We start from the raw sequence: 72,089 nt of genomic DNA, 5'->3' as shown, positions 1-72,089 counted from the left end.
GACATCGAACAACGCTGGTCGGTGTATATGTTTTGTATTATACCGACCAGTATATAATGATGAGCAGTGAGAAGAACCGACCAGGAAGTAAAGTAGATCAAAGAACAGGAAATGCCAAGGACACAAATGTTTTTTCAAGATACTCTTCTTTGTGTTCTTTAAGAACACCAAACGTAAATCATCCAGAAAATGCATCGAGAGTTGTATTTTCGCAGAATCAAAGGCTAATATGAGTAGCCCATTCCTAGAACTACCCAAAACATTCATTCAAACCTAGATTCAAGCAACATGCAAATAGCACCCATAACTACAGTAAAGAACGTAGACAGAGAAAAAGGAAAAAAAATTCTCACGCACAATGCCAAGTTAAATAGAAAAGCTTGGAAAACTTACTTGCTGCAGGAGTATGGCACCAGAAGCGTGTTTGTGGTGTGAGAGTGGTGTGACGTAGAAGTCGGTGCACGAACTAGCTCTCGAGTAGATTGGAAGAAGGATATTTAGGATTTTTTAGGTTGGCTCTGGTTTGAGTGAAGTAAAGAAGAAGATTAAAAGAGAAGAAACAAAAGGGCACCCCTATTTATATACAAGAAGAAGTGAGCTTCACCTTGCAGGAATTTAATGCATCCGTCCAATTAGCAGTCCCCTAGATCGTTGTAGGCATGCCTCCCCAAACACGTCAGCACATCCGCACGCACATCCCTCTAATCATGTCTCCTCAACCGCCTCATATGTCAGCCCACTCTTCGGTAACTACACAATCATCGGTATAGTTTTTAAGAGATACCATCATGATGCTTTATGTTTCCAAAAAGAGGTGGGAAAGAGTGAAAAGCCATTTCTTGGAAACTTCAAGAAATACTAAGGCTATTAATTGCACCAGACGCTATGCCACGTTGCAATAAGCATATACCCCTGACCAAGCTAGATGAGGTGGTCTCCAGAAGAAAGTTCCCATACTGCTTAGCACCATTGCAAACTTAGGGGCAAATGTTATCCAAAAAATTGACATATCTGATGTGGCATTAAGCTTGGACGCGTGGATTAAACTAGGCAGACCCCCCGACAGGCTGATCGGTGTATACCTGCAGGGTATACGACAAGTTACTGCTATGCATACTATCACCAGAGGCTTAGCTGCTCGATATGATGGACAGCCAAACCTGGTCGGGAAAAGAAGTTACATTCTCCGTTAGAAGTTCACAAGAATTGCTTGACCACCCGCAGAGGACGCTTAACAGCCCTAAAGACATGGTCAAGCTTCCTAACAAATAGGACTGTAACTACTTGCAAAATTAATGGGGTATTTCCACCATCAGTTACACCCTGCGCAGCCCCTGGGCTAATAGAGCATTATAAATACAAACCCTCCACCGCAGTGGGAGGGGTTCACGAAAATAACCTATCGACCAGCACCAGAAAGATACCGAGTAGCCTAGTTTGATACTTAGCAGCGATTTTGTCATTCTTTATTTTCTTTTACACCTAGAAATCTACCTGTATTCACTGGTTATCTTGTGTAAACCCTTAAGATTAATACAAATCTAAGAGGAAGTAGATCATTACCATTTCTTGGGGTTGAACCTCTATAATTGTGGTGTTGTTTGTCATTTATTGCTCATAGTTATTAGGTTTTTGTCTTATTTATGGTTAATTGATTGTCTAATTGAAATCTCTCCAATTAATTAATTTAACTCTGCATTAGTTGACCAAAAATCCAGTCAATAGTGAATTTTTTGGTTTCTCATTATGGCTCACAGGAACCATTGGAACCGAAACTTGCATGGGCTGTTCCCTTGAGGACTGGTTCTTTGTGGTCAAAGCCGAAGTTCAAGGGAGATCCACCAATGCTTTTATTAGGAATAACATCCATGTGTTTCATCCATTTATGAATGGTGCAAAAAAAATTGCACTTTTAGCAATTACGTTTTAAGATCAAAAATTGAAAACTAGCAATTACATCATACTTGAATGGTGAGTATATATATGTGATAGGCAATGAAGAAAACATTAACAATGAGGTATTTAAATACATATATAATATTCTATGTATCTATATATATAAGTAATTTTAAATTTATAAATAATTTAAATATGCAAAACTCACTTTAAAAGAAAACAGTGAAAAATAAATGTGAAACTCTTTTTTTTCTATATATATATATATATATATAAAAAAAAAAGACAATAAAAAAGCATACATATATACGAAATATGAATTTTCACCAACTGAAATATATGAAGTAATTTTTTTTTATTTCTAAATAACCTCAATACATGGATATGAAACATAAGGAAATTAATAGATATAGAAATAATTATCTATGAATATCCCTTAATTATGATACAATTATATATGAAACACGGATATAGAGCACAAAACTTAATATGAGACCGATAAGATAAACGAAGCCTACAAAGAAAATTTTATGCACAATGACATATATATGAATCTATATAATTTTCATGCACATATCTATATATTGAGTAGAATATGAAGAAAAAGAAATAGGTACTCAAAAATAAAAAGAATTGGATCAGTGCATATATAAGTATAAAGTTACTAGCACCAATTAAATATAAAACAAAGAAAATTGCTAACCCTCGAATTGGTCAATGACACGGAGTCAAATAAACAATATAAAGTAAGATGAAAATGAGAAGAACTCTAGATGAAAAGATAAATAACACAAACAATTTATAGTGGTTCGACCCCAATAGAATGGTAACAACCTACAAGAACAGTGATCAATGAACTAGGGTTCACGAGTTTCACTGAATCTCAGATAAATACAAGGGTTTATACATTTTTGGACCCTGTGTTTTGTCCCATTACTTGTTTGGACCCTGTATTTTAACAAATTACTTTTTGGACCCTATGTTTTGTAAAATGGTTAAAATAGAACCCTAAATCCAATTTTGGTCAATGATTTCTCAACTAAAATCACAAATAATTTACCAAACTAACAATTCAGAACAAAAATAAAATCATTCTGCTTAAAAACTATGTTGTTATATTCAATTTGTTCTTCATCAAAATTGAGTTTAGGGTTCTATTTTAACCATTTTACAAAACATAGGGTCCAAAAAGTAATTTATCAAAACACAGGGACCAAACAGGTAATGGAACAAAACACAGGGTCCAAAAAGGTATAAACCCTAAATACAATTGTGATGGATAATAACACTCTTTTTCTCTCTTAGAACCTCTCAGCTCAAGCGTTCTAAAGCCAAATGTTCGAAAAACCTAAAGTCTCCTCTCTTGAGCCCTTTGATTCTTATTTATAGGCTCAAGGAGGTTTTAATGGTCCAATGGGCCTTAATTACAGTTAATACATGTGTATCTAAATAATAATGAAAATTACAATTATTGCATAATTACAAGATTGCACATCTGAAGGGAATAACTGAGTATATGCGACCAGGCTGGTCGCCCATAATTATGATACTTGATAAGCCAATGATCTCCTGGTCGAGGGTCGAGGAGGATATGCTCACTTAAAACTGCCACGTGTTTCCCACGTATAGATCAATCCTACCACGTCATCAGGTAGTCCATTTTTTGGTAAACATTTGCCCCCCAAGTTTATTTTACTGCGACCAGCATAAAGTAAACTTAAATGATCAACCCTTCGCGTGACCTGCCAGTGCCTTTTCAGAAAAGGTAACCAATCATGTCATTGCAGTTTCCCAAAAGGCGATTTGACAACTATCACATTTTTCCATGCCTCGAAAAATCACCCCCCATCATTACCTTATTAACTGTGCCTCGACCAATATAAATAATCCCTCAGTTTCATTTTTTACTTTTTACTCTCCCTTTTTTCCTCAAGAATATTGAAGAACAAAGCACGAACTGAAGAACGAAGCCCAAAGTACCCAGAAAACTCAACCAACTTTGGAAATCTGCGGAGTATCTGTCCTGCCAACGCATCAACACTCGTGAATTAGCACCAATTTTTTAGCCAAGTAAGTTTCCTGAGCTTCATTGTTTTTGATATGCCATGCGATAACTATCTCTTGAGTTTTCTAGTGTGTTTTGGATTCTGAGTTCCCTAATGTTCTTGAAGAAGTAATTTGGGGTAATCGAGCATGTAGGTGTTAACATGATAGGATAAGGGAAAAAAACACGAAATTAGTTTGGGAATTGGGATTACTGATTTAGGGTGCAAAATCGAAGTAAAAATTTAATTTTTTAGGCACTCGGAAAAAACTGGGTTTTTCCCTCCCTTTTTCAGAGTTGAAAAGTTTTCTTTGAAAAACTTTTCATTTATGCTTTTTAATTCATTTTCCAAACTGTTCGCATACTATTTAGTGTTTACGTTAGAATGTTGCTGGTCATATAAAAGCTTAACTTTTATACACGAGAAACGTTATCCCAATGCTTCCACTTCTTTTGTCCATTGGCCGCAGATTCTCATCTCCCCTTCTCTGTTCGCAGATTTTCATGCACGACCCATGGGGAGGTGAGAGGCCGATCGACGACGACCTGCTAGCACTATTGTTCGAAGATCAAGAATAGTTGTCGTTGCAATTCTTGGAAATTCCTTTTTCTCAACACAACCCCGCAAACAGATCACCGACCAACCCAAAAAATATGGGTCGCGTAAAATCCATTGGACAAAGAAAAAAGAAAACAACCAAGCCTTCTATTAATCAGCCTGCTCCTCGGGCTGAAACTCCTCCGACCACCCCTCAGCCTACAAACACTTCCCCGCCAGACATTCAAACCAAAGCCCAACCTCGCGACATCCTCTAACCCGAGGTCGAATGGTATGTGGCACCTCCTAGTATTATTACAGCTAGGATGGTAGGGAATTATCTCAAGAAGTACGGCCTTCCTGGGATAACCCTCATCAAGCCTTCGATCAACCAGCAGGAAAACCTGCATGAGGGCGCCTTCAGTGCGTGGTCGAGGTATCACATTGAGGCAGGGGAAGCCTTGCCTCTACATCCATTTTTCCATGGGGTGGCCAATTATTTTGAGGTTGCTCCTTTTCAAATCACCCCAAACAGATATAGAGTACTTTCCGCTCTCTATATCCTTTACAATCACAAGAAGTGGCCCGTTCCTATGCCACATGAGATCAATTACTTGTTTGATCTCAAATCTAACCCCAACCACAACAACACGGGGTTCTTCCATTTCTTCCATCAGGAATCTGCTCGCTCCTTCCTGAGTGACACTACCCACAAGTTCAATGTGGGGAAGTACTTCCAAGAGTACTTTTTAACACCAGACCTGGTCGCCCACAACCTGGCCTTCACTGAATGAGGTAAATCATTTACTTACTGGTCGTTTGGTTTCTTTTAGCTTTCCTATATGCATTTTAGAACTTTGGTGTCGCTCAGGTCCATGGCATCGACCAATCCCCACTCCAGACATGGAGATGCGGGCAGCAGCCCTGGCTAACATGACAGACATCGAAAAGAATGTCAAAGAGCTGGTCACGGAGAACAACCTAAGGCTTTTCGGCCTTCTTGCACCTTACCGGGATGTGAGGGAATCAACATCGGGAAGTGCTACTGGGGGAAAAGTTCCCGGCAGCACCAGGATGTGTAATAACCCCCGAGGAGGAGGGCTACGGGAGTGACCATCAGGGAACCCTCCAGCACTCCGCGAGCTGCTGCTGCCCTGCTCAATATGGAAAGGGCAAGCAGAAGCTTTCTGAACAACCCGAGCCTATACTTGAGTCCTCATATGCAAACGATACTGACTTTCACTCTTAGACAGTTTGCCCATTCCCTATCATTTATTTGACGAGGACGGCAACTTTAAATATGCGACTAGTTTAGATTCAGACTTCTTCAAGGTAGAGAGTGAGTGTAGCAGTAGTACAATAGATAATGTAACGACCAGTAGTTGTAGCTCAGGTATTTTACTTATAAATTCTTTTCTCTTCATTTCCTTGTCTTTTTGCATAACAACTTGCCTTGACTGACCGTATGCTTCTTTTCTGCAAACATGCCTGCCGAGAAGACATTCGATTTGTACACTAACCCCACTACCACAACTCCTGCGAGCAGGAAGAAATCAAACTGGGGCCAGCCCGGAGAAGGTTGTAGTGGCCCTTCTGCAAAAAGGGCTCAGACGGAGGACCCTCCTACACCAACACCAGAATCCTCCAGCTCCCGCCAACCCAAGTCCTGCTACTCGGCCAGATAAAACTCTGGTCGAGGCTATACTGAACTCTGCCTGCACTTCGACTAGCGACAGGCTGAAGAAACTGTCCAGACACCAGTGCAGTTTGGAATCCTTCAGCAGTGCTCCCACCATGTCGGTCGACCAGCTCTTCAGTCGCGCGATATACGAACTACTCACTGTAATTCACCGCATTCATTGTGGTATGATTGCTTATCTCTTTGATTAATACTAACAACTTTTTTATTTTTTCTCTGATCATAGGGGATTCTGACCGTGATTACCGATTTTCGCCGCTCGGAGGAGATGGTCGCCAAGCATGCTGAAGAGATCAAGGCGGCCGAGGAAAGGCTCGCCAAGCAGCACAAGGTGGTCGAGACCAAGCACGCTGAGGAGTTACGAATAGATGAGACTAAGATCGCCAAGCTCGAGGAGGAACTGAAGAAGAAGGAGGACTCTGTTGCCAAAATCACTACCTCCAAGGAGAGGTATAAGGAGGCCTCGCTGATAAACTACCTCGAAGCCAACAAACTTCAAATGGAGTTGGAGATCAGCCGTAAAGAGACTGCCGACCTCGAGGAGAGAAATGCCCACAACCTAGAGAAGTATAAGGGAGCAGCGTTCCAGTGCTTCTATATGTTTTGGAAAAGCAACCCCAAGGCGGACTTTACCTATCTACCAGACCATGTAAGGGAGGCTGAGCTGGCAAGTGTGTTGCTCGCCTGGAAGAGGAGGAGAGGGCTCAGGGATCCCCTGAGATATCTTTGTCAACAGGCATTGAGGGCACCAATGAAGATGTTGGGGCCACAGTCGACCAACAACCACAAGGGCCTCAGCAAGATCCTTCTGCTGCTTCATAAATTTTTACCTGTATTTACTTGAATTTGTAACTTAGGACATACGAACTACTGGTCGTGATGTCAAGACATTTTTTTGCTGCACGGGCAGCTTTTTCTTTTAATTGACAATTACATCCGAGCAGAAACTGCTCGCGGTGTAAAGGATTTTACTTTTGATATTATAATATTTGCACTTTATTATAACATCTGTTCGCATGACCAAACTTAGCATAGCACTTTGTTTTGATTTAACAAAATTTTGAAAAATACTCTAAGTACCGTAGCATGCTTTCCCTTATTTTGTTCTTGTGTTTACATATACTTGTTGATATGCTTTGCTTGCTTAGTACCTTATATGACCCCCAAGTGATTGAGGATCTTAAGGTCCTCGGTCAATTGCCAAGACCAAGACTATAGTGTCCCAAATTTACTAATAAGGCTTGGAGCCTTGATTAGTGTGCCTAGAGTGCAATAAGTGATTTATTATATGAATATATGAATTTGATGAGTATGTGATTAGAAATACATGTTTAGGTGAATTAAATATGCATGTGGGCCCCATTTGGTTATTAGGGGCATGTTTGTAATTTTAGCCGTTGAGGGCATAAATGCAATATTTGTGATTATTGTGATATATTTGTGTTGCACAATTCGAGACAATCCTAGGGAGCGGTTTAGCTAGAAAGTCACAACGGGATCAAATACCCGACTCGGGGTGAGTCGAGGGGTATCTCGAGCATTAGACATTTTATTGGGTTATCGGGTTATGAAAATAAATATTTGGAGATATATTTGAAGTTAGAACGTTTAGGAGGGATTATCAGGGAAATTTACCATTTTGACCTCGGGGACGTTTTTGGTACCCTGAGTCTCGAAGGTAACCTTAGAGACTTAAGTTAAATAAAACAAAACTAAGGAAGCACTCATAAATTTTGGTGAACCGACCCAAACATCTATCTCTCTCTCTCTCTCCTTCGGTTCTCTCCCTTCTCCCTCTTGTGTTTGAAGATTTTGATGAGTTAAAGAATTGGTAAGCTTAGTTCTTAAGGGATTGAAGTTGGGTGTGGATGAGGATTAGTTCAAGGGCAAAGCTATCAGTTAAGGTAAGGATTCTAGCACTTAATTAACTGGATTATGCTGAGTTATGTTGTTGTATCAAAGTTATGCATGTGAGCTAGGTGGTGATCACTCTTGAGTATCTAGATGAGGTTTGGGGTTAATTCTTGCTATGTTTTGTTACTGAGACTATAGTGGAACTTCTATGGTGAATGAGTTGGATTGTTATATTGAATTTGGGGTATATTGGCTTGATTTTGGGGATGAAATGGATGATTTTTCTAGGTTCGAAGGGTCGGGCCGCGGCATTGTTCTTGCTGAGTCGTGGCCCTCTAGAACATTTAGGTGGCCAGGGAGAAGTGTGGGCCGCAGCGCACATGGGCAGAATTTTGAGGCTGAGACTCTGGTTGAGGCGGGCCGCATAATGGAATCTTGGGGCCGCGGCGCTTAGTGGGTTTTTGGACTCCAAGGAGGTTTTAGGCTTGGGAACCCAAAAGTTAAGGCTCGTGATGGATTTTATCACCCAGATTGATAGAATTCAAGGTCCCGAAGACTAGAATTATAACCCAAAGTTATTTAATGGAATAGAACTTGATGGATGGATGTTATTGATGCGTTGTGACTAGGTTTTCAGCGAGGCTCGGACTAGGGGACTGTGATCGAGACATCGGTGCTCAGAGAGCTCGGGACACAGGTAAGAAAACTGTTGTACCCGTAAAGCAGGGCGAGGCCCTAAAGTTTATGTTGTAGGGCATGACCCTATATGATTGTGTTGCAGGGCGTAGCCCTATTGATTAATTTTATACATGTTTAAGTATTTGTTTAATTATGCTATGTGTGCATATTTGTGAATGAACGACAAGGGTCGAGAACGGCAAGGCTGAGTACGGCAAGGGGCCGGGAGCAGCATTAAGCACACAGAGTGCGAGTTGCCAGGGTGAGACCTTATTGGATACTTGGGATATCCTCAAAGTGTAGACTGTGAACCCAGGGCCTGGTAAAGCGGCTGGTACGGCACGGCCGTTATATGTTTAGCCTGTTGGTGATTTTATTATATGTTGATTGATAGATATGCATATGTTGATTGCTTGTGTGGAGTTTTCTTGCTGGGCTTCGGCTCACGGGTGCTCTATGGTGCATGTAAGGGCAAGGGGAGGATTGACCAACCATGACTACGGAGAGCCTGAAGCGACGTGTACATGTTTGGCCTGCCTAGCTGCCACAGCCAGGGGTATTTTTGGGAGATGTCTTGTATTAAACCAGATTTTGTTGTTTAGTCGACTTTAATTATATTTTGAGTTGTAAATATTTCTAACAGTATTTTTGGATCCCAAATGTTAAACGCTTTACAGCTTTCAATGAATGGTTACATTTTCAAATTATGTGACTTTTATTACAATTTAGCTACACTTTTAATCTAAAACCTCAGTTAGCGAGTTAATTGCACATTTTAAACTCACCTAGTAACGGCTCTAAGGCAGTAGGGCGTTACAACTTGGTATCAAAGTGAGCCAAGGTTTAAGGTTCCTGGAGATTGACCGAACATGTACGCTCATTGTCAGTGAAAAGCTCGACTCAGGGTTGGTTGGTAAAGATTGAATTATATGTTTGATTATGTGCTTAAATGCCCCATATGCTTAATTATTTTATATAGAGCATGATGAATGAGTTAACATATGCATGATGCTAGGGCGTGGCCCCTTGAGTGTTGTATGCTATTTGTATGTTATGTGAATTGCTATTTATGGTTGGATAATGTGAATTGGGAGGTGGTCTTGGACGTTGTTTTCTTGCCTGATGAGCGGCGTCATTGATTGCAGGCAAATTGTTGAGATGCCTGGACAATCATCGAGACTCCGCAATAGTAGAGCCGATGATGACAACCAGGGTCAGGACCCTCTACCTACCCCACAGAATTGGCAACAGATGTTTGTCGAAATGGAAGCCAGACTGCATCGAACAAAGGAAGAACTTCAACAACTGAGGCAATAGGCCCCTCCTCAGGCCTCTAGGTTGTCAGTTCAGCAGGGTGTGGCGTCAGTGCCGGTTCTGCCTATTATGGAGAATAGGTGGGAACCTTTGTATGAAAGGTTCAGGAAGCAACATCCTCCCATCTTCAAGGGTGGACCAGACCCGCTGCGGGCAGAGCAGTGGATGAATATGATTTCCTCCATCCTGGATTTGATGAGGGTGGAAGGGAACGAGAGGGTAGCTTGTGCCAGCTACATGTTCAGAGAGGATGCCCGCATCTGGTGGGATGTAGTGACTCATAGAAGGAATGTTGCAGTTATGACTTGGGGAGAGTTCAGAAACATCTTTAATGAGAAATATTACAGTGTTGCAGTCCGAGCTGCGAAGGTTGACGAGTTTATCAACTTGACCCAAAACCGATTGATAGTTACTGAGTATGCTCTGAGATTTGACCAGTTGGCGAATTTCGTGCCGGATTTGGTGCCGACTGATGCAGCAAGAAGGGATAGGTTTGTGTGGGGGTTGAATGTTATGATAGCCCATGATATTGAGATTACTTTGGATCTAAAGACTACTACATATGCTCAGGTAGTGGACAAGGCCCTTACAGATGAGGGGGCCGAGGATCAGATATGGAGAGAGAGCGTTGTTAGGCGCGATGCCAAGAGGACGGTGCCTCCTTTTACTGGATCCAGTCAGGGTAGTGGCCCCATTGAACAGAAGAGAAAGGCCCCAGATTCTTTTGTTCCTCCTAGCTCGGATAAGAGGGCAGGGGGTGCTTTTGGCGGCCATCAGGGCAGAGGTGACAACTGGAGAAGTTTTCCAATGTGTCCTCGATGTAGAAGATGACATCAGGGAGAGTACGGGATCAGGGCCTGTTTTACTTGTGGGAGTATCAATCATCTGAAGAAGGACTGCCCATAAGCCAGGAAAGAGGAGCCGAAGCAGGGTGATAGCCTCGCTCCTACCAGGGTATTCACCTTGACTCAAACTAAGGCGGAGGCTAGCCCCTCGGTTGTGATAGGTCAGATTTCTAGTGCTGGTTTTTCTTATACTGCATTGATTGATTCGGGAGCTACCCATTCATTTGTGTCTGCTAGAGTGATAGATCAGCTATGTATACCTAGTGATTTGTATGCTAGGGGTTTTCAGACTTTGTTTCCAACTGGGGAACTGGTGGTCTCTAGGAGATGGATTAGAGCATTGCCAGTAAAGATAGACGGTAGGGAATTGTTTGTTGATCAGATTGAGCTAGTGATGGATGAATTCAATATGATTCTAGGGATGGATTGGTTATCGAAGTATGGAGCGAAGATTGACTGCAAGCGCAAGATGGTGACTTTTGAACCAGAAGGGGAGGTACCTTTTGTATTTGTGGGGACAGTCAGTGGACCGCGGGTACCTATGATTTTAGCACTGAAGGCTAGAGACCTGATGCAGGAAGGTTGCATAGGATTCTTAGTGAACATTGTGGATACCTCTAGGGTTGTGTCAGTTGGGTTGGGTGAGACCAGATTGGTATGTGAGTTTCTGGATTTATTTCCAAGAGATTTACCAGGGTTGCCGCCACAATGGGAGATCGAGTTTGTGATAGAGTTGGCGCTAGGGGCGGAGCCAGTATCCAGGACACCTTACAGAATGGCTCCGGCAGAGTTGAAGGAGTTGAAGATTCAGTTGCAGGAGTTACTAGATTTGGGGTTCATTAGACTAAGTTTCTCGCCATGGGGTGCTCTGGTGTTGTTTGCCAAGAAGAAGGATGGATCTCTTAGGATGTGTATTGACTACAGAGAGCTGAACAAGTTAACCATTAAGAACAAGTACCCATTACCTAGGATCGATGACTTGTTTAACCAATTACAAGGAAAGACAGTGTTTTCTAAGATTGATCTCCGACCAGGTTACCATCAGTTAAGGATCAAAGAGGAGGACATACCAAAGACTTCTTTCCGCACAAGATATGGACACTATGAATTCCTGGTTATGTCCTTTGGATTAACTAATGCCCCATGAGCTTTTATGGATATGATGAATAGGGTTTTCAAGGACTATTTGGACAAGTTTGTGATTGTGTTTATTGATGACATACTGGTATACTCCCAATCAGAGTTAGAGCATGAGCAACATTTGCGTTTGGTATTGCAGCGGTTTAGAGAGCATAGGTTATATGCTAAGTTCATCAAGTGCGAGTTTTGGCTGCCGTAAGTCATGTTTCTGGTCCATATTGTTAGTAAGGAGGGGATTATGGGTGACCCAAGTAAGATTGAGGTAGTGAGGGATTGGCCTAGACCGAGCAGTGTTCCGGAAGTTAGGAGTTTTCTGGGGTTGGCAGGGTATTATCGGCGGTTTGTTGAGGGGTTCTCTAGGACAGCTAAGTCGTTGACTGAACTGGCAAGAAAGAAGACTAAGAATGTGTGGATAGATAGGTGTGAGAATAGTTTCAAGGAACTAAAGCGGCGAATGGTCACTGCACCAGTGTTGAGTCTACCGATAGATAATGAGAAGTTCGTGGTTTATTGTGACGCTTTTAGACAGGGTTTAGGGTGTGTGCTGATGCAAGCAGGAAAGGTGATAGCCTATGCATCGAGACAGCTAAAGGAGTATGAACAGAGATATCCCACGCATGATCTGGAGCTGGCAGCGGTGGTATTTGCAATTAAGGTTTGAAGACATTATCTGTATGGTGAGAAGTGCGAAATATACACCAACCATAAGAGTTTGAAGTACTTCTTTACCCAAAAGGAGATAAATATGTGCCACAGATGGTGGCTGGAATTGGTAAAGGATTATGATTGTGATATTCTATACCATCTTGGGAAGGCTAATGTAGTAGCTGATGCATTGAGTCGGAAGGGCCCAGGACAATTATTCAGTTCGAGGCAGATATTTAATAAGTTAGCTGAGGAGATGACTAGAGCAAGTATAGAGTTGGTGGTTGGTCTATTAGCCATCATCACTCTTCAGTCTACACTCCTTGAGAGGATCAAGGAAGCGCAGGGGAAGGATCCCCAGCTGAGAGGGCAGAAAGAGAGTGTCTTAGTCGGGGCGACTAAGGACTTCTCTATCTCGAAGATGGGATTACTGAAGCACGAGGGTCGGATTTGTGTTCCGATGGATTCTAGTATCCGGCAAGAGATCTTGGATGAATCTCATACCACTCCTTATTCTTTACATCCAGGTACAACAAAGATGTACCAAGATTTGAGAGCCTTGTATTGGTAGTCAGGAATGAAGAAGGACGTGGTGGATTATGTGGCTAGATGCTTAACTTTTCAGCAGGTAAATGCTAAACATCAGAGGCCAGTAGGGTTATTAAAGCCTCTAGGGATTCCAGAGTTGAAGTGGGAGGATATCACCATGGACTTCGTGGTTGGTTTGCCGAAGACCGTGGGATAGCTTGATTCAGTATGGGTGATTGTGGATAGATATACCAAGTCCGCCCACTTTTTACCTGTCAGGACGACTTATACTGTGGAGCAGTATGTCGAGTTGTATGTGAAGGAAATTGTTCGACTTCATAGGGCTCCGAGGTCGATAGTATCCGACAGGGACCCCACCTTCACCTCCAAGTTTTGGGAGAGTCTGCAGAAGGCTATGGGCACGCAGTTGCAGTTTAGTACCGCATATCATCCTCAGACAGATGGACAGTCTAAGAGGATGATTCAGATACTGGAAGATATGATATGAGATCTTGGAGTAAGTATCTCCCTTTGATTGAATTTTCATACAACAACAGTTATCAGGAAACTATCGGAGTGGATCTGTACGAGATGCTATATGGGAGGAAGTGTAGATCACCTATCCATTGGGATGAGACGGGTGAGAGGAGATACTTGGGTTCTTATTAGAGGACCAATGAGGCGATTGAAAAGATTAGAGCTCGAATGCTCGCCTCCCAGAGTCGCTAAAAGAGTTACTCAGACTTGAAATGCAGGAGCGTAGAGTTTCAAGTCAGTGATCATGTGTTCCTTAGGGTTTCACCTTTGAGAGGAATGAAACAGTTTGGTGTTCGGGGCAAGCTGAGCCCTAGGTTTGTTGGCCCCTTTGAGATTCTGGAACAGGTTGGAGACGTAGCTTACAGATTGGCGATGCCTCCAGCTTTATTAGGGGTTCATGATGTTTTTCACGTGTACATGCTCAGGAAGTATGTATTAGACTTGACGCATGTACTGAGTTATAAGAACTTGGAGCTGTACCAGAATTTACCATATGAGGAGAAGCCGGTTCAGATTCTCGACTGGAAGGATAAAGTCTTGCGGAGCAAGAACATCGCTTTGGCGAAAGTGCTGTGGAGAAACAACAAGGCTGAGGAGGCGACGTAGGAACTTGAATCGGATATGCGAGAGCAGTATCTCGAGTTGTTCAGGTAATTTTGAAGACGAAATTTTCTAAAAGGAGGGGATAGTTGTAGCGTCCCAAATTTACTAATAAGGCTTGGGACCTTGATTAGTGTGCCTGGAGGGCAATAAGTGATTTATTATATGAATATGTGAATTTGATGAGTATGTGATTAGAAATGCATGTTTAGGTAAATTAAATATGCATGTGGGCCCCATTTGGTTATTAGGGGTATGTTTGTAATTTTATTCGTTGAGGGCATAAATGCAATATTTTTTATTATTGTGAATATAAAAGTCACAACAAGACAGTCCTAGGGAGCAGTTTAGCTAGAAAGTCACAACGAGGTCAAATACCCGACTCGGGGCGAGTCGAGGGGTATCTCGAGTATTAGACATTTTATTGGGTTATCGAGTTATGAAAATAAATATTTGGAGATATATTTGAAGTTAGAACATTTAGGAGGGATTATTGGGGAAATCTACCATTTTGCCCTCGGGGACGTTTATGGTACCCGAGTCTTGAAGGTAACCTTAGAGACTTAAGTTAAATAAAACAAAACTAAGGAAGCATTTAGAAATTTTGGTGAACTGACCCAAACATCTATCTCTCTCTCTCCTTCGGTTCTCTCCCTTCTCCCTCTTTTGTTTGAAGATTTTGATGAGTTAAAGAATTGGCAAGCTTAGTTCTTAAGGGATTGAAGTTCCCTATGGTTGAGGATTAGTTCAGGGCAAAGCTATCAGTTGAGGATTAGTTCAAGGGCAAAGCTATCAGTTGAGGTAAGGATTCTAGCACTTAATTAAATGAATTATGTTGAGTTATGTTGATGTGTCAAAGTTATGCTTGTGAGCTAGGCAGTGATCACTCTTGAGTATCTAGATAAGGTTTGGGGGTTAATTCTTGCTATGTTTTGTTACTGAGACTATAGTGGAACTTCTGTGGTGAATGAATTAGATTGTTAGATTGAATTTGGGGTATATTGGCTTGATTTTGGTGATGAAAATGGATGATTTTTCTGGGTTCGAAGGGTCGGGTTGCGGCATTGTTCTTGCTGAGCCGCGGCCCTCTAGAACATTTAGGTGGCTAGGGAGAAGGGCGGGCCACGGCACACCAAGGATTGGGCCGCGGCGCGCATGGGCAGAATTTTGAGGCTGAGCCTCTGGTTGAGGCGGGCCGTGGCATGGGATCTTGGGGCCGTGGCGCTTAGTGGGTTTTTGGACCCCAAGGAGGTTTTAAGCTCAAGAACCCAAAAGTTAAGGCTCAGGATGGATTTTATTACCCGGATTAATAGAATTCAAGGCCCCGGAGACTAGAATTATAACCCAAAGTTATTTAATGGAATAGAACTTGATGGATGGATGTTATTGATGCGTTATGACTAGGTTTTCAGCGAGGCTCAGAGTAGGGGACTGTGCTCGGGACCTTGGTGCTCGGAAAGCTCGAGACACAGGTAAGAAAACGGTTGTACCCATAGAGCAGGGCGAACCCCTATAGTTTGTGTTGCAGGGCATGACCCTATATGATTGTGTTGCAGGGCGTACCCCCATTGATTATGTTTATACGTGTTTAAGTATTTGTTTAATTATGCTATGTGTGCATATTTGTGAATGAACGGCAAGGGCCGGGAATGGCGAAGGCCGAGTATGGCAAGGGGCCGAGAGCAGCGTTAAGCATGCAGAGTGCGAGTTGCCAGGATGAGACCCTATTGGATACCTGGGATATCCTCACAGTGTAGACCGTGAAGCCAGGGCCTAGTAAAGCGCCTGGGACAGCATGGCCGTTATATTTTTAGCCAATTGGCGATTTTATTATATGTTGATTGATAGATATGCATATGTTGATTGCTTGTGTGGAGTTTTCTTGCTGGGCTTCGGTTCACGGGTGCTCTATGGTGCATGTAAGGGCAAGGGGAGGATTGACCAATCATGAGTACGGAGAGCCTGAAGCGACGTGTACATGTTTGGCCTGCTTGGCTGCCAGGGCCAGGGGTATTTTTGGGAGATGTCTTGTATTAAACCAGATTTTGTCGTTTAGTCGACTTTAATTATATTTTGAGTAGTAAATATTTCTAACAGTATTTTTGGATCCCAAATGTTAAACACTTTACAGTTTTCAATGAATGGTTACATTTTCAAATTATGTGACTTTTATTACAGTTTAGCTACACTTTTAATCTAAAACCTCAGTTAGCGAGTTAATTGCACGTTTTAAACTCACCTAGTAACGGCTCTAAAGCAGTAGGGTGTTACAAAGACCTATTTGAACATTACTGCTCGTAAAAATACTTATAAAAAGTGATAATATAGCAAAACAACACACGTAGTGAGCAATATACTTGTAATAAATACAATAATTGGCAAGAATAACTGGGTGCGCACAATTCCTTTTATTTCTTATGATAAATGGACAATCGTGTCAGTACGAGTGATCAAAAGTTTGATCTTACACTTATTCATAAACTTGTAAAAAGTGAAATTAATATAAGCCAATTCCCTTAAAAAGAACTGTGTATTGATAATACTTGAACAGGTGTTCTCCATTCCAATAACGAGGAATGAGATCTCTATTTAAGTGAGCAAGTTTATAGGTGCCTGGTTGGAGGATTTCTTCAATTTGGTACGGACTTCCCAGTTAGGCCCAAGCACTCCAGCAGCTTGATCGTGCGTGTTGAGGAAAACTCTTCTAAGTACCAAATCTCCCACATTAAATTTTCTTTCGCGTACTTTAGAGTTGAAATACCGAGTGACTTTTTGTTGGTAAGCTGCTACTCGGAGTTGAGCTTGCTCACGCCTTTCATCGACCAAATTCAGAGATTCCATCAATAACTGACTATTAACGTCTTGATCGTATGCTAACCTTCAATGCGATGACAGATCTAATTCAACAGGCAACATAGCTTCATACCCATAGCCCAAGAAAAATGGAGTATAGCCTGTTGCTATTGGGTGGGATGTTCTATGCATCCAAAGGACTCTGGTTACTGTTCTGGCCATGCCATTTTCGCTTCTTCAAGCTTTTTCTTCAGTGTATCCTTCAGTGTCTTGTTGATAGCCTCAACCTGACTGTTTTCCTATGGATGAGCTATTGAAGAAAAACTCTTTATAATCCCATGCTTGTCGCAAAAATCTATAAACAGATCGCTGTCAAACTGTGTGCCATTATTTGAGACAATCTTCCTTAGCAACCCATAGCGACACACGATGTTTTTGACCACAAAATCTAGAACTTTCTTGGTCGTTATTGTTGCAAGTGGCTCAGCTTCGGCCCACTTCGTGAAGTAGTCAACAATAACTACAACATACTTGAGGTTGCCTTTTCCCGTGGGCAAATACCCAATCAAGTCAATTCCCCATATTGTGAATGGGCACGAGCTTTGCATCTATTTTAGCTCATTAGGGGTTGCTCGGTATCTTGGAAAATCTTTGGCACTTGTCGTACTTTCGAACAAAATCCACAGATTCTTCATTCATTATTGGCCAGAAGTATCCTTGCCTTAGGATCTTTTTGGATAAACTCTGCCCCCCAGCATGATCCCCACAAAAACCTTCATGGACTTCTCGCATTAATTCTTTGGCCTTTTCCTTTGAAACACACCTTAGCAGTGGCATTGAGTACCCCCTTCTGTATAAAACTTCGTCAACCAGGATAAATCGAGCCGACTGTCTCTGGAGGGTTTTGCTATGTTTCTGCCCGTCAGCAATACTCCACGTTCTAAGTATTCAATGAAAGGTGCCATCCACGTGTTTGTTGCTTGGATTACCAGGGAGGACTCTTCTGCTTGGATGCTCGGTGCGGACAATCGTTCAACATGCACTATATTTAAGGTGTCAGTGTCCTTTGCACTTGCTAACTTGGCCAAAGTATTAGCATTTGAGTTCTGGTCGCGAGGTACTTGCTGAAGAGTATAATTTTCAAATTGTGCCAATAATTCCTTTGCCTTGTTCAAATAAGCAACCATCTTCAGACCTCGGGCTTGATATTCTCCAGAAATTTGATTAACCACCAACTAGGAGTCGCTATAGATTTCAAGCGACATTATGTTCATGTCCTTGGTTAACCTTAATCCTGCGAGCAAAGCTTCGTTATTGGATGCTGTGAAGTCGAATCTGATTGCACAGTGGAATCGATGTCCTTCAGGCGTGACTAAAATCACACCTGCTCCAGCGTTGTGCTCGTTAGAAGAACCATCTATGAACAACTTCCAAGAGGGAGTTTGGCTTTGAGGTTTAGGCTATTCTGTCGGCTCAATGTCCTAGAGCCCAGTAAGTTCTGCAACAAAATCTGCTAGAGCTTGTCCCTTCATAGTTGCTCGTGGCAAGTAAGAAATATCGAACTGTCCAAGTTCAACAGCCCATTTCAATAATTGACCAGCGGCTTCCGGTATCTACAGGACTTGCCGGAGGGGCTGGTCGGTGAGTACTGCAATGGGGTGAGCTTGGAAGTATGGTCGCAGCTTTCTGGAGGCTAAGATCAAGCAATAGGCTAATTTCTCAATGGGTGGATATCGCAGTTCTGCCCCTATTAGCCTCTTGCTTATTGTAACGCCCTAGTTACTCCAAGACCGTTACTGTGATCTTTGAACCGTTCTTAACTCGCTAATTGAGTTCTTTGGTTATAAACATGCATGTAAGTGTTATTAATAGGCTAAGGTGCAAAATTGATAAAAAGGAAATGATATATTTTATTTAAAATATAAAACTGTTCATGGGCCCATAAAAACATTTACAAGTTATTTACAATCCAAAATGGTCATTATAGTTTAAAATTACAATCGGCCGACCTAAGTGGCAGAAATAGGGTTAACCCCTAATCCCTCTGAGAAACTCCTTGGTCGTGGTGGTCAAGTGACCGCATATGTACACATTGCCGCCTAAGCTCTCCACTCAAGGCTGGGTGAGCTTTTCTTTCCCTTTACCTGCACCACATAGCACCCATGAGCCAAAGCCCAACAAGAAAACTCAATACTTCATATATATAATATCAAACAATGATCATGAAAATCATCCAGGACTTATAGTCCTAAACTGATGAGTGACAAATGTATAAGTCACTAACATGGGTTCCGCACCCTTTACAAATGAGTGATCGAGTCACTAGCTTTAACAGAATATGTGACTGATGAGCAAGTCACCAATGTAAACCAAGTGAGTGGCCATGGAGTCACTACTATGGGTTCTGTACCCTTAGCAATGTGAATATAGGGTCATCTGGGCCTTCTGGCCCTAGCTCTGAGTAACTAGTCATAGAACTAGGCAAGAACTTTTAGTTTTCATCGAACTTGGGGTCGGTCCGGCATTAATGCTCATGATAAGTCATTCAATGCAGATGTTGATTAGACCTAATCTTTCATTGGCTCTGCGTTCATGATGCTTATGCCACTCCTAACTCTTAGGTCAGTAACATACGACCAGTGCTCAAAACTACTGTCGAACTTGACTAGTAAGTCACAGCTTTACAGCTAGTTCTGACATCATTGCCGATTCTGACTAGTAAGTTAATGCCATTCACAAGTAAGAAAGATTTGCTAAGCGTTTGATATGTAATCCATGTCCACATTTAAACACTCGACATGCCTCAATAATAACCATGCATGTCACATATGGGGTGCAGTCTTCTTACCTCTGGTTCGATCGAGAAATAGTAAAAGAACGACCCTTGAGAACGATCTGACTTTTAGTTCCTTAGCAGTCACCTTGTCATAACCAATTGGAATCCATTAATAAAGTAGATCAATAAAAGGTTCACAATCTAAAACCTCACTCCCGGAATCAATCCCGCACTCTCGGGACTCCCAATCCACCGAAACAGGATAAAGGAACCAATCCCCGATCCCCCAAAGTCATCCCGAGCCCTAAAAATAGGACTTGCTGAAGCTGACCTAGCGCTGGGGCGCTGCCCCAAGTCAGAGAGACCCATCTCTCTGCTCTGCCTAGCGCTGGGGCACCACCTATAGGACCATATTTTTCTGGTCTTCTCCCCTGCGACTTCCCTTGAAAACCATGCTTCCAAACCAACCCCAATCATCATTCAAACATGTCATTTAACCCCAAAACTTCATCCATACCACAACCTCATCAAAACCCTAGTTAACTTACTCAAAAATTTCCATTGATTCCCAACTAATCACTTCAAATTTCTTAACTGAAAACCATTAGAAAAACAGAGTATAACTAAAGTTTCATGGCTGAATTCTTACCTCAAGCTTGAATGGAGTCCTCTTCAATGGATGAACTAAAGTTCTAAGCTCCAAACTTTGATTTCCTAGCTTGGTTCAAAAATTGGGGTTCAAAAATTGAAAAGAAAAGGAGGAGGAATGATGATCGGATGAGGGAGAAGAGGTGCTCTGCTTTGGTAAACTTCTACAGCCCAAATGGTTAATATATATCTTAGGGGTGAAAAGAATATTTTTCCCCTAGGTCATTTAAAGTCTTCTAAAGGCTCCCAAGGGTAAAACCATCCTTTCTCGCCTATATTTCGTTAATCATAATTAACACCCTCCAACTCATGTTATTCTAGATATTCTCAAATAACAATAATTCATATCCTGTTACCCTTTAATTCTCGGCGACGCTCGAATCACCAAATTACCCCGAGACTTACCCCGAGCCCCGAACTTAATCCCGTTATGACTAAACCGCCAACCTGTACTCAAAGATTGTCTCATGCTGAATAGCTCGAACAAATCCACATTATAATGTAGCCTCAACAATAGATCACCAATATGCATACAAATATACAATTACGCCCTCAACGGACCAAATTACCAAAATACCCCTGTGATGAAATGTGGACCCACATGCATGCATTTAACATCATATTAAAATATAATTCACATAAACATGCATATAATAGTTTAATGGCATAATAAAACAATTATGGCCCTCCTGGCCTACTAATCCAACCATTAAACTACATTAGGGATTTTGGGACATTACACTTATATAATACACAACTTTTTGCACATGTTCCTCCTCTCTTACTAGGACAGCACTAACAACATATTATGTGACCGACAAATAGATGAACAAAGTTTCCTTTTCAACCGGCTTTGATAAAATTGGTGGTTGCGACATATGAGACTTTAGGCCCTGGAAAGCCTACTCGCACTCTTCCATCCACTCGAATTTCTTATTGCCCCTAAGTAGATTAAAAAATGGGACGCACTTGTCCATAGATTTGGAGATAAATCTACTTAAAGCGGCAATCCTCTCGGTAAAACTTTGAACATCTTTTATCTTTGTTGGCAACTTCATCTCAATCAGGGCCTTGATCTTTTCGGGATTAGCTTCAATGCCTCTTGAGTTCACTATAAATCCCAAGAATTTCCCTGATCCAGCTCCGAAGGAACACTTAAGGGGATTCAACTTCATCTGATACTTGCTTAAGACGTTGAAGCACTCTTGCAGGTCCCCGATGTGTTCTTCTGCTTTCTTCGACTTAACCAGCATGTCATCAACATATACCTCCATCACTACAAGAAATCTGATCTTTACCTACCAATAATTTACCTACCAATATATATTGGTGGGTAAAGGTTCCTTTACCCACCAATATTTATTCGTAAGATTTATTGGTAGGTAAATATTGCCAATATTATAATATTTTAGAAGGATGATTATCTACTAATAATATGGGTAAGTAAAGAGTGTTACCCTACACATATACTGGAGGGAAATTTTTTTGCATTTGGCGCCAATGTTTCCCTCTTATTATTTTAATTTTTAATAAAAATGATGCTGAGTTGTGTGATGATGTGTCAAAAATATCCTACATGTCATCTTACTTATTTTTAACATGTCATATTATTTTTAACAAAGGGTACAAATCTTAAAAACAAATAAACATTACAAAAACAAAAATTAAAATTAAATTAATTCTAATTATCACTAAAAAAAATCATAATAATATATATTTTATCATTTAACCTTTCAGACAAAAAAAAAAATACTCTGGTCTGGTCTCTCTCCCTCTTAGAAAACCAGTCGAAGAAGCGCCCATCCTCAGCAAGAGTACCCCCGAGGCCCCGACACTGACCATCGCCTGAGAAGAAGCGCCCATCCTCGCCTGAGAGAAGAACCCATACTCGCCGACTGCCACCTGAGAAGAAAAACCCAGATGTGCATGAGCGGGGTGCCTCTTTCATCCTCCCCTTTAGCCCAGAAATCCTTAGAAGGTTTATGAGAAGAAACACCCATACTCGTATCAGATTGCATTTTAAGTTTATGCCATAATTTCAACCAAACTTGCTCCTATATATTATTTATTTGTTTTTTTATTTATATGAATTTTGGTAGGTTTATGCCATAATTTCAACCAAATGCCCAGGCCGCTCAATTGAATGGGGTAAAACTGATGATACTATATTGTGATGCCATAATATCAACCAAACGCCCAAACTGTTGATGTCATAGACTTTCTAACAGCCAGGTATGTTTAATTTCTTTTCTTCTTTCATATAATGAATATTTTATAATCAAATATTAATTTAGTAAATGAGCTAATTAACCATTTTGGTATGCTTTAACATGGTCGAGCACTTCAATTCATACCTTGAAGACACATAGTTTGAAATAAACTTGGATAGGTTGTATATATAGGTAATTATTCTTTAGTTATGGGTTTCTCTTCATCTTTGTGAAGTTAGAAGCTTTTTCACATGAACAAGCTGAAAGCCAAGCGTACGTTGACAACAAAGTCTAACATAGTATTATGTGTTTCAGTTTCACTTCCCATCATTAATTAATTAAGAGGGTCTTTAAAAGAAAAGGCCTTCATTCTCTTTCATCTGTTAAGGGGTAGAAGTCCAACAAAGACGAAAATTAATGAACAGGTGGCAATTACATTGAGAGATGGCTTGGCTTGGCATGTGAAAACAGAGTAAGATGAAGTGGTGTTAGTACCGTGAGAGCAGTAGTAGTAGTAGGGTAAGAGTGGTGTGTGTGTGTGTGCATGGAGTACAGGTTACTGTCGCACTGAATTAAGCTATATCTATCTACAACTACAAGCTATGGATGGGGGGTTTCTCTCTCTCTTTTCCATGTAGCAAAACAAGACAATCAAAGTTAAAGATCGATTTTCTTGTTTTCTTATGTACAGAACACAGCCACGTGTACTGACTTACCTTCAATGGCATGTAGTACCCTTTCTCTCTCTTCCTTTTTGCTCCTGCATCATTTACAGTCTTTTCCAAAAGCCTTTCATTACATATATCGCTGCAGAGTGTGGCCATGCAACCTGCTTGGTGGGTTCAGACTTTTAAAGACCCTATAAAAATGCTCTCTCTCTTCTGTCAAACCCCCTTAGCCACTAGCAATATTAGAACTATATATATATAGTAGTACTAGTACTAGTGCTCTTGAGAAATGTTTGTACTTGATGATTGGAAACTGTGGTGATCATCAAATCGAGATTCTTATTATAATTGTTGTTGTTGTTTTTGTTATATATGCTAAACATTATTTATGGCATTAATTTATTGGTCATTCGTATCATCATTTCTGTGCCTTGTTGAATTTTGATCTTATCACGTTTTGAAATTCCTACTCTCACCATTTACAACAGGGATCATCATCATGTCTTTGTAACAAAAAAAATAAAAAATCAGGGCTGTGATGTATTATTGAGAAGAAAGAACTAGGGTTTAATTTTAAATGGTGAGTAATTTCATGATCATCTGTTGTTTAATTACCTTAATTATTTATGCTTTTCTTATGTAGGAATTGCGTCTGGTATGAAAATCTCTTATTAAAAGTAATCTGGTAGCATAGAATAGTATTGGGTCTCCAGTGACAGGGAATTTGAAAGAAATTTAGTAATTATTAGATTTGATAAAGGTTTTGCTGAATGCTAGAAAGCAAACATTATTGATAAGAAAATGAGACATCAAAATATGCTATCCTGCAGAGTTGCATCTAGTTATCATATTCTACTGTGAGTTTCTATTGAACTATTGATCTTTATTTATTTTGTTCCTTTGAGTTTACTGATTGTCCGGAATGATTTGTGGCACTTGGAATCAGGTCTTGCAGATCCTGATAATTACCATGAGTATTGTCGTCTCCTTGGACGCTTCCGAGTGAATTACCAGGTACTATTATAAGGTCTTTGATATCATGTTTCCTTTTTTTGGCTATGCCAGTGCAATACGTCTTGTTATGGCTTATGTGTGTATATGATACTTCTGTGTGTAAACATGCAATGGCTGCACATTTTACATGCCTTTTGAAGCCACATCCTTATTTATCATTTTAACTTTGTTGCAGTTGTCAAAGCTCGTAAATGTTGAAGGTTATAGTGATTGGATTCGATTAGTGGAAGAATTCACTTTAAAGTCTTTGCAATCTTGGCAGGTTCGTATTATCAGTGTTAACCGTTGCACAAATTTCGTCAGCCAAAAGAGTAACACATAAAGATGGAAAAAACAAAGAGACAAGTATTGCACACACTCACATAATATTTCTGATGAAGCTCGACATGAGATATTACTTTGATAGATTAAATTCTTCTTTCTTTTTGTTTATTTTTGTTAATATTTTTAGTTTCTTTATCTTTAAAATAAAATAAAATTGAACCTCATGTTACTAAATTGAACCTCCCCAAAAAATAAAATTGGTCCTATTTTGTACCAAATGATTTATCTATCTTTTTTCTTTCTTTTCTTGATGTCTCCACTACTTGGGAGTTGGAAGTGGGAGTTGGGAGTGTGATGTCCATTTCAGGCCAAATTTAGTATTCTACTTTGCTTTTGCCAAGCTCTCGTGTTGTAATTTATTTTCAAATTGTATTCTCTTTACGATGATAACCTCACCACCAGTTATAAATGCCGTTCCATCACCAGCAACATATTACTCCCTTGTGAGACTCCCTTTATTATTGTAGTAGTACTACTCTATATATGTGTACTCTTAATACACACCACATATTTCAAACTCATAGAAGGAGAAATTACATTAATATCCACCCTATATAGCTAGCTAGTAGTGCTAAAATATATATAAATATATATTCTTTTTTGGGACCAGATGTGACTTATATATATATGTAGTTGATCATGATCATAACGTAGTGTGTGTATATATATCTAGCTAAACTTATAGCTAAAGTATAAAGATTATATATGGACCCCTCTCTTAATATATATGCATGGTTTATAGATTTTTATAGAGAGAGAGGGTCTAAACTATTTTTTGGAATGGTCGACTCCATTTATGTAATTGCTTTACGACATTATATTTTCTTTATACTAAACACCTGTAAAAAAGGTCCATTTATAAAGAGACATGTTATCTTATAAAAGAGTGCTATTAAATATTGTTAAACCAGTCATTATTATTATTATTATTATTATTATTATTATTATTATTATTATTAAAAAAAAAAAGATAAAAACACGTCTGCCCATTTGAGGAAAGATATCTTATTTCAGCATTTTGACAGCTGAAGTATTCTGAATCAAGTTTTTCAAGTAAACTAGAGCCAAAATCAAAACATAAACAACTGAATTATGGAGTTGCCCGACAACTTATAGTGCCCCTGTGACTAAAATATGACCATGTTCCATAACAAAATTCACTCTATTGTCCATTCACAAGTAAATATAATTGCCAAAACAGCCCTATGAGAACTCACTGTTTACCTGCTCCAAGTAGCTGAACCTTTTATTTAGTTTTCTTTATTTCTAAGTTTATTTGAATGTAGTTTTACTGGTTTAGTATATTTTTTGTATTATCTTTGTTTGTTGTTACAGAATCCTCAAATGAAAGGCTTTCACGCCAGAATTTTCATTGTTTTCCTCATCCTTTTTAGCCTTTCCTTTTTCATTTCACTTCCCCCAAATCAATCTCCCACTCTTTCTTCTTTCTTATTTTCCTATTTCAATTATAATAATCTACAAAAGAGAAAAATCTTTAATATTTACCATCCTTTCTTTTTCTTTTTCTTGCTCTTGTTTCCTCTGTCTTCTTTCTAGAATTTGGGTTCATCACCAGCTCTACCAACTACAACAAGGGACACCATTTTGTTGGTTCATGGATCGTCATTGGATAAATATTCCAAATAAACTTTCAGCAGAATATGCTGCTGGAATGAATGAATTCATTAGTGTTGCAAGACACTCCATGGACTCTAATGGGATGGTTCTATGCCCTTGTTGTCGATGCGTGAATAAGAAATCACAATACATCCATGTGATAAAGTTTCACTTGATTACTCATGGATTTCTTAGTACTTACACAAGGTGGTATCACCATGGTGAGCAAGTAGAGGAAGTAGAAGATGAAGGATTATTCGATACCGAGGATAATGTTGAAGATTCAGATCAGCATGATGATTTGGCGGTAGGTCTTCATGATGCTATTGGTAGTAAGTATTTTGACATTATTCCAACTAGTGACTTCAATGATGAATCTCCACTTAATGTGGATGACAAGTATGATGCATTGTTTGAGTCACTTCATAAGCCTTTGTACAATAATTGTAAAGGTTTCTCTGTCTTAAGCGCGATGGTGAAGTTGATGAATCTCAAAGTGCTTAACAAATGGACAGATAAATCATTCGACGGTCTTTTGGAGTGTTTGAGAGAGATATTGCCCGAGGGTAATTAGTTCCTAGGGAATTATTACCAGACGAGGAAGCTTCTTTGTGAGGTGGGCTTAGGCTATGAGCAAATTGATGTTTGTCAATACGATTGTGCATTGTTTTATGGTGAGAATGCAAATGCAGTGTCATGTCCTGTATGCAAGTCTAGTTGTTATGTACGAAATCAAATCCCACATAAACGACTTAGATGGTTCCCAATCAAGGCACGAATTAAGCGATTGTTTAGTTCGAAGCACACTTCTAAAGATATGCGATGGCATAAAGAGGTACGAAAAAATGAAGCTGGGATTTTACGTCATCCTGCTGATGGGGATGCTTGGAAGCATTTCGACAATGTTTATCCTGACTTTGCAGCTGATTCCAGGAGTGTACGAATGGGGTTGGCATCAGATGTTTGACCCTTTCTCTAATATGACATCAACCTATAGTTTGTGGCTAGTGATATTAATTCCGTACAATATGCCACCTTGGGCTTCTCCTAATGGAACAAATTATCTCATGTCTTTGTTAATTCCAGGTCCTAAATCTCCTAGAAAAGATTATGATGTGTTCTTGAAGCCATTAATTGAAGAGCTTAAAGAGTTATGGGATGGAGTCAATGCATATGATTTGTATGGTTAATGCATGTTTAAACTTCGAGCTGCAGTCTTGTGGACAATTAGTGATTTTCTCGCTTATGCATACTTGTCTGGGTGGAGCACTGCTAGTAAATTAGCATGTCTTGTTTGTCTTGAAGATACAGGATCTAGAAGAATAACTGACAAACAATGTTTCATGGGACATCGATGTTATTTGAAAAGAAACCATTCTTGGAGAAAAAGTAAAGAATATGACGGATCTACTGAATTACGTGGCCTTCCTAGAACTTTTACTGGTGATGACATTTTAAAGCAATTGGAAGAAATTCCTATTCATACCCCTGGTAAAGCACCAAGTAATTCTTCTAGAAAACGTAAGCGTGGAGAGAAAGAGCTGAATTGGTGTAGAAGAAGTGTTTTGTTTGAATTGCCATACTGGTCAAAGCTCTTGCTGCGTCACAATCTTGATGTGATGCATATAGAGAAAAATGTATGTGATAACATTATTGGAACACTTTTAGACATTGAAGGTAAATCGAAAGACAATTTAAAAGCTCGTAAGGATTTGCAAAATCTTAATATTCGTGAAGAGCTTTGGCTGAAGAAGGACCCTTCTAATAACAAGCTTGAAAAACCTTATGCTAGTTACACTTTGACGAGAGAAGAATGCAAAGATTTTTGTAAATTCATTCAAAGTGTTAGATTACTAGATGGATATGCTTCGAATATTATTCGATGTGTAACAGATAATGACAAACTAGGAGGAATGCAAACTCATGATTGTCATGTTTTACTTCATAAGATATTACCAGCTGCATTACTTCCTTTTCTGACAGACAACATTCGGGTACTTTGATTGAACTCTGCCAATTCTTTCAAAAAATTTGTGCAAAAACATTACAAATTTCTAACATATAACAATTGAGAGATGGAATTGTAATAATTTTGTGCAAGTTGGAAAAGATATTTCCCCCATCATTTTTTACCATAATGGTTCATCTTTGTGTTCACCTACCCGATCAAGTGTTATTAGGTGATCCAGTTGCTTCGAGATGGATGTTTGGGACAGAACGCCATATGGTTTTGTACAAGAAATATGTGAGAAACATGTCTCGGCCTGATGGTTCAATAGCAGAAGCTTTTATTGTAGATGAAGCTGTAACTTTCTTGTCAAGATATGTTTCTAACATAAAGACAAGATTCACAAGACCTGAGCGTAATTGGGATATACCTTCTCCAAATCATAAGTTAGATGTTTTCAACTCCAATGTTCGTCCATTAGGGGCATCTACTGTCAAATTGCTTCAAAATTGGAGAAAAGTCGTTCAATGCTATATATTGAACAATTATGTAGATGATATCCAAGATTTTATCGAGTAAGTAACAATTTCTTTTCTTCTTCTAAATTATCTCAACAAAATATCATTTACTTATTCATAGAAATGAATTTGAATGTAGTGATCATATAAAGTTGTTGGAAGAAAAATGTCTTTCAGATTCAGAAGTTGCCTTAGAGCACAAAGAACAATTTCCTTCTTGGTTTAAGAATAAAGTAAGAGATTATCATTAATGGTTTCTTACTAAATTCTTAAGTTGTGACATCATTCATCATAATTCAAATTCTTTCATACTATAGGTATCTCAAATGCGAGTTCAAAAATAACCTCTTGCCAATGATGATTTGTACTCTTTATCTCAAGGTCCACTTGAACGGTACAACACCTACCAAAGTTGTATTGTAAATGGTGTTTGATTTCGATGTAAAGAGCGTGACGATACTCTTAAGACACAATGTTCTGGAATTTTCACTGAAGGTGATCATGACAATATTAATATCCTATATTATGGTGTCTTGATTGAGATTTTGCAGTTGTCATTCGTTTTAGATCGAAAGGTGTTCTTATTTCGTTGCAAGTGGTATAACTCCAATCCAAAAGGTAGATCAATTGTTGTGGATCATAATTTGACTTCCATCAATACATCTACTGATTGGTATTCTAATGAACCATTTATCTTGGCAACTCAAGCACAACAAGTTTTCTATTTGCTTGATATGAAGCGTGGTTCAAATTGACGGATTGTTCAAAAAGTAAATCATCGATCTATTTATGACATTTATGAAATTATGGAAGAGGCAGTAAATAATGATGTGTTTCAAGAAGAAGAATCATTTCAATTGCCACCTTTTCAACCAACTGAGGATTTCATTGAAAGTTCATCTTTAGTTCGATTAGATGTTCCTTTTGTAACTCTTTTAGACCAACTTGTTGTTGATTTATTTTTAAACCAAAATCAACATGTTGACAAGGATAGTGACTTAGATGAAGATTTTGATGAAGGAAATATATTCTGTAATAATGAAACATTTCTCTCAAGTGATGACACTAAAAGTTCTATAGAATCAAAATGTGATGATGATGCAAATTCTTAATTCATAGTTAGTCATCTTGTCATTGCTCAGTTAGTGCCTCGTGAAATTTGTCTACAAATGTTCTTCCCCAACTAGCCAACTAGCCAAGCACCTGTACACAAACAAAAATACAAGTACAGAAACTAAGGTTTGCAAAAACTGAGATGAAACAAGATATATAGAAATATAGACATCCATATCAATATATAGACACATCCAGATTCTTAATTCATAGTTAGTTTCTTAATATTTGTAAATATTTATTTACTAATCATTTTCTTTGTTTTATTTCATAGAATTTTAGTCATGGCACTTGGTCGTCGCACCACTCGATCTACTGCTCAAAGTCAACAAGTTGAACCAGTCATTGATCCTCCTGCTCCACCTTCACAAGTTGTTCGCACTACTCGGTCGAGTATAGAGAATCAACAAGTTGAACTAGTCATTGATCCTCCTGCTCCACCTACACAAGTTATTCGCACTACTCGGTCGAGTGTAGAGAATCAACAAGTTTGTTGCACCACTCGATCTACGGTACTAAGTCAACGACCTAGAACCACCACACAATCTAATGTAGAGAGAGAACACCCTCAAGGCTCCACACACCCTATTGTACAGGGTGAACAAGTCAATGTGATGACCCATTTTGATATCGAAGATGATAATCAATCTTCCCAAGTTCCATCTGGTAAATTTAATGTCTTTCATGTTCATTTCTTTAAATTTCTATTTATTTTAATTAAGATTATATTGTATTGTAGGAAAAACATCTTCCTTTAAGCCACGTGGAGTTACTCGTAGAGTTACTCGCGGCTTGACAACTACAACTATAGCTAAGGCATCATCAACTGGAAAGTTGTCAGTGACTTTTAATGCGGAGTGTCGTCAACCAATTTGTACTAATGCTGAGAAATTTAATAATGAGATTGGATTCATTATTCGGAATCATGGTACATTTCATTATAAAGAGTGGAGAATGGTCCCTGAAGATGTGAGAGCTCCATTGCGACACTATCTTTTGGTAAATCATTTCACAATATTACATTTATATTTGTAATATTTATAATTAATATTGTTTTATGTTATAGGAACATTTTGACATCAACTTGAATGATGAGACAACTAAAAAATGCATTGATGAGCGAATGAGAAAAGCTTGGAAGGGTCATAAGTACAAGCTGCACTTATATTTCAAAGAAATTGGAGGAGAAAATGATCTTGAGATGGCCAAGAGCAAACGTCATCCAGACTTAAAAGAAGAACATCAAGAAGATTGGATGATTTTGCGTGATCGTTGGTGTTCTCCTGAATTTAAGGTAACATTTTTTATCATAATATTGCTATTATGATAGGAACAAGAGACCCGACATACTATTTACATATTACTATTGTTCTTAACATCTAGATTTTTGCTATTTTTCTGTTTTATTGAATTTATATTGTTGTATGTTTCCATGATTGTCCACAAATGTCGAACTACTGCTTAATTTTGAAATATTGTATTGGCTATAGATGACCTCTTTGTTGAAATTTCTGTCTTTCTTTGACTGTGATACCCAATCAGTTGTTGTGTTTATTTCATTTTGGTTGTGGGAATGAAGTTTTTTCTGACTATGTAGTTGATGTAGTTAAGGTGTTTGGTTAAATGTTTGAATGAAAAAATGAAAGCTAATGTTATTGTTTTGGCATCATCTACTCTTTCTATTATTTGGCCCTACATAAACAACATCTACTCTTTCTAGTATTTTGTTTTGTCTTTGATTTACAGATTTTAGTGTTAAACTGTTCAATAAAGTTTGTAATAAATAGACATTGTGTTGTTCAAAAGAAAAGGTTGTGTAAATTTTTTTCTAATAAATTTTATTTGGATTTATTTCTTCAGGAAAGAGCATTAAAGAATACTACCAATCGATCAAAGAGGAAATGGGAGTCAAAAAATGGTCCAGTCTCCACACCACGACATCACATTCGACATGGAATGATGTTAACTTCTCCTACCGGTCAAATTAAGACATGGCGTCTAAAGCATTATGATGCTGAGAAAGGATGGACTGGAATAGAGCTCGGGCCATTATATGTAAGTAATTTAAATTTTTATTTATTATATTTCTTACTAATAATTAATTAAATATATTATTAGGATAAAATGATGGAGTTAAGGGGTCAACTGTTGGGGTTTTATGCCCTAATTAAAACCCAAATTCTTTGTAATCTCATTTTATTATCAATAAAAGAATAGAAATCATTTTTTGACTTGGTCAATCACTTTGCTCACATGTTTTATTTTCATGATTATTTGTTTAATATAAACTTCTATTAAATCCCGAGCATATAGCTAATCTTATTTATAGTGACGTAATCACAATGGAATATAAATATGATTATATGTTCAAAATAAGTTAGTCCTAAGATTAGTCAGTGCACCGGATTTACACTGACTTGCCAATCTACGATATGATCTACTTACACATTACAGTGTTATGTTCTTTCCAGAACATTAGCAAAGTAGATAAGATCGGATGTATTTGTTACATCGGACAGGACCGATATTGACAGTTGATAAGATAAGTAAACATACCGTTATTATCTATTCTAGTCATATCATATAGTTGACCATAGGTCAATTCAATCTCAATTATGAGTGGTTAGTGTTCTAACTAATTGTATTATTTGAGTTCTTTGACTTGTTCGTTACCAGCTTACCCTACGGACTAGCCCATACTTACATCTTGGGAACTCGGTAGTATAATTGAGTGGGAGTGTTAATCATAGATATGAACATCTATAGCTTCTGATGAAGAAGTGAAACGATGGTTTCCTTTTAGTTTGGTTCAAGGTGTTAAATGATAGAGATCTCATTTCAGTAATTGAATTAGTTTACTGAAATATCATTTACAAGGAACTAAGTGTTTTAAGGATAAAATACAATGAGGGGTAAAATGGTATTTTAGTCCTATCTCATTGTAGACCGTCTATAGAGGATTGAGTGACAATTATGGTTGTAACAATGGATAATTAATAGCGTATCTATATTTGTTATAGAGCGTTCTATGAATTCAAGAGTGCAATTCCAAGTCTATAGTGGAGTCACGAGGAATTAATAAGTTAGTAAATTTATTTGTTAGATTTATGATAACTTATTGGAGCTTGATTTCATAGGCCCATGGTCCCCATTGTACCTTGGATAAAATCATCTAGATAGTCTCAATTAATTGATTTAATCATCAATTAGAATTATCAAAGTTGACCAGGTCAATTTTGGATAGTTTCACAGAGTTGTGTAATTTTGAGAAGAAAAGAGAAATTATGGCAGATTTATTAATTAAGATAAATTGGTATCTAAATTAATAAATAAATTTAAATCAAGGTTCAAATTATAAATAATTAATTTGATAAAGGATTTAAATAATTATTTAATTAATTAAATCAATAGAAAATAATACAGGCCTTGATTTTAAGTCCAATGGGCTTATAATCAAATGGGAAATTTCACGGGCCTATAGCCCATGATAATTTCGACCTAGGGCTTCAAAATGGCTGTTATTTTATTGATTTTTTAATTAAATTAAATGGCCTAATTGAGTCTATAAAAGGAGTGCTTATAGAGAAGTCAAAAAAGGGTTTTTGATAAGTCAGATTTTCTAATAGTTTTATATTCTCTCTAAACACAAGTCCTTTTCTAAGCCACTTTCTTATTTTCTCTTCTTCTCTCTATATCTATCTCATGTGTTGAGAATTGCCCACACTAGTCTAGGTGGTTCTAAGGATACATTGGAAGATTGTGAAGACAATAGAAGATCGGTTCAGTTTCTTGATAATACTCTGCGACAGAGAGGATACAAGAGTTAGAGAAACTGAAGGAAGGACTCTTAATTCCGCTGCGTATACTGTAAGTATTCTATTTTTGTTTCTCTTTGAATTCAATTTTAGAAACATGTTTTAGGCTATCTCGTATTTTTGTGTTTATTTCATTTTGGTTGTGGGAATGAAGTTTTTTCTGACTATGTAGTTGATGTAGTTAAGGTGTTTGGTTAAATGTTTGAATGAAAAAATGAAAGCTAATGTTATTGTTTTGGCATCATCTACTCTTTCTAGTATTTGGCCCTACATAAACAACATCTACTCTTTCTAGTATTTTGTTTTGTCTTTGATTTACAGATTTTAGTGTTAAACTATTCAATAAAGTTTGTAATAAATAGACATTGTGTTGTTCAAAAGAAAAGGTTGTGTAAATTTTTTTCTAATAAATTTTATTTGGATTTATTTCTTCAGGAAAGAGCATTAAAGAATACTACCAATCGATCAAAGAGGAAATGGGAGTCGAAAAATGGTCCAGTCTCCACACCACGACATCACATTCGACATGGAATGATGTTAACTTCTCCTACCGGTCAAATTGAGACATGGCGTCTAAAGCATTATGATGCTGAGAAAGGATGGACTGGAATAGAGCTCGGGCCATTATATGTAAGTAATTTAAATTTTTATTTATTATATTTCTTACTAATAATTAATTAAATATATTATTAGGATAAAATGATGGAGTTAAGGGGTCAACATCCTCCAGAAGAACTGTCTGATAAAGAGATTATGGAGCGTGTACTTGGACGTGATTCAGTATACTTGCGAGGGTGGGGGCGGTCTCCTAGTGTCACAACTTCTACTTCACATCGTGAAAATATTGTGGGTAATCAACCAACTTATGAAGAGTTAGTTGAACGACTTAATGATACAACTTCCCGCCTTAATGCTACTAACGAACAACTTAGTGTGGTTGTGGATATACTTCGTCATAACAATTTGATGGCACCGCCTCCACCACCTCCAACAGACCAAGCTTCAGATGCAAATTTAAGAGAGTCGCCATCTTTTTCAGTTCGAGAGTCACAAGATGATTCTTAGTTTATTTACATTAATTTACTAAGGAATGAACTTTATGAAGTTTTTTTTTATTTTGGTAGGGGTAACCTTAAAATGATAACTTTATGACTTATTTTAGTATTGAACATTATAAAGAATTTTAGCATTAAACATTTTATTATTGTATGGATTTTTTCTAGTTTATTTCTAATATAGAACATTTATAAATAACTGTTATTATCTTTTACCTACACATAACCATTAAATTTGAACAAAATATAAATTGTGTAACAGACCAATAAAATAATGCTATGTGGGCTAATAAAATGACACCACGTAGGATGCCACGTAGGAGGCCACATATGATGCCACGTTGAATGCCACATATGATGCCACGTCATCAGACACGTAAAACTACATAAACCATGTTAGCATACACGTAGGATGCCATGTCATCAAACACGTCATCTGATGACTCATCAATTGATTTATAACTTAGTGGGGTCCACTGATTCTTTTACCTACCAGTGTTAATAAGTGTAGGTAAAGACTATTTCCCCACTAACCTTTACTTACCAATCTCTACCAATTCAATATTGGTAGGTAAACCATATTACCCATCATTAGGTTAGTTTTACCTACACTTACAATTGGTAGGTAAAGACCCCATTTTCTCGTAGTGCATGTTTACACCGATCAGCTCTTTGAACATGTGATTGACTAGTCGTTGGTAAGTTGCACCAGCGTTTTTCAAACCGAAAGGCATTAATTTGTAACAATAAAGCCATGTACAGTCTGAAAGCTAGTGTGATCCTCATGAGGTGGGTGCATACTGATCTGATTGTACCCAGAGTATGCATCCATGAATGATAGGATCTCATGCCTTGAAGTGGCATCGACCAGCTGGTTGATCCTTGGGAGTGGGAAACAATCCTTTGGGCAGGCTTTATTAAGGTCTGTGAAATCCACGCATGTTCTCCACTTGTCATTTGGCTTGGGAACCAATACGGGATTAGAGACCCATGATGGATAAAACGCTACCCTACTGAATTCGTTCTCCTTCAGCTTCTCGACTTCTTTTTTTAAAGCTTTCGATCTATCTTTGTCAAGCAACCTTCTTTTCTGTTGTACTGGTGGAAAACTTTTATCTATGGTCAAGACATGGCTGATAACTGCTAGGTCAATCCCAACCAAATCTTTGTGCAACTAGGCAAAGACCTCCTGGTTCTTCTTAAAAAATTCCACCAGTTTTTGTGTTGTTGTTGTCTCTAAGTTTTTACCGACTTTCACAACCCTGGTCGGATCTGACTCATCGAGTTGGACCTCCTCGAGGTCCTCGACTGGTCCCACATCTTCCTCAAAATCCCCAAAGCGAGGATCTAAATCCATATCCCCACTTTGGGCAACACCCTATTTGGCAACGTGCTCACCTGATTAGGCTTGTATCTCATTGGCCAATTGTAACCCCTTTTTGGCTCCTTCCCTCGATCCACCCTTTTTTCGCTTTAGTAATCGAGGAATTGAAGCATTCCCTCACTTCTCGCTGGTTTCCTAACACACATCCTATCCCTGCGTCAGTTGGAAACTACATGGCGGGGTGCTAGACTGAGGTTATGGCTCGCAGGTCGACTAGAATAGGCCTTCCAATCACAGCATTATATGGATAAGGACAATCAACTACTATAAAAGTAGTGAGTAATGTCCTCTTCGCAGGTGCAGTTCCTGCTGTGATCGGAAGCCTGATCGACCTTGTTGGCACGAGCCCTTCGTCAGAAAAACCATAAATGGTTTGGTTGCATGGCTCCAAATCCTTCACTGACAACTTCATCCTTTCCAGCGAAGACTTGTACAAAATATTTACTGAGCTCCCTATGTCTACTAACACCCGCTTAATTATCATATTGGCGATTTGGACGTCCATTATCTTGGGAGTTTGCTCCTCCACATTCAGCATTTCAATGTCCAGGTCGTGGTGTAAGGTTCGGGTGTATCGCTCCCTTGCCTTCCCACTATCTCCTGCTAGGTGTGGGCCGCCACATATGGTTAGAAATGTACCCGCCACAGGAGCTGGCTGTAAAGGGGGCGAGCATTGGCGTACAGGTGCCTACTCATTGCCTCCTTGAGCCTCTCGCTGAGAACCTCCAGTGGCTCGTACATATCTCCTCAGGTGTCCTTGTCTGATAAGGAACTCAATTTCATCTTTCAGCTGGTTGCACTCATTGGTGTCATGACCATAGTCATTGTGAAAATGACAAAACTTGGTTGTATCTCTCTTAGAGATATCTTTCCTTATCGGTGTTGGTTGCTTGTAAGGGACATTGGTGTTGGTCGCCTGGTACACCTCCTCCCTGCTTTCGACTAGGGTCGTGTAATTGGTGAATCTTGGCTCGTATTTGTTACCCTTAGGGTGCTTATTCTCAAACGTCAATGGCTCGTTGTTTGCCCGTTTTCAACCATTTTCCCCATTGTTTTTTCTGTTGCCATTGGGTTTATCTGACCTGTTGGCGGCTTTGGCGGGAACTTCCTTTGATCCTTTGTCTTCTACAGGCGACTTCCCTTTGTTAGTAATCACCTCTTCAAGCTTGATGTATCGTTCTGCTCGATGTAGAAATTCTTGGGTACTCTTCACCCCATTCTTCATTAAACTATTCCAGAGGGGTGAGTGGCACCGCACTCCAGCAGTGAGCGCCATCATTTTCCCCTCATCGCCAACCGTCTTAGCTCCAGATGCCGCTCACATAAAATGCTGGACATATTCCTTTAAAGACTCTCCTTCCTTCTGGCGAATTTCGACCAGTTGGTTGGCTTCAGTCGGATGTACTCGACCAGTGTAGAATTGCCCGTAGAACTCCTTTATGAACATCTTCCATGACACTATGCTAGCAAGAGGGAATTTGAAAAACCACTTCTGAGTAGTATTGGACAAGGTGGCTGGAAAGATTCTGCAGCGAGCATCATCCGACACCTTTTGGATGTCCATCTGTATCTCAAATTTATTCACATGAGATAATGGGTCCCCATATCCATCGAAGTTGGGCAATACTGGCATCTTAAATTTGCTTGGGGTTTCTGCCATCGCTATTTTTTGTATGAATGGAGTGCCTCTTCTCCGATCATACTCGATGTGGGATGTTCGGCTCCCCACTAACTGCTAGATGGCCTGATTCAGCGCATCGATCTGGGCCTGTACAACATCTGGTATCGCTGGGGCGACCAATACTGGAGGAGCGTACTCATCGTGCCTTTCTCGCCTATCGTTGAGCACATCCCTCAAGTCACCATCTCTACGCCTTTGCTCGTTAGCGCCCAATCGATCAAAGACGTTAGGTTGCCTAGGCTGCCCCCCAGCGTTCTGGCTTGCAGGCCTATTTTCCCTTGGTGGGGAATTTCGTTCTCCACCTTTCTCTCCTTGCCCTCAACCATCATTTCCTCTACCAGAATTAGCTTCGTTGTAATCATGACCATCCCTAAAACGTGATTGGCTATGGTGAGACCTGCTGATCGCACTATTCCCTCCTCTTGCTGGTACCTCTCGAGCGCCAGGGGGAGGCATGCGTTGGTCGGTGGGTCCCCAGGCATTATTATGTCGTGGGGGGCCCCTGACCATAGAGCTTGACTCGGCATGCCTTCTGTTATCAGAAGGACGTTGTCCCTTGCTCAGAGGATTCGGTTCCTCAGCAGTTTGGCATCTAGGGCTTCGGGGAGGTTGTTTGGCCTTATTTTTCCTTTCACGCTGGGGATTATCTCGACCAGCACGAGAAGGTGGCTGCTGCTCAGGATCTTGAAATGGAATATCCTGTTGGGCAGCATGAGGTTGCTCCAGCCTTAGAGGACTTGTCGGTTGAGGTGGATGACTTGAGTTTGGGCCTTGTTGTGGTGGTACACTTGGTGGCTAATCTGGTTAAGCAGTTGGTGCAGGTTGTCCTCGGGCCAACTGAATGCTGCTTCCAAGGCGGCAGTGACATCTCTCTGTCGACGCTCCATATCAGCCTACCGCTCATTCAACTCTTGACGTTGACGGTCAATTTCCCTCAGTTGCAACGCCATCGTCTCAGCCACATTCTCCTGATTGGCCCTCAGATTGGCTAACTCCTCCTGCAACACAATTAGTGTTGTCCTCAAGGTCTCAGAATCCATTTCCTCCTCTTCGAAATCCAGCTGTGGTTCATCTTCATCCATATTTTGTGGAGGAGTCTGGGTAGATGCAGCACCCAAAGTTTGTCCCGTCTTTCTAGATGTTTTCACCATTTGATCTTATTGGAAATCTTGAGTTTGTCTCTCAATGAAAGTAGCAAAATTTGACCCTTTAATTGGTCAACGACACGGAGTCAAATAAACGATATAAAGTAAGATGAAAATGAGAAGAACTCTAGATGAAAAGATAAACAACACAAACAATTTATAGTGGTTCGGCCCCAATATTATGGTAACAACCTACATCCACTTAGTGTTCTTATTGATGTAGTATTCCAAGAACAGTGATCAATGAACTAGGGTTCACGAGTTACACTAAATCTCAGATAAATACAATTGTGATGGATAACAAGACTTCTTTTCTCTCTTAGAATCTCTCAGCTCAAGTGTTCTCAAGCCAAATGTTCAAAACACCAAAAGTCCCCTCTCTTGAGCCATTTGATTCTTATTTATAGGCTCAATGAGGTTTTCATGGGCCAATGGGCCTTAATTACACTTAATACATGTGTATCTAAATAATAATGAAAATTACAATTAAAATGTAATTACAAGATTGCACATCTGAAGGGAATAACTGAGTATATGCGACCAGGCTGGTCGCCCATAATTATGATACTTGATAATCCAATGATCTCCTGGTCGAGGGTCGAGGAGGATATGCACACTTAAAACCGCCACGTGTTTCCCACGGGTAGATCAATCATGCCACATCATCAGGTAGTCCGTTTTTGGGTAAACAAAATCCCAAACTGGTTTTCGTCCCTCAACCTGTTCGTCTTCTCTGAAGGAGCTGCAATCTACTTTAAGATTGTTAGAAATAATACAGTGGAGAAGAACGAAATATATATATATTAATATTTTTAATTGAAGAACAGAAATACAAAAATACAATACAAAGAATAAACCAAATATGGGGCACGCAAAACGAGCTTTCCTTAAAGAAGACTTGCCTCCTCTACCTTAACAATGCTAGAGAATTCGTGAGCAACCACTTCCCAGGATACAATAGCTATCAAGTAAGACGAAAACAGCATTGTGTCTGCTTAGGCGAACTCGAAACAAATCTTCCCTCTATCACCATAAAATACTACAAAGAGAGAAAAGAGAAAGAGACTAAGACTATTGTGTGTGATATTCTGTATCTGTGTGTCTTAGAATGAGAGGAGAAGTCTCATTTTATAGGCTTCTTGGAGGGTTAAAAATGTGTGTGAAATCAAGTGCATTAATGCCCAAATGTCCCACAAATCTGTGATCTTAATTTCTAAAAATCAATAAGAATTAATTATACTTATTCTGGTAATATCAATTGTTACCCAAAGTAATTTGCTAAAATCAATCAGAATAAATTACACAATATTCTGATAATCTCATCTTTAATCAAAATGATTTGATGAATCATTACTATTTTAGGCATCAATTTTTCATTTACTCAATTTTTCCAACACCATTGACAGGAGCTTCTTCGCCTGTATCATGGAGCCAAGACATTTTCACTCCCTTCTCTACGTAGTCCTCGTCTTCTGTTATCCAAAAAATATGCACGGGTGACGTGGCAGGCGTTCTTAAACACGTGGCTGAGTTCTGTTCGACCATCGACCAGTAAGATCCTCCTGGCGTAGCAGTTGAGTTTTCCTTACGACCAGCATGATCGTACACTCCGCATATTTCAAGATGATCTTGTAGAAATCATAATCAATTCTGAGATTATCTCCAATGATTCCTGATTATCCGATTAATTAGGAGAGAATATCTGTAACAAATTCATGTAATCCTCCTTGAGCCTATAAATAGAGAAAGATAGCTCAATGAAGGGACTTTTGACTTTTGGTTAATTGAAGTTATACACTTACGAGAGAATTAGAGCTATTGTATTATGATTATATTGCTTATCCCTCTCAGGTTTGTGAAACTCAAAGAACCCTAGTTCTTTGATCACTCCTTTGAGATCTCATATCAATAACAGCTTAAGTGGACGTAGGTCATTACCATTTCCTGGGGCCGAACCACTATAATTTCTTGTGTTCTTTACTGTTTTTGTCATTATATTCATTCCAACACATCTATCCACATCAAGTATTTTGACTCCATGTCAGTTGACCAAAACAAGAGTCAACATCTTCCTATGCCAATATCGAAGCTTTGGATTTTTTATTCTCTTTGTTTTTTTAAATGGGATTTTTTTTTCTTCTCAATATTTTGAATTTTGCTGATTGTTGGGATTTCAAACGTTTTATTACCTTTTTTAATTAATTCAAAAATTAACTTTTTCCTTATAATTTTTTTTTAATTAAAATAAGTATAATACACATGACTTGCAGCCACATGTCATCAAAAAATTAATATCTCAGACCCATTAATATGAGTAGTAGCGAAAATAACATTTTAGAAAGAAACATTAGGTATATTTATTGTGAAAAAAATATTAAGTATAAAAGTGTAATATTTTTAAATTATTAAGTATTTTAACTGTCATTTATTTTTGATTTATTTTGCAAAATACGAATTTTAAAATATCATTTAATAAAATATAAGAACTGGTTAAATATTCTCCTGAGGAAGTAGTGTTTTCCCATTTTATAATTTCCAAACATTTTGGAGGTATTTTTGTAACCATGGTTAAGTTATGATTCAAACTAACGAGAACATCTTTTTTTTAAAAAAAGAAAAAAGAAAAAAAACAACTAATGAGAACATTACAAGCGTGACTGGCAAAGTATATTACAAATAAAGCGCCTATTAAGTTTTCCCTCCCTGATTCTTCCTCTGGAAGTTTTCCTTTCGATGTACCTTCGTGAACATGAATATATATAGGTAGAGAGAAAGAGAGAAAGAGAGAGAGAAAATGCCAATAGAAACGCCGAAAGGGCTTCCATTCTCAGTGGATACATGGAGTGAATGTTCGAAGAGGAAGAGATACCATTTCTTGACACATGCCCATAAAGACCACTCCAATGGAATCACCACCCACTTCTCCTTCCCCATTTACTCAGTCCGTCTCACTAAAACCCTCCTCCTCCAACTATTTCCCAAGGTTTCTCCTTCTTCTCATTCCATTCAACGCCTCTCTTTCTCTTTCTGTCTTTTAATTCATTCTCTGGTTTTCACAGCTTGATGATTCTTTGTTCGTGGAAATTGAGGTGGGCCAGTCGATAATCGTCGACGATTCTGATGATTCCTTCACGGTTAAGGCTTTTGATGCCAATCATTCCCCTGGTATTTCATTCACTTTTCAGAAGTTTTTGATAGTTCTCTTTCGTGCATTGTTTTATTTTAATACATTTGCTTGTGCCAATTTTATGGAAACAATGGATTCTGTATTTAAACAATGTATTTTATTGTTCTTTTGTTGGCTTATTTGAGCTTTATAAAATTGGTATTTGATTCTTTATTGGAAATGTTATTCGGCATATTCTTGTTTGTCCTATTTTTCTATTATTTTATTGATTTTGGTAGTACCTATCTATTGGAAGCCATGACACTTTGATTCTTAAGATTTCTTATGCTTTAACAGTTTAAACGTAATTACTTGCTAGATATGATATCGAGTTTGGTTTCAACTGAGTTGGTGTATGCTACTTGCACTACCTAAATGGTTTTGAGTGGCTTTATTGACAGTTATATCCTTGTCTGGCATCATATATTTTTGAACTTCAGGAGCTGTGATGTTCTTGTTTGAGGGAAAATTTGGCTACATACAGGTGTTGCAGGCTCACCCATGAGTGTCTGCAGAATTTACCAGAGAAGTATTTGGCAAAGAAAGGAAGAAAACCGTCTTGTCAATTTGATTTTGTTTTTTTAGACTGCACTTTTGGGAGGAGGTTCCTACGACCCATGCCCAGCAAGCATTTAGCTACCCAGCAGGCATTCTATGTTTCTGAATTTTGATGCATTCCTCCCAGCAGGTACCCAGCACTTTTGGCGTGTACCTTTCATTTTATTATTCATAGGTTAAATGGGATCAGTGGTTTTTCATATACAAATGATCATCAGTATGCAAAACCATCTCATATATTCAGAAGACTGTCTTTTTGGTTTCTAGTTCTACCTCTAGTGTTGTCTTATTATGTCTAATGCTACTTTCGAACGATTTTTAACTAAAGTAACCTATTATTTTTATAAGGTGTCTTTGTTTTGATCATAGTGATCTTATCCTTGTTGGCATACTTAAGCTTTGTATTAAGTTTATCTAGGTTTAGTTTAACTATTGCTGATGCTTACTTGAAAATACCGACTTTTAGGTTTAGCTCAATTCTTATGTAAGTTAAGTTTGTGGTTCTTTATCAACATCTTTTCGTTCTAGTTAAGGATGTGAAGATCATATGATGCAGTTCTAGCGAATAAAATTACTGACCCTTTCATCAACACTTATTTTCTTGTGGTCCTCTGTTTACCCTGTGTAAAAAATCTTATTAATTGTGAGACGTTGTATTGCAATTTTTTTGGCACCTAATTTGAGATTCTTCTGTATGGTGTTGAACTGTTGATCTGTACCCAAATTACAATGTTTGACAGTTATTGACCAATTTTTTTTTTTTCTTTCTAGATCTATCTTTAAGTATAATTGTTCTAATGCACCCTTTCCTTTCTCAACTTTTCGCAACAGTTTAGCTAGTTTAGTTTATGTACTCAGCATCTGCTTCTCTGGAATGAATCATTGGATGTCTCTTGTTTTGAAGGATAATCTGTTTCGTTTTAAAGCTTGAAAACCCTAAATAACCTGTAAGCTGTTGATGTTGGCGCAGGTTGTCAGTTGCATATGGAAACATCCTGATGCTACAATAGTTTATTTAACTTGTGATCTTCTAGGACAGGAGGAAATAGTGCCTGCTGTGTTGAGGACATTTGGATCCAAGATATATGCTGACAAAGCAGCTAATCCTGAGTGTTTTCATGCTCTGACACATACAGTTCCTGAAATCATCTCCCAAGACCCATCTTCCTGTTTCCATCTGTTTGATGGATTTCCTAAACTTTACGAAAGAGCAAAAGCAAAGCTTATGGAGGCTCAAGCTAACTTAATGCCGGACCCCTCATAATACACCCTTCTTGTCAATGGTACGCTTGTGAGGATGATGGTTCAGCTTCAGTGGATGAGAAAAGAAGAAAATATAGAATGAATGAGGCAGTAAGAGACCAATATGGTGTTTGGCATGTCTGCTATTCAATGCATTCTTCCAGACAAGAATTGGAATGGGCTCTTCAACTTCTTGCTCCTAAATGGGTTGTTTCAACAACCCCAAGTTGCATGACTATGGAGCTGGATTACTTTAAGAAGCATTGTTTTACCACTCGATTATCTTCAAAGGATCATTTTTGGAAGCTCTTGGACATTAGTGTTTGTTGACGGTGAAATGTCGTCAACGAAATTAGATCGGAAAACTCAAAGGTAAGTCAGGTGATGTTTATATAAGAACTGAGAATAAACTTTAAGAAAAAGTAAACACAGGTAAATGATGGAGCAAGTCTTGGTATATTTCTCAATAGCCTCTGCTTACAATGAATTTTCCAACCCCCTCCCATGTGGGAGAAAGGTCCTTTTTATAGTAGGCTCTGATGGCCTGGGATACATGGTGGTCCAGGAGACCAAGTGGTACATAAGTACTCTGGCAGGATAGTGGCTTCAGAGGTTGGGGTTGTACATCCAGCACTGGAGCAGGTGTCAGGAGAATGCCTCCACTACTTGTCTGTACCCATGTCTGATGAGTGGTGGCAGGCATAGTGGCGCAGGAGGTAGCAGTGTCGGCTCTGGCCTATGGCCGTAGACGTACGGACCATGACTCTGGTCCTAGCAGTCCCACTGGCACTGGTATCCGTACTTAGTACTTGGTCGTACAAATATGTCTCATTCGACTCGTACGGGATCCCCTGAACATAGGGATCTCGAGGTGTAAGGAATGGGACCCTTGGTGAGTATAATGGTCGTGGCGTGAGGTGGGGGTCTCAGGTCCTTGACATGAGATGCCTGCAACACCCCGAGGTCACCCATGAGCATAGGCCATAGGCATGTGGCCTTGACGGATGTCTAAGGATATGTGGCGAAAGGCCTTCCTTGCGACCCCGTTGGTGGGGCGGCTCTTTTGATGCATGGCTTCACTCGCGTGGCCACCAGGTGGCGTGGCTTCTACTCCCTCGTGAGAGCCCCTTGGAAGGCCTATTGACGACGCAGCTCCCTAGCTGCTGATGAGGCCCTCCCCCTCGTGGCTATGTGATGGTGTGACTCGCTCGGGGCACGGGGCCGAACGTCTGCTGAGGTGCGAGGCTACTAGGCCATGGGCACGACGCCGAGGATGCTCCAGCGAGGCCATGCGGGCGCGGCGCCGAGGATGTTCTAGCGAGGCCACTGGTGCGACGCCGAGGACGCTCCAGCGAGGCCATGCGGGCGCGGAGCCGAGGACGCTCCAGCGAGGCCACGGGCGCGACGCCGAGGGCGCTTCAGCGAGGCCATGTGGGTGCGACGCCGAGGGCGCTCCAGCGAGGCCATGGGCGCGACGCCAAGGGCGCTTCAGCGAGGCCATGTGGGTGCGACGCCGAGGGCGCTCCAGCGAGGCCATGGCCGCGACGCCGAGGGCTCTTCAGCGAGGCCATGTGGGTGCGACGCCGAGGGCGCTCCAGCGAGGCCATGGGCGCGACGCCGAGGGCGCTTCAGCGAGGCCATGTGGGTGCGACGCCGAGGGCGCTCCAGCGAGACCATGGGCGCGACGCCGAGGGCGCTTCAGCGAGGCCATGTGGGTGCGACGTCGAGGGCGCTCCAGCGAGGCCATGGGCGCGACGCCGAGGGCACTTCAGCGAGGCCATGTGGGTGCGACGTCGAGGGCGCTCCAGCGAGGCCATGGGCGCGACGCCGAGGGCGCTTCAGCGAGGCCATGTGGGTGCGACGCCGAGGGCGCTCCAGCGAGGCCATGGGCGCGACGCCGAGGATGCTCCAGCGAGGCCATGCGGGCACGACGCCGAGGGCGCTCCAACGAGGCCACGGGCGCAACGCCGAGGACACTCCAGCGAGGCCATGGGCGCGACGCCGAGGACACTCCAGCGAGGCCATGGGGGCTTGGACGCGAGCCCATGGGCGCTGGGGCGTGCGCCTGTGTGCGCGAGATCACCTTGCACGGCATGGTTCTAGGCCTGCGAGGCCGTTGCGAGATGGTGACGGCTCGATTGCCTCGTGGCTTAAGCATGCACTTGGGCCTTCGAGGGACCTCAGCGCATGTCCTAGTTCTTTTATGGGCATGGAATATCGAATGTCTACAATGGCTCACTAAGTGATGCTTCCCTTGGGACAATCTCTCAGTTTCACAAGGCTTATAGGTCTGAGCCTGATAATGTGACTAAGTGACCTTTAGCCTTGTATTTTCACCATGTACTAGGGATTTTTTTTTCTTGGTGGATTTTTGGCATCCACACTTGCCCCCCAGTCTATAGGGAGGCCTTTAGGCGTTCTTGTAGACTCTTCCGTTCCTTTTTATTATTCTCTTATTCTTCTTCTTCTTTTTTTTTATTTTTTTTATTTATCATGTTCGAGGTCCTTTGGAACCCACGCGAAAGGGGGTTTGATAGGTCCCTCTGTGGTGCGCCTTGGTTGCACCTATAAGGATATATTGACCCATTGGGTTCTAGTTATCCTTTTATATATCTTCGCGCGCGTTTATTATATCTTGCGAGAAGCGTCCTTCTCGTCATTAGGCATAGTACTATTTTTGCAAGCGTCTTCTTTGAGACCCTTTTTGGAAGCGTCTACTTTGAGACCCTTTTGGATAGCGTCTACTTTTGAGACCCCTTTTGGAGGCGTCTACTTTGGAGACCCTTTATGGAGGTGTCTACTTTGGAGACCCTTTTTGGAGGTGTCTACTTTGGAGACCCCTTTTGGTGGCGTCTACTTTGGAGACCCTTTTTGGAGGTGTCTGCTTTGGAGACCCTTTTTGGAGGTGTCTACTTTGGAGGTGGTTTCCCCTTAGGTGGGGACTTTCACGGCTAGAGGGTCTTCGTTCGATCTCCAACTTGGCCAGCGACCCCTCTAGCACGATGCCCCCCTTCTATATGGAATCCCCAGGCACATTGGGAGTATGGCCACTGGAGGAAGGTTCGCTTTCTTCAACCTGGAAGTTCTTATGGCCCTCCTCCACACGTATGTACCTCTGTGCTCTCTCTCGAAGTCGTCCAAATCTGAAACTTCCCTTTTGAGCATGTTGCTCCATAACTTGCTTCCTGGACGAACTCCGGCTGTAATAGCCATCTTGAGCTCCGCTTTGTTTAAATCTCCCACCTTTGTTGCTTCTATATTGAACCTATGGATGTACTCCCTCAAACTTTCATTTTCGCCTTGTTTTATGTTAGCGAGGTTGGTAGTCGGCATGACGTAGTCACAGGCTGCATGGTGCTGCTGAAGGAATTCATTAGAGAGTTGCTGCCATGATTTGATTGTTCCTGGCCTTAACCTCTTGAACCACTTGTACGCCACTCCTTTAAGCGTAACGACGAAGCAATGACACTTTGCCCTATTGTTGACCCCTCTTAACCTCATCAAGTTATTGAAGGAGTCTAAGTGATATTTTGGGTCTGTAGTTCCCTCGTACGGAGTCATGCGAGGCTCTCTGAAGCCAATGGGCATTTGCTCAACCTGAATCTCCCTTGTGAAGGGTGAATCACGGTCGAATTCTCCGTCATCCATGCGCCCCCTAAGTGCTGTGGTGATCTTGCCCCGAGGGCTTCGCATTTTGGTGCCTAGCCCCCTCCACTTTTTGCATATGGAGTCTTGCGGGGTCTTGGGCTGATCCCTTGCCTTGGTTGTGTCCCTCGGTGGAACCGCGGGGGGTACGTCTCTTACTTCTGACCTCTCCCCATGGAGCTCTTTTCTTAGGCCAGGGGGTGCCTCTTTTGAGGGGACTTCGACCTCGTTCTTACGACCATCACCTTCCCTCTGCCTTTGCTCCTGGGGACCTTTTGTTGGCCTAGGTCCCCCCTGATACTTTGTTTGGGGGGTTTTACTGGCAGAAATTTGGGTTCCCCCATCATCTACGGGGACAGTACTTTCCCCTTTTTCATGCTCCTTCCCTTTACGCACAGGCGGGGGTGTGCTTAACTTTCCTCGCAGCAGGTCGTTTAAAACCTCTTGCATGTTCTCTATCTGGGTTTCCAGCCTTCGAGTCTTTTAATAGGACCTATCTACAATCTCTGTAGAACCCAGAAAACAGAATAGTAGAAACCAGAAAATAGAATAGCAAGCAATAAAACAGTAAACCAATAATGAATAATCTGAAGCTTTGTTGAATGAAAAATATGCTATGAGTCTCATACAAACAGAGAGGAAAATATCCCCATGATGCCTAGAATCATCTCAATTCTTGCATAACTAATTACTAGCTTCCTTTTCCCACTAATAGGCTACTCAGTACCCAATTTGCCCTTCTAACCAACTAACACAAAATGACCCAGTTACCCTTGACCCTTCTGACCCGACCCCCTCCTAGTATAGGTGAACCGGATACTAGGCTTATCAAGCCTAACATTACTCCCGCCCAAGTTGTGAACCTTGTCCTCAAGGTTGAATGCCGGAAACTGACGTCGTATAGCTTCAAATTTCTCCCACGTAGCTTCGAAATCGGGCAGATCCTTCCAGCGGATAAGCACTTCAACACATTGGTCTGGAGAGGCTGGGTTTTGTCGGATATTCAGCACTTCAGCAGGTTCTACAATAAGTTCCAGGTCTGAAGTTAAAGTGGATGGGAGCGTGGTGGAAGAATGAGCAGTCCCGACAGCAGCGCGGAGTTGCGAAACATGAAAAACCGGATGGATGGCTGACGAAGGAGGCAAGTCGAGGCGGTAAGCGACTTTTCCAATGCGTTTCAGAACTGCGAACGGGCCGTAATATCTTGCTGCCAGCTTCTCATTCTTTCTGGTAGCCAATGATTTCTGTCGGTAGGGCCGCAATTTCACAAATACCTTGTCTCCCACAGCGAACTCCACCAGTCGCCGCGACCCGTCCGCTCTTTCTTTCATTTTCTGTTGTGCTCGCAGCAGGTGCATTTTCAAATCATCCAAGAATGCATCGCGCTCTTCAAGTAACTGGTCAACAGCCATCACATGAGTGGTACCTGTTGCGTACCGAATCAACGGTGGGGGGTCACGCCCGTATAAGACCTTGAATGGAGTGCAACCCAAGGAGGAGTGAAAAGTGGTGTTGTACCAATACTCAGCCCACGCTAACCATTTAGCCCAAGCTTTTGGACGGTTCGAAGCGAAACAACGAAGATAGGTCTCTAGGCACCTATTCACAACCTCGGATTGGCCATCCGTTTGGGGGTGATAAGAAGTACTATGGCGAAGTTCCGTCCCTTGTAGTTTAAACAATTCTGACCAAAAATGGCTGAGAAAAATTCTGTCACGATCAGACACAATAGACAGCGGGATTCCATGCAACTTGACTACATGTGTAACAAACGCTTCAGCCACCATTTTAGCATTAAAGGGGTGCCGAAGGCCTATAAAGTGGCTGTATTTACTCAGCCTGTCCACCACCACGAATATAGTGTCTACACCTTCCGACTTAGGCAGCCCTTCTATAAAATCCATAGTCAACTCCTCCCAAACTTGTGCTGGCAGCGATAAAGGCTGCAATAAACCCCCTGGTGACATGGCTAAATATTTGTTTCGCTGGCAAATCTCACAAGAACGCACAAACTCCAAGATCCTAGCCTTCATTCCTACCCAATAAACATCTCCTTTTAGTCGTTGGTAAGTTCGCAGCTCCCCCGAATGGCCCCCTATGGGCGAACTGTGATACTCACGCAAAAAATGGGGTAACAAAGCTGAAGTGCTGGACAAAACTAAGCGGCCCTTGTACAGTATCCGTTGCTGGGATATTGAAAACCCAGCAATGACTTTTCCTTGCTCCAAATTTGCCTTAACCCGAGACAAAAAAGGGTCCGCTGCCACCTCACGATCAACTAGCTCCCAATCCATCCATGTAGTAGATGTCAGTAAAGAACATTCCACATGACCGACCCGAGACAAAGCATCAGCCGCCTTATTTGTTTCCCCTGAGCGATATTGAATATCAAAATCAAATCCCAACAATTTGACTAACCACTTCTGATGTTCCGGAGTAACCAGCCGTTGTTCTAACAGAAATTTGAGACTTTTCTGGTCTGTTCGCACAATAAATCGTCGTCCTAGGAGGTAAGGTCGCCATTTGAGTACCGCTAGAACAATAGCCATGAGTTCTTTTTCATATATGGATTTCAGCCTCGCTTTGGGCTTCAATACCTGACTGAAATACGCTAGTGGCCGTCCCTCCTGCATCAAAACAGCTCCTACGCCAAACCCCGAAGCATCAGTTTCAACCACAAACGGCTTGGTAAAATCTGGAAGTGCTAAGACAGGTACTGTGGTCAGCGCTTTCTTCAGTTCTTCAAATGCAGCAGAAGCTTCTTCGGTCCAGCCATATTGGTCTTTTTTGAGTTGGTCAGTAAGAGGTCTAGCAATGGCCCCATAGTTCTTGACAAACTTCCTATAATACCCTGTGAGCCCAAGGAATCCCCGCAGCTCTTTAATTGTTTTGGGCAGCGGCCAATCCAGCATAGATTGGATCTTAGAAGGGTCCACCGCCACCCCCTTGCCGGAAATAATGTGACCCAAATACTCAACTTGCCGCTGTCCAAAACAGCACTTCTTGAAATTAGCAAAAAACTGGTGGTGAGACAATGTTTGCAACACGATTTCAAGATCTTTGACATGAGTTTCCTCATCCGGGCTATAGACGAGGATGTCGTCGAAAAAGACCAATACTCTTTTTCGAAGATGGGGCTGGAAAATGTCGTTCATTTGAGATTGAAAGGAGGCGGGGGCGTTGGTCAGTCCAAATGGCATCACTACAAACTCATAGTGGCCTTCATGAGTCCTAAAGGCCGTTTTATGGATATCTTCCGGCCGCACCCGAATTTGATGGTACCCCGAGCGCAAGTCAAGCTTCGAAAATACATGAGCCCCATGCAACTCGTCTATCAACTCATCAATAACTGGAATGGGGAATTTATCGGGTACCGTGGCTCTATTAAGGGCCCTATAATCCACACAAAACCTCCATCCGCCATCTTTTTTTCTAACTAAAAGAATAGGGCTCGAGTAGGGACTGTTACTTGGCTGGATCACCCCTGATTTCAGCATCTCTTGAACAATTTTCTCGACCTCATCCTTGATGCCATGTGGGTACCGATAGGGGCGAATACTCACTGGAGTGGTGCCGGGCTGAAGGACAATGGCGTGATCATGTCGTCTCGGCGGCGGTAGCGAAGTTGGTGTGTCAAAAACATGTTTGTACCGCTGTAAAAGTTGCTGTATCTCATCCGAATATGCTGCCAAGCCCGGAATAACCGAAGCGCAACCCAACTCGACCCAAACACCTTGCCGCTCATGTTGGAGCAGCCGTACCATTTGTTTCAACGAAATGCAAGTCTTGTGAAGCAGAGGGTCTCCATGTAAAACCACGGGCTGATCTTGGATTCGAAGTTTCATCGTATGGTTCCTCCAATGGTGAGTGGTTTCCCCTAAAGTTTGCAGCCATTGGACGCCCAAGATAACATCAGTACTGCCTAGTTGCAACGGTAGGAAATCTTCGATTATTTCCAGTCCTTGCAAATGTAACGGCACCGAGCGACATATGCCTTCCCCCTTCACTGCTTGACCATTGCCCAGTTGCACTCCATAAGCATCAGTCGTGGATAATGGCAATGCCAATTTCTGGGCTAATTCCGTGGTGATGAAATTGTGTGTCGCCCCGCTATCCACCAAAACCACCACTTCGTGGCCCAAGATAGAACCCAAAATCTTCATAGTTTTGGGGGACGTCAACCCGACCACTGCATTGAGAGAAACTTCCACCATGTGTGCCTCAGCCGCCTCCGTAGCTGCTGCAATGCCCAGAACCTCCCCAATCGGATCAGTGGCCGGTGCGTCCACGACCTCATCTTGAATAATCACCACCTGAACCTCCGCCTGCGAGCATTCGTGCCCGCGAGTCCAACGCCCGTCACATTTAAAGCAAACTCCCCTGCGTTTCTTCTCCTGGAGTTCGGTTTCAGACAGGCGGCGATACGCCGTGGACGTCGCCGGAGCCGCCGCTGGTTTAGGGCTAGTAAGAGTCGGGCTAGAAGAGGAGGAAGATGATGGAGAGATGACAAAAGTGCCCTTACTGTGTTCGGGTAGGGAGAGGCTGGTCAAAGGTGGTCGTGGATGTGCCCTAATGGGCCCACTAGGCCCAGTCCGAAAGCTTTTAGTGAAAGCTTGATTGGCTTCAATTTGCTCAGCCAATTCCATCATGTGTAACAGCCCATTGGGCTCCAAAATTCTCAAAGGGGCCTGGATCTCTACTTTAAGGCCCTTCAAAAAAGCAGCCTCCCCCATTGTCTCTACCGAAGCAGCAAGAGCTTCAAATCGTCGACGATATTCTTGAACCGAAGTGACCTGTTGGAGGACAAAGAACCGATCATAAACGGACCCCTCATGGGTGGGACGAAATCGCCGGAGGAGTAGAAGTTTCAACTCCTCCCACGTAGGAATGGGTCGCCGCTGATTTTCCCAGCGAAACCAAGACAGAGCCGCTCCTTCAAGGCACAAGACCGCCGCTTCCAGTTGCTCGGTCGGGGACAATCGCTGTAAATTAAAGTAGCGCTCCGCACGATAAGTCCAATCATCTGGGTCATCTCCCGTATAAACCGGCAATTCGATCTTCCGAGCCCGAAATTCAGATCGTCTATCCCCACCATCCACCACACGACCGGAGGAAGCGCCCCCGCCAGTCGCCACAGACCCCTCGCCGGAAAGACGACGCCCCGAACCAGGAATACCGTGAGACCCTTCGCGAAGAGAAGCAAGCTCATCTGCCACCCTGCCTTGGGCAGTAACCAAACGATCCAACACGTCCTTCAGAGAGCCCAGCTCCAACGCATGATCCTTAAGCAGCAATCCATGATCGTTGAGTTGGTTTTGGACACTGGATAAGGCCGATTCAACACCCACAACACGAGTCTCCATTCTCGTCGATACCGGCATACACCGAACGCCGGTCCTGGCTGCTGATACCAATTAATAGGACCTATCTACAATCTCTGTAGAACCCAGAAAACAGAATAGTAGAAACCAGAAAATAGAATAGCAAGCAATAAAACAGTAAACCAATAATGAATAATCTGAAGCTTTGTTGAATGAAAAATATGCTATGAGTCTCATACAAACAGAGAGGAAAATATCCCCATGATGCCTAGAATCATCTCAATTCTTGCATAACTAATTACTAGCTTCCTTTTCCCACTAATAGGCTACTCAGTACCCAATTTGGCCTTCTAACCAACTAACACAAAATGACCCAGTTACCCTTGACCCTTCTGACCCGACCCCCTCCTAGTATAGGTGAACCGGATACTAGGCTTATCAAGCCTAACATCTTTTTATGTAACTCTTGAATCTCATCCCTGTAGAGGCGAGTCCTTGAGCTTGAACTTACCGAGCGTACCCCGGGACTCTTGTTTGGCCCGTGCGCTGATGGACCTGGGTCTTGGTGGCCTGAACGTGGTGCTACCGGGGGCTGGTGAAGTGAATGCACTGGCGGCTCCAAATGACCTCCGTCGGGCCGGATGGTCGGGGATGATGCTTCCTTCTCCTCCCTTGGGGGAAGGGACTCCTCCGGTCTGCCTCCATGTTTGGGCGGAGGGGGGTCTTTCTGGGCAGCCCTCCGCTCCACTTCATCCCGGAGAACCTCATCATCTTGTATTTGCCATAGGTGTTTTGAACGTCTTAGCATATTTCTTTGCTGGAAATGATGGAAGAACGCTGGCTTGATGCTTGTTCTTCCCACAGACGGCGCCAAACTGTTGACGGTGAAATGTCGTCAACGAAATTAGATTGGAAAACTCAAAGGTAAGTCAGGTGATGTTTATATAAGAACTGAGAATAAACTTTAAGGAAAAGTAAACACAGGTAAATGATGGAGCAAGTCTTGGTATATTTCTCAATAGCCTCTGCTTACAATGAATTTTCCAACCCCCTCCCATGTGGGAGAAAGGTCCTTTTTATAGTAGGCTCTGATGGCCTGGGATACATGGTGGTCCAGGAGACCAAGTGGTACATAAGTACTCTGGCAGGATAGTGGCTTCAGAGGTTGGGGTTGTACATCCAGCACTGGAGCAGGTGTCAGGAGAATGCCTCCACTACTTGTCTGTACCCATGTCTGATGAGTGGTGGCAGGCATAGTGGCGCAGGAGGTAGCAGTGTCGGCTCTGGCCTATGGCCGTAGACGTACGGACCATGACTCTGGTCCTAGCAGTCCCACTGGCACTGGTATCCGTACTTAGTACTTGGTCGTACAAATATGTCTCATTCGACTCGTACGGGATCCCCTGAACATAGGGATCTCGAGGTGTAAGGAATGGGACCCTTGGTGAGTATAATGGTCGTGGCGTGAGGTGGGGGTCTCAGGTCCTTGACATGAGATGCCTGCAACACCCCGAGGTCACCCATGAGCATAGGCCATAGGCATGTGGCCTTGACGGATGTCTAAGGATATGTGGCGAAAGGCCTTCCTTGCGACCCCGTTGGTGGGGCGGCTCTTTTGATGCATGGCTTCACTCGCGTGGCCACCAGGTGGCGTGGCTTCTACTCCCTCGTGAGAGCCCCTTGGAAGGCCTATTGACGACGCAGCTCCCTAGCTGCTGATGAGGCCCTCCCCCTCGTGGCTATGTGATGGTGTGACTCGCTCGGGGCACGGGGCCGAACGTCTGCTGAGGTGCGAGGCTACGAGGCCATGGGCACGACGCCGAGGATGCTCCAGCGAGGCCATGCGGGCGCGGCGCCGAGGATGTTCTAGCGAGGCCACTGGTGCGACGCCGAGGACGCTCCAGCGAGGCCATGCGGGCGCGGAGCCGAGGACGCTCCAGCGAGGCCACGGGCGCGACGCCGAGGGCGCTTCAGCGAGGCCATGTGGGTGCGACGCCGAGGGCGCTCCAGCGAGGCCATGGGCGCGACGCCAAGGGCGCTTCAGCGAGGCCATGTGGGTGCGACGCCGAGGGCGCTCCAGCGAGGCCATGGCCGCGACGCCGAGGGCTCTTCAGCGAGGCCATGTGGGTGCGACGCCGAGGGCGCTCCAGCGAGGCCATGGGCGCGACGTCGAGGGCGCTTCAGCGAGGCCATGTGGGTGCGACGCCGAGGGCGCTCCAGTGAGACCATGGGCGCGACGCCGAGGGCGCTTCAGCGAGGCCATGTGGGTGCGACGTCGAGGGCGCTCCAGCGAGGCCATGGGCGCGACGCCGAGGGCACTTTAGCGAGGCCATGTGGGTGCGACGTCGAGGGCGCTCCAGCGAGGCCATGGGCGCGACGCCGAGGGCGCTTCAGCGAGGCCATGTGGGTGCGACGCCGAGGGCGCTCCAGCGAGGCCATGGGCGCGACGCCGAGGATGCTCCAGCGAGGCCATGCGGGCACGACGCCGAGGGCGCTCCAGCGAGGCCACGGGCGCGACGCCGAGGACACTCCAGCGAGGCCATGGGCGCGACGCCGAGGACACTCCAGCGAGGCCATGGGGGCTTGGACGCGAGCCCATGGGCGCTGGGGCGTGCGCCTGTGTGCGCGAGATCACCTTGCACGGCATGGTTCTAGGCCTGCGAGGCCGTTGTGAGATGGTGACGGTTCGATTGCCTCGTGGCTTAAGCATGCACTTGGGCCTTCGAGGGACCTCAGCGCATGTCCTAGTTCTTTTATGGGCGTGGAATATCGAATGTCTACAATGGCTCACTAAGTGATGCTTCCCTTGGGACAATCTCTCAGTTTCACAAGGCTTATAGGTCTCAGCCTGATAATGTGACTAAGTGACCTTTAGCCTTGTATTTTCACCATGTACTAGGGATTTTTTTTTCTTGGTGGATTTTTGGCATCCACAGTGTTGAAGCCTCTTCAGTTGAAGGTGTATTGGCTAAAAGTTCAGCTTGCTCATCGGCACTTGAAGAGTTCACTCAAAGTTCTGCTGACTCTCAACTGCACCTGGTAAAGATTTCCACTTCTCAGAAAGAAAATTTTAAACTGCCTTCTCCAGCCAAAAGACCACCTGTCACTTTATTTGGTAAAGCCAGACTTGGTCTGCAGGAATCTCCTCTTCTACAACAGAAGAAATCATCAAATAAAGATGAACATTCTCAAACAGTTGACTATAAATTCTCTCAAGAATCCTTATGTGTGAAGGAAACAGTATGTGAAGTGACTAGGGAAGAGCCATTGGTGATTTAGCCACCAAAAGATGTGAATGAAATACAGTGTAAAGAGCCTGTTGGGATAGAAACAGAAGTACGGAAAGGTAGTCTAACTCCCATTGGGCCATCAAAAATTTTCAGTGAACGGTTGAAAGATTGAACAGGTCAGTGGATGTGCCAGTACCTGAGCCTCTTCCCTTATTGGAGGATCTTCTGAATTTAAACAAAAGGTTCAAGGGGGAAACCAAGTTTTAGTTTTTACTTTCCCTGCAATCCATTTTTACTCAAGATTTCTTTCGTTTTCCACACAAATGGTATAGAGCAGCAGAATCTGAAAATAATTGTTATGCTGATTATTTTTGCGAAGAATAAAGATCACAAGATTTATTGATTTCATCATTGCAGTTGCAAAGGATAACATCAGAGGCGTTTATAATCTTATCCTAAAAGATTTTAAGTCTTGCAGTGCCATAGAATCTTTGATGAAATAGATTTGTAAATTAGTTGCTTCCTGTTTCACATTGTGTAATAAAAGTTCATTCATATTCTTCATATATGGAATTTCAAGTAACTCTTGTTAAATTCTCCTTCCACCAAAAAGAGTTGATGCAACCTCAGATTTTATTGAAATTGGCTTTCTTTAATTAAGACATATGGAAACATACAATATTACAATCACTAGGACCAAATATACAAACATATGAGATGAAGGATATCTTGCAGTTGTTGAGCAAGGAAACAAAATCTTAGCAAATTTAAACTATATATCATAGTTCCTACACCTACATATAAGGATAAATCTCATCTTCAATGGAGTGTTGGCCATTTATATATAGAACACCGATCTTCACAACAAAAGACAGATATCTGGAACCGAAAGAATTCTGGATATACTTCTGATGTACAAGAAAAACCTATGAAGATCATCATAAGCTTATTGAGCTTCTGCTTTCAGAACCTAACTCACAATCTTTCATAATTGAGTTTCTCTGACTGCAAAAAGAGACATAAATATCACTAATTAGAACACCATCCAAGTGCACCAACTTAGCTAGCTTTATTGAGATAGACTAAGCTCTCAAATTCCCAGTCAGTTGAAGCTACAAGAATTGGGATTAGTCTTGTTCATTGCTAACATCTTTTGTTTTTTTTTTCCGAAGAGTAGGAGTTACCTCAATAAGCATATCAGTTGGAAGCCAAGCTGGTGCTGTTGGAATCCCAACCCATGCTACCTACAAAACAGTCATTTGTTTAGCAAATTCACCACTGCAATTATAAACAACAATATCACATAATTAAAAGATTTGCTTATACAACATTTGACTTCATGTTTCACAAAAGTCGTGTTCATAAAAATGGAAGTAAAAAGATAAACTGATGGAATCTCTTACCAGTGCGTACTCTCCTGTTTCGAAGATGCGTAAATCCAAGATCTGACAAAGGTTTCATTCACTCAAACTCAAATATGAACACACCATTTTATTAATCAGATATATTAAAAGTTGTTTCTTTATTTAGCTACTTAGTAACTAAGAAGATTACGAAAGATTTACCTCACCACGATCTTCGTAAATATAATCCAAGCCTTTGTAGTAAGGTGGATGCCCAACTGATAGATACTACAATTTATGTCAATATCTCAATATTAATTACCAAGCAAAAAAAATATATATTTATTTCAAATAAATTATCATACCAAAGTCACATGTTGGCAAATACCACCTATTATTATAGCTAAATTAGACAGTTTACTTCTGTCTTCATTTTTTTCTGACATGATATAATAATTACACAGCAACCTTCAATTTTTTTTTCTTTACAAAAGAGGAGAAAAAAGATAAAAACAAAAAACTATATGCTTTTTATTATGTTATTCTGAAAATATAGTTTTGATGTACTCAGAAGTCTCAAATGTTGAGGGAACTATAATAAAGATATTCCTAAAAATGGGATGGTATTTATTTATATCATATTTGAACTTTTTTTTTCTTTTTTTGATAAAACATATATTTGAACTCTTGCAATTTTATTATTTGCTTAAAAGTATATCACAAATTAAAACTAATAGAAAAATTTATTGGATATATTAGCAGTTAAGAACTCCAAATGTACTCACATTTATACTATTGAGATACTTTTCTTTATCCACTCTCACAATTTGACCCTTCTTCACTGCCCAAAGAAGAAGAAAAAGAAAATATTATTCAAGGCACAAAAAAATCCAAGTAGATATATCTAACATGAAACATGTAAAAATTGAGATAAAAGAATTTTCTGACTTGAATAGACAGGCTTTTCCTTTTTGAGAATCTTCTTAGAAGAAGAAGAAGAAGAAGAAGCAGCAGTTGAAGAGTCTTTGGTTTTGGGTTCTGGTGCCTTTTTCTCCTTTTCGGGCTCTGCAGATTTGACAGCTCTAATGGACAGAAAACGTAGATGGTATCTTCTATGAGTTTCTGGAAAGTGAGAAAAGCGTGGGAAAGAGCTCTGTGAGAAAGTTGCAGAGAATGCCATGGAGAGAATTGGGTATGGGATGATGTTGTTCGGTTATAGAAAAGACGCCTCTAATTTGTGCAGATAAGAGATGACGAACTTCTTTCGCTTCTTTCGCTCCAAGCACTAACGGTCAGATATGTGTGTTGGTCCGGGTCCCTTTTCATACTACCCACCTCAACTATAAAGCTGTTATAAATTATAAGACAATTCTTTAATAGCCCTCCTACCGATAGGACTTTTCACTGATATTGACTCATAAATAGTGTTAAGTGTAAATTTTTTTATCACCGTGTATATTGTAGTTGTTTAAAGCATCATGCAAATTTTCAGAAAATTCTGAATAGTTTACAATACCGAAAACTAGGTTCAAACATGTTGTTTTCCACGTGCATAAAAAAAAGTAGTCACGCGTGCAGCAACATATTTGAACCTAGTTTTTGGTATTGTAACCTATTCAGAATTTTCTAAAAATCGCGACGATATTCTAATAGCTACAATATACACAGTCATAAAAAAAATCACGCCGAAAACTGTTCACGAGTCGAGAACCGTGAAGAACCCCACTGGTAGGACTTAAAGTGAAGCCCCTATAGGAGAATTGTCCATAAATTATATATACCGAGCTTCTTTTATGTATACTTTAGAGTATATTCTATTTTCAGTATTTGAAGAAATTATAATCTAATTTTTTTATAGCACAGAGTACATGATAGTTATAGTAGGCATCTCCAATTTTCTAGAAACTCAAAAATAATTTTCAATGCCGAAATCAAAGTTCAATAGTCTGTTTTCATGCGTATAAAAAAATCAAGTACACGTGCAACTGACTGTTTGAACCTTGATTTCGGCAATGTAAATTATTTGGAATTTCCCGAAAATTGATGGCATGTCTGTTATAATAGTGCAAGACTTGCTAATCAAGTCGTTTGAACATAAATGTGTTTCTAAAGTCAATTGACAGGTTAGGGTTAAAAGGTTTTGATCTTAAACAATATATTTTCATTAAAACAAGTGTTTGATACATGGGATCCCAAAACAGTGTTTGCATGGCAGACACAACCCTCAAAGATTGATACAACAAAAGCCAGTCTAATGGAAAAAAAAAACAATTTAGAGCTCTAATCCCTGCAAATCCCTCAGTCGTGGCGGTAGAGCAGCTGCCAATGTACACTCCCCCCCCCAAGAGCCCTCCAACTCATGGTTGGTCCAGCTTTCCTTTGCCTTTACCTGCACCACGTAGCACCCGTGAGCCAATGCTTAGCAAGAAAACCATAATCAACAAGCATAGACACCACCAAGAGTATATAATAAACTTCAATCCAATTAGTTCAATTAATCAGCAAAATACAAGTATTAAGCTAGGCAACGATAAACATGTACTTTCAAACATATAACTCAATCCATAATACAAATATTTCGGTGTCGGTGCCCTTAGGCCGAGCCCTCTGGTTATTTAGCTGATCTTAGCTCGCTTAGGCCGAACCCTCTGGTTATTTAGCTGATCCCAGCTCACTTAGGCCGAGTTGCGTTAAGCACGCTTATTATCAACCCCGACACCTTTAGGCCGTACTTTCACATCACACATAACAGATATATAATTCACAAAACACATATGTTCAATTCAGGGAATCTCATACCCGTTCACATACAACCTATATCACAAGTTTAATCCTTCCTAGAATACCAAATTCAGAAACCAACCCAGCACCCTTAAACAAAACTAAACCCAACAGAATTCAACAATTAACATAAAAAATATTACCTCAATTGATAGCCTAATCTCCTCACCAATCCTCTGACTGATCCTACCTTTGATTCTCTAGACTTTCCCAACCCAATTCCTTGAGTTTTCTCCTCCAAAGCTTCAAAGTTCCCCTAGGTTCTAGAGAGGGAGAGAGAGATCGTGTATGAGAGAGAGGAAGCTGAGGAAAGTGTTTAAGTGTATTCCTAATAATTCTGGTTGCTTCCTAGATTCTCAGCTGAATATACACTTGAACCAAAAGACTAAAATACCCCTAAATACAACTCAACCCTCTAATTACTCTTAAGGGCAAAACGATTATTAATCTCGTTTCCCACTAATTCCTCAAGTCATCCTACCAATTCCCAATTAATCCTAACATACCGAACTAATCACCAAATACTTACTTGTTACTTAATAAATCCTAAATATACATTAAACTTCCCAAAATACCCCTAGGCTCACCTCGGGCCAGGTATCAAACCCTGTTGTGCTATTCCGCTAACTAGGATCGCCTTGAGTTGTATACTGCAAAAATATCCACATAATAATGTGGTCTCAATCATTTGATACATATAATCACATTTATGCCATTAACAGGCAAAAATTACAGATATGGCCTTATAAACAATAACGGGCCCACATGCATATTCAATACTTATAAACATGCATATAAATATATTCATATCATCATATATATCAAGCATGCCACATAGTCACGCATTTAAATCAATTAATCACATATTATCCAATTATGCCCTCCCGACATGCTAATCAAGGCGCTAAACCCTATTAGCATTTTTGGTTCGTTACAGCTAATAAGCATTTCCTTAGCATTCACAAGCAGTGATAGTGCTAATAAGCACATCTTTAACAGATACACAATAGTCAAGGGCCAGGCCCCATCAGAATATCTCATACTCCCTAATAAGGCAGGCAGATAAGGCATTTATATATCATCTAAGCAGTTAAACACATAACCATGTAAACAGTTACCAAACCCTAAGTCGAGCTTGTCTTTAGCAGTGAGTGTACTTGCTCAGCTAGTCTTCAAGAAACCTTCAACCTTGGCAGCTCTGATACCAAGTTGTAATGCCCTGGATATCTAAGACCGTTACACTGTGTATTAAAATTTTTCTTAACTCTCTAAATGAGTCATTTGGACATAAATGTGTAACTAGAGGTAATTAACGAGTTAGGGTTAAAAATTTTGGTCAAAGGAATATTTACTTTCATTATAAAGTTTTGAGTTTGTACATGGGATCCTAAAATACACATTTAAATAGTTATATATAACTCAAAAGGTAAATACAAAACATGCCAGCCTAAGCGTCAAAATTAAGGTTCAACCCAAGTTCCTCCTTGATTCCCTGGCCATGGCAGTCGAGCACACTGCATATGTACACGCCACCACCGAAGCTCTCCAATTCATGGCTGGTCCAACTTCTCATTTCCCTTACCTATACCATATAGCACCCATGAGCTGAGGCTTAACAAGAAAACATAGACATGCTCATAAGCAATTAATAACAGATTTTAGAATCTTATCTAACATGCCTAGCAGTCATAACTATATTCATGCATGCATACAATCCAGCTAAGTGACTATAGAGTCACACCGGGGCCTGTAGCCCTATTTACTTATAATTAGCCATAGGGTTAGACAAGCGTACTTGGCACTTTGTTTTCCAAGCAGCCATTAGGTTGTTCAAGCGTATGTCACACTCCTGGATAGGCTTAACCATACCGGCTTGCGCTCAGCATGCTATTTCCTCCCTTGAATCATAAATCAAGCCTTTCAATCAGATAATATAGACAAGCATAGATCATTTATCATAGATATGTTCAATACAATCAGACATGTTTAATAAAACATTTCAATCATAGTTATAACTATTTTCAATGACTAGACTCAAGCTCTAACCACAAACTAGGTGGAATTTTCTTACCTTAGGTCCTTAACGAGACACATATCACAACTCAGAGCACGACCTTTTCCTTCTGAGCCAATCGAAAAACCCTAGTCACAACCATAATAACGAATAACTAGTAATAACAGGCGAATAAAGGCTTCTAGACCAAGTCTTTGCCTCCGGGACCTCGAATTCTACTAAACCAGGTAGTAGAACCTTCCTGAGCCCTTAAGTTTGAGTCCCCGCAACTCAAAACCTCATTTGGCCATTTCCCCAATTAGAGTTGCGGCACCCCCAACTAAGGGCTGCTGCGCAACAAGTCAGAGAGCCCCGAGCCCAAAACCATAGGGCACGTGCCGCAACGCCAAGGTGGTTCAAGGCACCTCCTCTATTCTCTGAGTTCATGAAGGCTGCTGTACCCCAAGAACAGGGCCCTGCAAACCCAGATTTCCAGCGATTTTCAACTATTTTCTCCAAACTAAAACCCCTAAAATTAGTCCCCCAAACTTCAATGAAACCCATAATTGAGTTCTACACTCATTACAACACATTATAAACAACATATAAACCCCAAAAATTAAACTAAAACCTCACCTATACCCAAAATTCAAACCTTGAGTTTAAAACTCAAGAACATTAACACAAACCAGAAATTCATCAAAACCAGAGTATAAATCCTTACCTAAGTTGAGAAATCAGACCCTAAGCTACACCTTAATCCAATTCTTAGCTCTAAGCCTTCAATTCAAGATCTTCCTTCCCCAAAATTCAATAAAAGTTAACCACAAAGAGAGAGAGAGAAGGGGGGGGGGGGGGGGGGTGTGGGGCGAGAGAGAAATAAAGATGTTTTGAGTTCTGATTGGTTTCTAATTTCTGAAGGCTCTAATTGACTAAGTCAATTCCATGGGCATGAAATGACCAAAACGCCCCTTGCCTAAACCTTAGCTCTTTAATTCCCTCAAGGGAAAAATGGTCCTTTGCCACTAATCCTCAATTAACACCATATTTCCCAATTAATTCTAATAGCCCCAAAAGATCACCAAATAACTCCCCATTACCCAAAAAATCTCGGTAATGTATTAAATGACCAAAATACCCATAGGGTCACCCCGAGTAGGGTATCAATCCCCGTTGTGACTAAAACGCTAATTTTCTCACTAGGATCGCCTCGTACCGAATAACTCAAATATATCCACATAATAATGTGGTCTAAATCACAAAACACATATATTTACAAATATACCTTCAATGGGTCAAAATTACGAAAATACCCCTTTTGATAAGAAACGAGCCCACATGGATACTCAGTATGTAACGCCCTGGATAGCCAAGACCATTACACTGTGTGTTTATAAAGGTGCAAGACTTGCTAATCAAGTCATTTAGTTAGAAACGTGTTACTGAAACTATAATTGAACTAGGGTTAAAAGAATTTGGTTACAAAAGTTACATTTCATATAATTTAGCATTTTGTACATGAGATCCCAAAAGAAATAGAGTTTAAAAGACAGTTTACAAAAAAAATTCTGGGTTATAAACATGTACTGGCCACTCTAAGGGCAAAACAGACATTTAGGCTTCTCACGTCCTGTATCACTCCTCGCCCGCGGCGACCGATCAGCTGACTATGTACATTCAGCCCCCGAAGCTCTCCAACTCAGGACTGGTCCACCTTACTCTTGCCTTTACCTGCACCACGAAGCACCCGTGAGCCGAGGCCCAGCAAGAAACCATAATACAATGTATAAACAATAAACAACAATTAGATATACAACAAGTCATACAGCTCACATAAACAGTGACATCAATCTTCAAACCATTAATCAGTTATTCAGATAACAAACTCATCACAATCATTAATTAAACAAAATTAAACATAACATGCCAAAATACAGGGTTGGTGCCCTTAGGCTGCACCCTCTGATTATCCCACTGACTCCGGCTCGCTTAGGCCGAGCTCAGTGATTATATATTTAACCTCAGCTACCAGTGGCCGAGCCGCGTTCTGTGCGCAAATATTGATTCTGGCACTCTTAGGCCGTTTATCACATGTCTCATGGCATAATACCGTCTCATGACATCACATATAAATATAGGGAGCGCTTAGTCCCAACACTATCGCATCACCGGGTGCAGTTTCTTACCTTTGATTCCGATAGCTTGATTAGAGAAATCGACCTTCAAGCATGATCCCGTCCGAGCCCTAGCGTACACCTAGTCACAGCCATAAATTAGAACCATCACTAAACTTCAATTCCAAAACCTAACCTCGGAAAGCCCTAATTCCACCAAACGGGGTGGTGGAATCAAACCCCGAGCCCCCGGGCAAAAACCCTAAGAAATAACCCAAAAATCCACTTCTAAAGGCAGGGTAGCGCTATAGTGCCACAGAGTGGGCGCTACAGTGCTACAAACAGAGCCAAAAGCCCCAGACAACCAAGGCCTAGCGCTGTAGCGGCCAAAGGCTAGCACTACAACGCTAGTTACAGCACCAAAACTTCCCCTGAGTTTTCCTTCGAATTTCCCCGAACCAAAACTCACCAAAACTCCTCCAAACCTCAACAATACACCAAAATGAGCCTACCATCCCCATCATCTCACCCCACATAACCCATCAACACAAAACCTAGCCACATGCACAATCAAACAAAGAAAACAAGGTTTGAACTCAAAAGCTCAAGAACTCAATCAGAAACTCAGAACTAACCCAGCAACTTAGTTGATCAAGCTCATAATTTTCTTACCTTTGATGGGGAATTCAACCCTAGGTTATCCTCCAAACCTTCCCAGCTTTCAACTCCTCAATTCTTCAAGCTTAGTTCCCTCAACTTCCACCAAAAACCAAGTTTCAGAAATCCATTCCAACAAAACTCAGAAACTCAAGAACAAACTTAAAACCTTACCTTAATTGGGTGAGTAACTCCTACTAAATCCTCAAGATTTATCAAAGACCCTAGTCCCAAGCTCCAGGCCAAGTTTTCCCTGAGTTACAGCTCCAAAACTCCTCAAGAAATGGAGAAGAAGGGCCTAAACCGAGAGAGAGAAAATACCCTTGTTTTCTTTCTTTCTTTCCTTCTTTCCGTTTTCTTTCAGATTCTACTTGTTTCTAAACATTCCACAAAGTCTATAAAGGCTGAATATCACTTATCCCTTAAAGTCAAATGACCATTTTTCCCTCCCTAACATAACTAAGCCTTTAATCCTTCCAAGGGCATTTTGGTCATTTGTTCCCAATTCCTGCTAATTCCTCAAGTGTCTCTAATATTTACCGCTTAAACCCCAACACCTAACTAATCACCAATTATTTTCCTCAATGTCAAATAATCTCCAATATATTTCCCAGATTCCTAGAAGTACCCCCGGACTCCCCCGAGCCGGGTATAAATCCCCGCCATGACTTTTCCACTAAACTGCTCACCAGGATTGCCTCGAGTCACAAGCTACAAATATATCCACATAATAATGTGGTCTCAAGAATTAATCACAAATAATTACATTTATGCCCTCAACAGGCCAAAATTACGAATATGCCCTTATAACGTAATCAGGGCCTACATGCATACTAATACTCATAATCATGCATCTCATATATCCAAATAATCATATAAGCATGCTTATCACATAATCATGCATTTAATAATTTAAATCACACATAGTCCAGTTATGCCCTCCCAGCACACTAATCAAGACCATTAAGCCTTATTAGTAACTTTTGGTCGTTACACAGTACACCTAAACATGGTACAATAGTCATATCCTAATATAACTCACATAATCATAAAATGTACATAATTTTCGTTTATGCCCTCACAACACACTAATCAAGGCACTAAGCATGATTAACAAATTTGGAATGTTATAACTATCCCTTCCTTACAGGAATTTCATCCTTGAAATTTTACCTGAACAACTCGGGATATCGATCCCGCATATCTGACTTCAATTCCCAAGTTGCTTCCTCGACATTGGTATTCCTCCATAATACCTTTACCAAAGGTATACTTTTACTCCTTAGGACCTTGTCCTTTCTGTATAATATATGGACTGTTTGTTCCTCGTAGGATAAATATGTCTGCAGCTCTAGATCTTCATAAATCAATACATGAGTCTCATTTGATACATACTTCTGAAGCATCGAAATATGGAATACATTATGCACTCTTGACAATGTCGAAGATAAGATGAACCTATAGGCCACCTGACCAATATTTTCCAGGATCTCAGAGCGTCCTACAAATCTAGGGATCAACTTGCCATTCTTCCCAAACCTCTTCACCCCTTTCAATGGTGAAACCCTGAGGAGACATAGTCTCCCACTTGGAACTTCACGTTCATGTGCTTCAGATTTGAATAACTTTTCTGTCTACTTTGTGAGGCGAGCATCTGATCTCTAATATTTTCAATAGCCTCATTGGTCCTCTGAACTACTTCAGGACCCAAGTATTTCCTTTCACCCATATCGTCCCAGTAATGGGCGATCTACACTTCCTATCATACAACATCTCGTAAGGTGCCACCTCAATGGTCAACTGATAGTTGTTATTGTAGGAAAATTCTATTAAAGGAAAATACTTACTCCAGGACCCTTCAAAGTCCAAAATGCATGCCCGAAGCATGTCTTCCAGTATTTGAATCGTCCTCTCAGACTGACTATCTATCTGAGGATGGTAAGTTGTACTGAATTTCAACTGTGTACCCATAGCTTTTTGCAAACTTCCCCAGAACTTTGAAGTAAATGTGGGGTTCCAAACTGAAACAATTGACTTCGGAGCCCCATGAAGACATATTATCTCTCTCACATAGAGATCTGCATAATGGTCAACTGTATAAGTCATCCTCACTGGTAGAAAGTGAGATGATTTGGTATACCGATCCACAATAACCCATACAGAATCATGCTGACCCACCGTCTTGGGCAACCCAACCACAAAATCCATGGTAATGTCCTCCCATTTCCACTTCGAGATATCCAAAGGCTATAATAGCCCTACTGGTCTCTAATGTTCAACCTTGATCTGCTGACACGTCAGACACTTAGCCACATATTCAGTCACATCTTTCTTCATTCGAGGCCACCAATATAAAGTCTTTAGATCTTGATACATCTTCGTGGTGCCTAGATGCAGAGAGTAAGGGGTAGTATGAGATTCATCCAGAATCTCACGTCTAATAGTAGCATCCATCAGAACACAAATCTGACCCTTATATCTCACTAAACCCATCTCCACAGTTGTATAGGCTTTAACCACTCCAGATAAGACGTCCCCTCTAATCTTCATCAACTGAGGATCATTTAGATGACTTTCTTTTATCCACTCTAGAAGAGTACACTGTAAGGTGATATTGGCTAACTGGTCCACCACCAATTCTATCCATGCTCTGGTCATATCCTCTGCCAATCTCCTAGATATCTGGTTTGAACTGAATAACTATCCCAGACCTTTCTGACTCAAGGCATCTGCCACCACGTTGGCTTTCCCTAGATGATACAAAATCTCACAATCATAATCTTTTACCAACTCTAACCAACATCTCTGCCTCATGTTCAGATCTTTCTGTGTGAAGAAATACTTCAGGCTCTTGTGGTCAGTGTATATCTCACACTTTTCACCATAAAGGTAATGCCTCCATATCTTTAGTGTAAATACCACCACTGGTAACTCCAGATCATGAGTGGGGTATCTCTGCTCATATTTTTTTCAACTAATGTGATGCATAGGAAATCACCTTTCCCACTTACATAAGGACACAACCTAACCCTTGTCTTGAGGCATTGCAGTAAACCATGAACTTTTATTGATCTATTGGAAGACTTAGTCCTAGAGCTGTAATCAATCGTTGCTTCAACTCCTAGAAGTTGTTCTCATATCTTTCTAACCACACAAACTTTAAGTTCTTGTGTGTCGACTCTGTCAGGGGTGTAGCAATCCTGGAGAATCCTTTTACAAAACGTCGTTAATATCCTACCAATCCAATGAAACTTCTAATCTCTAAATCATTCCTTGGCCTTAGCCAATCTCTGGCTGCCACAATCTTACCTGGATCCACCTTGATTCCATCTCTACTGAAAATGTGATCAAGGAAAGTCACATGTGGTAACCAGAATTCGCACTTCTTGAATTTTGCATACAGTATGTGCTCTCTCAGCCTCTGCAAAAACAACCTGATATGTTGCATATGTTTTTCCTCTGACTGAGAATAAACCAGTATATCCTCAGTGAAGATGATCACAAACCGATCCAAGTAATCCTTGAACACCCTATTCATCAAATCCATAAATGCTGCTGGGGCATTAGGCAAACAATATGACATGACCAAGAACTCATAATGCCCATATCTGGTGCGAAAGACGGTCCATGTTATATCTTCCTCTTTGATCTTAAGATGGTGATAACTAGATCGAAGATCAATCTTAGAAAATACAGTCTTGCCTTGTAACTGATCAAACAGGTCATCTATCCCTTGTAATGGATACATGTTCTTGATGCTCAGCTTATTCAGTTCCTTGTAATCAATACACATCCTCAGAGAACCATCTTTCTTCATCACAAATAAGACTGGCGCATGCCATGGAGAGAAACTAGGTCTAATAAAAGCCAAGTCTAACAACTCTTGTAACTGTACCTTCAGTTCTTTCAACTTGGCCGGGGCCATTCTATTCAGTGCCCTAGACACTGGTTCTATCCATGGTGCCATTTCAATAGCAAACTCCATCTCTCTGCATGGTGACAACCTTGAAAAATCCTCTAGAAATACATCCAGAAACTCACAGACTAGTTTTGTCTCTTATGGTCCCACTGGAACAACCAGAGTGGTATCCACCACACTGGCTAGGAATCTGAAGCAACCACCCTCGCAATAAATCTCTAGCCCTTAATGCTGATATCATAGGTACACGGGTCCATGCATAGTGCCAACAAAAACAAAGGGATACTCACCCTCAGGCTCAAAGGTTACCATCTTCTTCTTGCAGTCTATAGTTGCCCCATATTTAGCTAACTAATCCATACCCAAAATCATATAGAAATCACCCATAACCAATTCAATCAAGTCCACTGATAACTTCCTATTATCAACCACTATTGGCAGTGATTTGATCCATCTTCTAGAGACTAATAACTCCCCAGTGAACAATAAAGTCCCAAACCCCATAGTATAATAGTCACATGGTCTACACAATCTATCATTATTCTACTAGAAACAAAGGAATGCGTAGCACCAGAATCAATCAAAACATTATAAGAGTTTCCAGCATTAGAAAGTTGACCTGTCACTACTGAGGGACTAGCCTCAGCCTCTACTTGTGTCAACACGAACACTCAAGCTGGATTCAAGCTGTCCACTTTCTTTGGTTCCTCTTTCTTTGCTTTTGGGCAATCTTTCTTCAAATGTCCCACTACCTCGCATAAAAAGTAGGCATTTGCGCGACATTCTCCTAGATGGCATCATCTACATCTAGTGCACTTTGGGTAGGTTCTCCAGACCTCATTGCTACTCTGGCAGTCTATCTTTATACCCCTTGGCCTCCTGTCGGGGCTTGAAACTAACAAAGTATCTGGAGCCTTCCTTTTCTGGTCACTAAGGCCTTCGCCCGTACCAAAAGCTGTAAATGGAGGTCCTGTCCTCCTAATATCTTTTCTAGTCGCATTCTTGCGCCGGATCTTATTCTCAGCGCCCTCTACAGTAAGGGATTTCTCTACTATCTATGAATATGTTGTCACCCAAGCACAGTGGTAATTCGAATGTCTCGATCTATCATAGGTTTTAACCCCTGAAGGAACCTTTCCTTCCTTGTGTCCATCTGTGGGCACAAAGTCTGCAACAAACTTCACCAGTCTGTCAAATTTCAGTTCATATTCTGTCACTGACATATTCCCCTGTAGCAACCTATTAAACTCCTCTGCCTTTGCAACCCTAACTACATCATTGTAAAACTTTTCATTAAACAAAATTCTGAACTCTTCCCAATCCATGGTATTCACGTTCTTGGTCTAGAATATTACTTCCCACCAAATTTGGGCATCATCCTAAAACATATACGTGGCACAGACCACTCTCTCATTACCAACTACCTTCATGAAGTCCAGGATAACAGTCATCATGCTCATCCATTATTCGTCCTTAACCGAATCTGCACTACCCTCATAAACTAGAGGGTGCTGCTTTCTGAACCTTTCATAAAAGGGTTCCCATCTGTTCTCAGCCTCTGTCGGATACACTACTACCAGTACCAATGCAGGTGGCACCAATGGTGGAACGTTCCGTGTTGGAACTTGTTGCAGTCTCAATAGGTGGATCTCTTCTTCCTGCCTCTATAATCTATCTTGCATATCAGCAAGCATTTGCTTCCAGTTCTCTGGAGCTGGCGAAAGGGCCTAGCTTTGATTATCTTTCTGGGTTTGCATTTCTTGGCCGACTAATGAATTTGACTATCTTGAAAGCATACTTCCAAGTTTATCTGCAGTTAATAACTCAACATATCAGGCAGTAATAACAATACCTCTTGCCGCCCCATGGTCCAAAACTGATCAAATAAGCATTCACATGCAATCACAATGTTAATAAACATTGCAATAGCTTTCACACTCAACAGTCATGCTAATAAGCATGTCAGTTCATATTCATGCTCAAACATAGCGCTAATAAGCACTTCGTGACATTTATAAGCAAATAACAATGGTGATAAACAATTTTTATCATCCAGAAGCAAATAGCAATGCTAATAAGCATCTTCTAGCATACACATTCATATAACAACGCTAATAAGCATTTCCTTAGAATTCACAAGCAGTGATAGTGTTAATGCCTTTAACAGACACACAACAGTAAAAGGCTAGGGCGTATCAGAATATCTCACACTCCCTAATAAGGCAGGCATATAAGGCATTTATATCTCATCTAAGTAGTTACACATAACCACATAAACAGTTACCAAACCCTGAGTCGAGATTGTCTTTGGCGGCAAGTGTACATATCTAGCTAGTCTTCAGGAACCTTTAAACCTTGGCACCTGCGATACTAAGTTGTAATGCCCTGGATAGCCAAGATCGTTACACTGTGTATTAAAATTTGTATTTAACTCACTAAACGAGTCATTTGGACATAAACGTGTAACTAGAGGTAGTTAACGAGTTAGGGTTAAAATTTTTGGTTAAAATAATATTTACTTTCATTAAAAAGTTTAAGTTCATACATGGGATCCCAAAATACACATTTTAAAAGTTATTTATAACTCAAAAGGTAAATACAAAACATGTCGGTCTAACCAGCAAAATTAGGATTCGACCCTAGTTCCTCCTTGAATCCCTAGCCATGGCGGTCGAGCACGATGCATATGTACATGTCGCCACCAAAGCTCTCCAACTCATGGTTGGTCCAGCTTCTCCTTTCGCTTACCTGTAGCATATAGCACCCGTGAGACAAGGCTCAGCAAGAAACACATAGAAGTAATATCACAAATTTACTAATAAGGCTTAGTGCCTTGTTAGTGTGTCGGGAGGGCATAATTAGATATATATATGTGTGTGGAATTGATAAATTAAATGTGTGACTATGTGACATACATGATTTATATGGTAATATGAATATATGTGCATGTTTATGTGTATTAAATATGTATGTGGGTTTGTTTTCGTTAATAAGGGCATATTTATAATTTTGACCCATTGAGGGTATAAATGTGATCATATGTGTTAAATTATTGAGACCGCATTATTATGTGGATGTATTTGCGGTATTCAG

At 41.0% G+C, this 72,089-nt stretch overlaps 4 protein-coding genes and 1 long non-coding RNA gene across 5 annotated transcripts; 4 read left to right on the top strand and 1 right to left on the bottom strand.

Annotated features, from left to right (window-relative positions):
• The first annotated feature begins 23,823 nt into the window (after window positions 1-23,823).
• LOC133824671 (uncharacterized) lies at window positions 23,824-25,141 on the top strand. Its single transcript, XR_009888560.1, has 2 exons — window positions 23,824-24,427; window positions 24,603-25,141. It is a non-coding gene; the product is annotated as an uncharacterized LOC133824671 (long non-coding RNA).
• A 5,090-nt stretch (window positions 25,142-30,231) lies between these two features.
• Window positions 30,232-31,305, top strand: LOC133826479 (uncharacterized). The gene is made up of 3 exons (XM_062258801.1): window positions 30,232-30,613; window positions 30,687-30,946; window positions 31,014-31,305. The coding sequence occupies exons 1-3, from the start codon at window positions 30,232-30,234 to the stop codon at window positions 31,272-31,274; spliced, it is 903 nt and encodes a 300-aa protein (XP_062114785.1). The 3' UTR covers window positions 31,275-31,305.
• A 2,970-nt stretch (window positions 31,306-34,275) lies between these two features.
• Window positions 34,276-34,971, top strand: LOC133824657 (uncharacterized). The gene is made up of 2 exons (XM_062257619.1): window positions 34,276-34,392; window positions 34,456-34,971. The coding sequence occupies exons 1-2, from the start codon at window positions 34,294-34,296 to the stop codon at window positions 34,825-34,827; spliced, it is 471 nt and encodes a 156-aa protein (XP_062113603.1). The 5' UTR covers window positions 34,276-34,293; the 3' UTR covers window positions 34,828-34,971.
• Window positions 34,972-41,659: 6,688 nt separating this feature from the next.
• On the top strand, window positions 41,660-56,903 carry LOC133802263 (uncharacterized). Its single transcript, XM_062240536.1, is given in 7 exon segments — window positions 41,660-42,010; window positions 42,087-42,192; window positions 42,634-42,673; window positions 42,675-42,840; window positions 43,722-43,989; window positions 43,992-44,365; window positions 56,098-56,903. Coding segments are annotated over 6 exon segments (1,101 nt in total). The 5' UTR covers window positions 41,660-41,821; the 3' UTR covers window positions 44,324-44,365; window positions 56,098-56,903.
• On the bottom strand, window positions 56,805-58,865 carry LOC133802267 (NAD(P)H-quinone oxidoreductase subunit O, chloroplastic). The gene is made up of 6 exons (XM_062240550.1): window positions 58,481-58,865; window positions 58,318-58,373; window positions 57,755-57,820; window positions 57,593-57,634; window positions 57,374-57,433; window positions 56,805-57,194 (listed from the first exon to the last, which is right to left on the bottom strand). Exons 1-6 carry the CDS (start codon window positions 58,710-58,712, stop codon window positions 57,165-57,167), a joined length of 486 nt encoding a protein of 161 aa, XP_062096534.1. The 5' UTR covers window positions 58,713-58,865; the 3' UTR covers window positions 56,805-57,164.
• Between the last annotated feature and the right edge of the window lie 13,224 nt (window positions 58,866-72,089).

This window comes from Humulus lupulus, chromosome 1, assembly GCF_963169125.1.
Source record: "Humulus lupulus chromosome 1, drHumLupu1.1, whole genome shotgun sequence".
Classification (NCBI taxonomy): Eukaryota; Viridiplantae; Streptophyta; class Magnoliopsida; order Rosales; family Cannabaceae; genus Humulus; species Humulus lupulus.
This window is presented reverse-complemented; position numbering and strand designations above follow the sequence as displayed.

Bases quoted from the DNA above. Each gene is read 5' to 3' on its own strand.
- LOC133826479 (XM_062258801.1), top strand. From the start codon at position 30,232: ATGGCACTTGGTCGTCGCACCACTCGATCTACTGCTCAAAGTCAACAA. The intron at 30,614-30,686 runs GTAAATTTAATG...ATTGTATTGTAG, and splicing joins ATCTTCCCAAGTTCCATCTG to GAAAAACATCTTCCTTTAAG. The intron at 30,947-31,013 runs GTAAATCATTTC...TTTATGTTATAG, and splicing joins CATTGCGACACTATCTTTTG to GAACATTTTGACATCAACTT.
- LOC133824657 (XM_062257619.1), top strand. From the start codon at position 34,294: ATGATGTTAACTTCTCCTACCGGTCAAATTGAGACATGGCGTCTAAAG. The intron at 34,393-34,455 runs GTAAGTAATTTA...ATATATTATTAG, and splicing joins TAGAGCTCGGGCCATTATAT to GATAAAATGATGGAGTTAAG.
- LOC133802267 (XM_062240550.1), bottom strand. From the start codon at position 58,712: ATGGCATTCTCTGCAACTTTCTCACAGAGCTCTTTCCCACGCTTTTCT. The intron at 58,374-58,480 runs GTCAGAAAATTC...TTCTTTGGGCAG, and splicing joins GGAAAAGCCTGTCTATTCAA to TGAAGAAGGGTCAAATTGTG. The intron at 57,434-57,592 runs GTAAGAGATTCC...ACTGTTTTGTAG, and splicing joins AAACAGGAGAGTACGCACTG to GTAGCATGGGTTGGGATTCC.